General features: G+C 39.4%; 4 protein-coding genes across 4 annotated transcripts; 1 reads left to right on the plus strand and 3 right to left on the minus strand.

Annotated features, from left to right (window-relative positions):
* Positions 1 to 19,371: 19,371 nt before the first annotated feature.
* LOC113121182 (syntaxin-binding protein 6-like) lies at positions 19,372 to 27,661 on the minus strand. Its single transcript, XM_026291459.1, has 7 exons — positions 27,401 to 27,661; positions 26,000 to 26,168; positions 25,767 to 25,897; positions 25,445 to 25,694; positions 25,228 to 25,326; positions 21,482 to 21,651; positions 19,372 to 19,593 (listed from the first exon to the last, which is right to left on the minus strand). The coding sequence occupies exons 2-7, from the start codon at positions 26,154 to 26,156 to the stop codon at positions 19,573 to 19,575; spliced, it is 828 nt and encodes a 275-aa protein (XP_026147244.1). The 5' UTR covers positions 26,157 to 26,168; positions 27,401 to 27,661; the 3' UTR covers positions 19,372 to 19,572.
* A 2,216-nt stretch (positions 27,662 to 29,877) lies between these two features.
* On the minus strand, positions 29,878 to 46,136 carry LOC113121183 (phospholipase DDHD1-like). Its single transcript, XM_026291460.1, has 13 exons — positions 45,072 to 46,136; positions 43,027 to 43,203; positions 42,567 to 42,695; positions 41,039 to 41,186; positions 40,844 to 40,953; positions 40,639 to 40,745; positions 39,518 to 39,765; positions 35,862 to 35,937; positions 35,621 to 35,770; positions 34,659 to 34,723; positions 34,311 to 34,489; positions 32,958 to 33,206; positions 29,878 to 32,368 (listed from the first exon to the last, which is right to left on the minus strand). The coding sequence occupies exons 1-13, from the start codon at positions 45,808 to 45,810 to the stop codon at positions 32,187 to 32,189; spliced, it is 2,559 nt and encodes an 852-aa protein (XP_026147245.1). The 5' UTR covers positions 45,811 to 46,136; the 3' UTR covers positions 29,878 to 32,186.
* Positions 46,137 to 48,712: 2,576 nt separating this feature from the next.
* Positions 48,713 to 51,639, plus strand: LOC113121186 (cell growth regulator with RING finger domain protein 1-like). The gene is made up of 6 exons (XM_026291462.1): positions 48,713 to 49,021; positions 49,231 to 49,367; positions 49,452 to 49,635; positions 50,239 to 50,386; positions 50,462 to 50,569; positions 50,749 to 51,639. The coding sequence occupies exons 1-6, from the start codon at positions 48,918 to 48,920 to the stop codon at positions 51,079 to 51,081; spliced, it is 1,014 nt and encodes a 337-aa protein (XP_026147247.1). The 5' UTR covers positions 48,713 to 48,917; the 3' UTR covers positions 51,082 to 51,639.
* Positions 51,375 to 58,663, minus strand: LOC113121184 (26S proteasome regulatory subunit 10B). The gene is made up of 14 exons (XM_026291461.1): positions 58,508 to 58,663; positions 58,035 to 58,114; positions 57,904 to 57,943; positions 57,775 to 57,827; positions 57,619 to 57,686; positions 57,355 to 57,469; positions 55,570 to 55,657; positions 55,421 to 55,482; positions 55,206 to 55,329; positions 55,051 to 55,112; positions 54,763 to 54,883; positions 54,604 to 54,684; positions 54,443 to 54,514; positions 51,375 to 51,865 (listed from the first exon to the last, which is right to left on the minus strand). Exons 1-14 carry the CDS (start codon positions 58,590 to 58,592, stop codon positions 51,747 to 51,749), a joined length of 1,170 nt encoding a protein of 389 aa, XP_026147246.1. The 5' UTR covers positions 58,593 to 58,663; the 3' UTR covers positions 51,375 to 51,746.
* Positions 58,664 to 72,089: the final 13,426 nt, after the last annotated feature.

The following is a 72,089-nucleotide window of genomic DNA, read 5'->3' on the forward strand; positions in this document are numbered from 1 at the left end:
ACTCACCTGAGGGGAATAGTGCACGCATCCAGTCCGCGAGGGGAATGTCGCAGCAAGCAGATTGACACCGAGCAGGTCCTTACTGGCCTGAAGTGGCGAGTACCCAGGAGGACTCGGGCTCTACACGGAGATTATAAAATCTTGTGAATGTGTTAGATGTCGCCCAGCCTGCAGATCTACAGATGTCTGCTAGCAAGGGGCCATGCGCCAGCGCCCAGGAGGAAGCTTCGCTCCTAGTTGTGTGAGCTCCCACCCCCAGGGGGCATGGCAGGTCTTTAGCCTGATAAGCCAGGAAAATAGCATCCACTATCCAGTGGGATAATCTCTGCTTGGAGACAGCCTTTCCCTTCTGCTGGCCTCCGTAACAGACAAAAAGCTGGTCTGAGGTCCTAAGGCACAGAGTTCTGTCCACGTAGGTTTGAAACACACGTACTGGACAGAGCAGCGCCAGGGCTGGGTCTGCCTTCCCAGGGGCAGCGCTTGCAAGTTCACCACCTGATCCCTAAAAGGATTGGTGGGAACTTTGATAATGTAATATAACGTGAGAGTTAGCCGGCCCGAATTCCAGGCACGCTTCGTCAACTGAAAATGCCTGCAGGTCCCCGACCCTCTTCACCGAAGCCAAAGCCGACAAGAGCGCAGTTTTCAAAGGTTAAAAACTTTAGCTCTACTGAGAGCAAGGGTTCTCTCTGCAGTGCTGATAGAACCACTGCGAGGTCCCAAGAGGGGACTTGCTGAGGGCGAGGCGGATTGAGCCTCCTTGCTCCTCTCAGGAACCTGATGATCAGATCGTGCCTCCCAAGAGACTTACCTTCAACTGGGTCATGGTGAGCCGAAATGGCAGCCACATAGACCTTGAGGGAGGAAGGAGACAGCCTTCGTTCCAACCCCTCCTGAAGAAAGGAAAGCACTGACCCAATCGGACATTTCCAGGGGTCCTCACGCCATGAAGAACACCAAGTGACTAAGAGGTTCCACTTCAAAGCATAGGCATGTCTGGTGGACATGGCTCTAGCTGAAGTGATGGTAGCTACCACCTGTGGTGGCAAGGTACCTAAACCTTCTGTGACTCGTCCAGAACCCACGCATGTAGGTTCCACAGATTGGGACGTGGGTGCCAGAGGTTGCCCCGTCTCTGAGAAAGAAGGTCCTTCCTCAGAGGAATTGGCCAGGGAGGGGCGAGGAGTACAAGTTCGAGGAACCAGGTCCGGACGGGCCAAAAAGGCACAACCATGAGGACCTGCTCCTCGTCCTCCCTGATCTTGCACAACGTCTGTGACATGCCACAGAAGTCAGGGTCCTGTCCAGGAGCCCAACACAGCATGCCCGTTGCACATGGCACCCCAGCCCGTTGCAGAGGCATCTGTTGACACAACAACATGTCTGGACACCGGTTCCAGGGGCATGCCGGCCCATAGAAATAAGGGGTCCAACCACAGGGTGAAGTATCGGCGGCAGGCCGGAGTGATGGTCACTCGGAGCGTGCCCTGTTGCTATGCCCATCTCGGGACTCTGTCGTGAAGCCAGTGCTGAAGCGGTCTCATATGGAGTAGCCCGAGCAGTATGACCACCGCCGCGGACGCCATATGCCCCAGGAGCCTCTGAAACAGTTTCAGTGGAACCACTCTCTTGCCCTCAAATTGTCTCAGGCAATTCAGCAGTGACTGCGCGCGCTCGTTCGTAAGCTGCGCGAACATGGCGACCGAGTCTATTTCCATACCGAGAAAAGAGATCCTCTGCACAGGGGAGAGCTTGCTCTTTTCCCAGTTGACCTGAAGACCCATTTGGGCGAGGTGTCTGAGCACCAGATCCCTGTGCTCGCACAACTGCTCTCGAGAGTGAGCTAGGATCAGCCAGTCATCGAGGTAGTTGAGGATACAGACACCTTGTTCCCTGAGAGGAGCCGGGTCTCCCTCTGCGACCTTCATAAAGACGCGGGGAGACAGGGCCAATCCGAATGGGAGAACCTTGTACTGATATGCCTGCCCCTCGAAAGCAAACCGAAGAAACGGTCTGTGTTGAGGAAGGATGGAGACATGAAAGTACGCGTCCTTCAGGTCAATCACTGCAAACCAATCCATCGGACGAATGCATTCGAAAATGCGCTTGGGCATTAGCATCTTGAAAGGGAGTCTGTGCAGAGCTCGGTTCAATGCATGCAAGTCCAGGATTGGCCGTAACCCACCTGTCTTCTTTGGTACTATGAAGTAAGGGCTGTAAAAGCCGGACTTCATGTCGGCTGGAGGGACTGGCACTATCGTGCCCTTTGCCAGCAGGGTCGCGACCTCCACGCGCATGACAGAGGCATCTTTGCCCACCTTCGTCACGTGGACACCCTGAAACCTGGGGGGACGCCGGGTGAACTGAATCGCGTAGCCGAGCCTGAGCCCGTCTGGATGAGCCAGCGGGAAGGCCTGGGGAGCTCTATCCAGGCTCCAAGGAGCCGAACCAGCGGGGTCAAGGGGACTACAGGCATACCCACAGTGGGGCAGCATGGTGGAGCAGACAGCCCCGGCATGGGGGTTATAGCGTCCCTTAACAGGGGTGGAGTGCGGGCACTCATCTGACTCCAAGTAGCAAAGAGGGCATGAGAAGGTGAAGCGTTCTTGAGCCGGCTTTGCATGGAAACTGGCAAGGGGAGAGGAGAACGAGAGCGGTGAGGAAGCATGTCGCCAACTGTCGTTCATGGCCTCTTGGGACCACCAGCCGCAAAGCCAGTGGCGGAACAAAAAGAAAATGAGAACAAAGGATTCTCCCCCGGCCCTCCTTTGGGGGAAGGAGTGGTCCTGCTACCATCTCCTGATGAGCTGACGTCTCCAACTCTGGGTCGCCCATCTCAGGAACGCTGCTTGGCCTGGCGTTTGGCAGGCTTTGGGGCAGAGATGGGTTGCGCCGCCCTTCTGCGGCCATCTCCTCGCTGCGGCCGGGGTGAAGGCTGCTACTGTTGCCGAGCGAGAGTGGAGGAGGCAGCAGGGGGGTGCCCTCGGTGACGAGCAGGCTGAGGCGGCTGAGCCGGTGGTGGAGTGGAAGCAGACTCCCTCATGTCTGTTAGGTTCAGCCATAGGTGGAGCTCCTGGACCACCAAAGTGGACATCACCTGACCTTCGTCGCCTGGAGAGCGAGGTCGGTAGCAGTGCGCGCCACCTGCAAAACCCCTGGGTCAGCACTGCCCTTGTGCAGCTGCTGGAGCAGCTTGGCCTGATAGACCTGAAGTGAGGCCATGGCATGCAGGGCAGAAGCGGCCTGGCCCGCAGCTCTGTAAGCCTTGGCCACAAGCGTGGATGAGAACTTACAGGTCTTGGAGGGCAGCTTGGGACCACCATGCCAAGCAAAGGCGCTCTGTGGACACAGTTGCATCGCAACAGAACGCTCCACCGGGGGAATCCCAGCATACCCCTTGGCTGCCCCGCCATCGAGAGCAGTGAAGGTGGAGGAAGTACCAGAATGGTTTCAGGCAGTTAAAGGTGCCTTCCATGAGCTGGTTACTTCCTGGTGCACTTCTGGGAAGAAAGGAACTAGAGGGGGATGTTGGCGTTCCGCATGAGCAGCCCCCAGGAACCAATCATCCAGCCTCGAGCGCTCGGGACAGGGCGGAGGATTCCACTCAAGCCCGATGCTCTCCGCTGCCCGGGAAAGCACGGCCGTCAGCTCTGGATCGGACTCGGACAACGCTGGCACTCCCGAGGGAGGCAACGCAGCCGAACCCTCATCTCCAGAGGACTCAAGCCCGCCTTGTGATGCGGTGATCGACATACGGGCCTCTTCGTGAGCCCCGAATGAGATATCCGGAGCCTGAGAGGGTCCAGCAAACTCATCTGGAAACTCAACTGGCTACGGCGTATGTGAGGGGGTGTGGCCCGAGGAGGTTTGCTCGTCGGGGAAGCCCACACAGTAACCCTCAGATCACCCTGGCCACCAGCCGAAGTGGCCCTCTTACGAGAAGAAGAGCTAGAACGGGATGTGGCAGAGGGGACTCTATACCTTTTCAAGGTAATCGAGTCTCGATCTCAACGCTGAGATGGTCATGTCCCCGCAATGAGAACATGAGCCATCCATGAACGCAGTCTCAACGTGCTGGAAGCCCAGAAACGTGACACAGCGATCGTGACTGTCACGAGAAGCGAGGTATCGACCGCACCCAGAAACACACGGGCGAAATGACATCTTTAAAAAGACACAAATCGGCCCGTATCTCTTTTGTGAAAGAAGCAAGGAACATATTGAATTAAACATGAAGTATAAAAATAAAGTAAAGAGACTGCAATAATCTATAAGTTAACATCAGCTGATTCTGAACACAAACTTAGAATAAACAATAATACATTCATAAATATACATTAAAAAAGATTAATCACTCCTAATTTTACCTACTCCATTTACACATAATGACGAATTTAACATTATTTTACCAAAATATATTAATGATCATAAATGCAGAGATAATCTATAGATTTAGACTGTTGATGCTTTCATCTGTTGTCTGCAATATTACTTTAGTGAATTAATAAAGACCATGAATCTGCAGCATGGTTTTGATGGTGCTCAAACACCCAAAGGCTACACTTATGCCAATCAATGTTAGAGATGCACATCACGTGTGTGTGTGTGTGTGTGTGTGTGTGTGTGTGTGTGTGTGTGTGTGTGTGTGTGTGTGTGTGTGTGTGTGTGTGTGTGTGTGTGTGTGTCCATCTGTGGCCATGTCGATCAGCTCATTCTGTGAGAGGAGAAGGCCAGCGCTGGTTTATCATGAAGAACCGCTGGAAGAGGCAACGCTTGAAGACTAACGCAGTGACACAAGGGTGATCCATCAGGAGCCACTTACATTAAACACACACACACACCCTCGCCTCCCCCGTCCGTCTGATTGATAGCCAACAGAGACCCGCCGGTAATGCTGTTACATGTTCCTTAACCTAAACAGCCAGATACACTTTACCAAAGACCTCCTGAAGCACAACTGACACATGATTATCCTTCCTCTGTGCAATATGGATTTAACCCTTTTAGCTTATTTATGGATATAGGTATGAATTAAGAATGTACTGCGTGTACTTAAGTATGTATAAAATAGGAATATATAATTATGAATTTAACTAAATATATATAAATACAGTACATAATTATGTATTCAGGTCAATTCAAGTTTATTTGTATAGCGATTTTTACGATACAAATAATTGCAAATTAACTTTACAGAAAATTACGTTTCTACAATATTTAGTAGTAGCTTATGATGCAATCACATTTGTAGTAATATTTGTTTCACGGTTAGCATCATCTGACAATTATATATTTATTTTTTGAAAAAAATATCATATTGATCAAAAGTGACAGTAGAGATATCTAAACTGTCACAAAATATTTTTATTTCATACAAATGCTGTTCGCTTGAACTGTCTGTTCATCAGAAATTTCTAAAGAAAGTTTACACAAAAATATTAAGCAGAACATTTGTTCTCAGTATTGATAATTATAAAGACCAAATTAGCATATTACAGTTTTTTTTTTCAACTGCTTACACACAAAATCTTTACTTGTCACACAGTTTCTGAAACCTGACACTCAAACACCAGAACCACACACAAATCTACAAAGCCATACATTAGCTTATTATTGGCCTTTGACTCAGTTTTCAATTCAATAAAACACTTTTTGCAAAACACAACGTAAAAAATGGCCATGATTTTAAAGGTAGAAAACTCTGAAAATGCTACAGTACAAACCTGTTAAACAGTAATTGAGTTGCAATTTTGTTTGAATTTGCTGTTTTTTCTTTGAAATAGCTGTTTCTTCTTATGTTTTTCTTATCTGTTATGATTATTAAAGTTGTATGTTACATATAATGTTGTTAAATTGATGTTTATTGCATATTTCAGTTTAACTAGACTCACCATGATGGTGTTTAGTGTTTGTGTGAATGCCACTGTGCACCTTATATATATTTTATTATTTAAAATCTTCTTGCGATAGACTTTGATTCATCATGTGACTTTCTCTTCACCACCTGCATTTGGTGATTATAATTGTATTACAAATGTACAAAACAGATTTCAGTACTTCAATATGTTGGTTAATTAACATTATGTCTGTTAATGAAATTATGGTTTTTGACTGTAATGTAAGTTAAAACTGTAAAACATAAAATGCTGTTACCGCATTTTTTACAGTAGAATTCTGGCAACCACAGCTTGCATTTTTTACAGTGCAGTGTAGTTCTCTATAACACACAAAACTTTATATTTTTTAGATGCTTTTGAGATGTGTTTGTGATATCTTGAGAGCAGTCCTTCATTTTGTTAGGCATTTTGTATTTTGTGTGTGAAATTCTTGGATTTTAGTGTAAAGTTTTGAAGAAAAAAAAAAGTTCTGAAAATGTATAAGCAGTTGTAAAACAAAACTGTAAAATAATTTCTAAAGGATCATGTGATAGTGAAACCTGCCGTTAATGCTTAATAATTCCAACCACCAAAATCATATTCAGAAATATGCACAAAAACTGAAAAACAACATAAAATGGAAAATGATATACAGAAGACATCTGAAGGTCCTCATGATATATTTCAATAAGTAATTTGGAATATCACAATTTACTAAAATATAAAGTCAAAATTTAATGTCATGTGGCATGACACCCAAAAATAAGATATTGTGTGTGTGTGTGTGTGTGTGTGCGTGTGTGTGTGTGTGTGTGTGAAGGACAGACAGACACAGACAGAGAGATGGTTTCGCTATGTCTCTTAAGAAGACGTTACTTGTCATTTAGCAGAGGCTTTTCATCCGAAGCCATTTACAGTAAACTCTACAAGAACGGCTCTCCTGGAGCAACCTCACTTTAAGTGGCCTGCTCAAGGCTGCACTGATGACAGCCTTCTCTTAGTAACTCTGTAGTCAACATGCCTAACACATACTGAAGCTCGCAGCCCAGCTGAAGCACTGTCTTATCATGCTCGGCTTTGACTGACACATCAACCCAACCATCACACTGTAGACTCGCAGCCTGACCACAGGGTTTCTCGTCTCTGTGTGCCCTCAAACATTATGATGCAGGCTTTGTCCCCATCACTGGTCATGCGGTGTGACACATCTCGTCATGTCCAGCTGACGTCGGCCTTTGGAGGTTGCTGCGTGAAGGGACGTGCTGTCACGCCTTGAAATATCGGCCCTGACGTCCAGAGATCTGCTGACACCTGAATGTGCCCAAAACCGTTACCCAGCATGCACTGGGAGGGAGATAACCCTGTCACCAGTTGCTGGGGGAGAATCCGTTCAGTCCCTCGGTTGCTTGCTCAGAGGCTTGCATGTGTTTATTCTGTTGTGGGGTTTGGGCTTTGCAGTTTTGCCCTGATTTTTTCTTCTCTTAAAAGGCCAGAGACTGAAATAAAGCGCTGGAATTTGGATTAATGTCTAATATGGATTGGGTTACTAGACAATATTTTGCCAGGGGAGCCTAATATGTCTGTCTGTCTGTCTGTCTGTCGCTCTCTCTAGGATCAGAGAAGCATGTATTAATGCAAAGGTCTGTTATTCAGCGTTAAGCTGATTTCGGGTCCACAGAGCGGCACATGCCAGGCATTCTTTGCAAGCATAACTCTCAAGGGCAGTAAGACTTATCACCACATATGTCTTTAAGCCGTAAGAGGAGTGCAGAGCCACTAATTCAAAAATATCACCTGACACGACAGATAAGGCGTCACAGGCACTCCGGCTGCAGAGACTATAGACAAAGCTCCCAAAATAGTCAATGCTATCATAGCTTATTTTTGGGGAGACTTAAAGTTAAAAATGTAGAGTAACCATCCTGATTATAATAAAGGATTTACATTTTGGTGTCATAGGTTTTATAAAGTTTTTGAAAGAAGTATTTTATGCTTACCAAAGCTGTTTATTTGATTAAAAACACAATTAAAACGCAGTAGGACTGTGAAATATTATTACAATGTGAAATCACTATTTTCTATTTTAATATATTTTAAAATGTATTTTATTACTGTGATGTAATTCTGAATTTTCAGCATCATTGTTTCCGTCTTCAGTGTCATATGACCCTTCAGAAATTCTAATATGCTGATTTGCTGCTCAAGTTTTTTTTATAATAATAATAAAATAACAAATAATAAAAGTCTTTATTATTACCAATGTTGAAAACAGCTACTGAATTTTTTTTGTTGTTGTTCAGGATTCTTGAAGAATAATTCAAAAGAACAACATTTAGTTTCAATAGAAATCTTACATGTCTTTACTGTCATTTTGATCCGTTTGCTGAATGCTTTATTATTAATTATTATCATTCTTTAAACAAACAAACAAATAAGTGAATTAATTAATTTTTGAATAGTAGTGAAGGTAAAATATATATATATATATAATCCTTTGATCTTATATATGATGATGCATACTTTCTGCTTTATAGAAAGTCTACTTTCATGACATTTATAGTCATTAAATTAAAACTGAAACCGAGTGACATAAAACTGAATTTAAAAATATTTTCCCCTTTTTTCCCCAATTTTGGATGTCCTTATTTGACATTGACCTATATGCATGTGCAAGTATTTGTGCGTTGTGTGTGTGTGTATATATATATATATATATCTATGCATACTGGATTCCACATACACAGAACTGTTACTGTTATAGTCATGTTAAATTGCCAACCATTATACTTTTCATATGTCACAGCATATGAGAATAACTGAAGAGACAAAGCTGCTTGGGTCTGTCCTTCTCTATCCACCCTCAACAGATTTAGCTTTGCCAAAATATTTGCTCCAATTTAATTTCTTCTTTTTTTTCTGGTCTCCCTGGTGAGCCCATTAGGAGTATTTGGGTTATGATTGTATATTTAAAGCAGAGTGCATTATTCAGGCTTGGTTTTTTAATCATCCCAGGTTCAGAATCATGGTGGATTATGAGATTTGTGGCCTCTTCCCTCTCCGCGGTGTTGTCAGGTGAAGTAGGCCAACAACCACCGTGTACCGTAGCCTCGCATGAACTCAACTACCCAGAATGCACTGCCAGAAAATCATAAGGGAAAAGTCTGTGGCTATGTTAAGCTTACTACTGACTGCATACTGTGCATTATACTGTACAACGTATACTGTCCAGTATTCTGAAAATTAATGTTTCTACATTATATTTAGGAGTAGGTTATCAGTGATGACTATGACAAGGTGATGCCCAGAAATGTACAGTGTGTGTGTGTGTGTGTGTGTGTGTGTGTGTGTTTCTTTCTCATCATGTAGATCAATGCTGCAGATTGCAGCTGGATGCCATGGACATCTCTGCTGAATAGAGATGAGTTTGAAAAGCAGCTCCGCTTTGCTCCACATTCATGATAATGTGTTAAAAGTGCTGCCAGTGTTTACCAAATCTGGCTGTTTCTGCTCTGTACCTTTTGGACGTCTTAAGGACTTTCATTGTGATTCTTTACATTATGGCTTAACCACATTAAATAAAAAATAACAAATCTGTCAGGTACAGTTACAATAATTATTGAGAATGGCTCAAAATTAAAAGCTGAATGATAGCAACAGTTCTGAAGGTGAAATAAAAGTCACACAGACAGGATTACAGAGGCATCTGATGAATACAACTCCTACTCCTGACCTAAACTCTCTCTCTCACACACACACACACACACACACACATCCTCCTTCTTGCTGACTTGCTGCTAGCCGATACCTCCGTCCGCTTTTGTCAAGTGATCAACAATGCAAAGTTGTCTCTTCCTCACTGTCAGATCTATGACATACACAAGCATTGCATCTATATGGGTGTCACAGACATTGTTCGATTTTTAACAAAATTACTAACTTTTCAGAACTTAACTTTTATCAAATATAGAAAGTGACTCATACACTACTGTTCAAACGTTTTGAGTTGGTAGGAATAGGCTCTTATACTTATCAGGGCTGTGTTCATTTAATCAAAATAATGTAAAAGCAGTAATATTGTCATACTTTTTTTTTTGTAAATATACAGTATATTTAATATATAATGTATCACTGTGCTAGTAAAGTTTAGATGATTTGTTGCTCTAGAACAACTTAATATTATTATTATTATTATTTAAAGTTATAATACTTATTTTTGTGAAAACAACAATATAAATTTTATGATTTTTTTTTACAACAAAAATAATACTCTTTTATAATGACCATTAGATGTGTCAGAAAATGTATTTATTATTATTACTATTATTGTTGCTGTTGTTGCTGTTGAAAAGTGTTCAATGTACTGTATTTATTTGGGATATAAAATAAAAACAAAAACAAAAAACTGTCATTTCGATCGTATAATGCAATCACAATGCTAAAAAGGGTAAATGCTAGAAATGACATCTGTTAGCTGAGAAAAGCAACAGAGTTCTCCCTTGATATATGTATATCTCGTAAACTGATGAGAGCATGAAATGGCACAATAGCCATATATGCAAACGCCCGTGCACTAATGCACTCCAAGAATGAATATTTAAGCCACTATAGACCATTTTAACAGATTAGGGTGGTATCCACATCCACATCCTTTACTGGAATTTCACCTGCATTCGGGATTGAACAGATGTACAGCCCCGGCCACAGTTAAAGCAGATTTAATGATTAAAAATCTGATACAAAGGGTCAATGACAACACAAATCAGACTGTGGTGCGTCCTTGTGCAGCACAGAGCGAAGCATGAGATTTAGACCAATGTGTACTGGATTACTGGCTTCTAAAAATAGACTCGGAGGAAGTACAATACACGCTGACATATGATGGAGTTCAGTGTGAGTGTGTACGTGCGTGTTTCATGCACTGCACTGGTTCTTTGTCAGCCAGATGTTTGCTTTCTGCACAAGGCAGATATCCAAGAGTTGCTTTAATGACAGTAATGACTGCAAGATTGACATTCCCTTTATAACCGAACCATTACATTTGGTTACACATGCTGTAATCCAAGCATTAGCCTCGCTCCCCATTAATAAATACTGGCTGGTTAAATACACAGAGGAGTGTATAGAGAAACAGAGAACATACTTTCCATAGGAGGAGTAATCCTGATTGACAGCAACAGTACCATGTATTAACTCTAAATTTAGTAACAAAGCTCCATGTATGAATGGAGGATATAGTCACAGGGCTGGATGTTTATATTTGTATAATTTAAAATTAAATATGTGGATTTGATGGTCTGGTTGGGTCGTACAGAATTGACAGAAAACAATGCAGAAAAGATGGGAAAATGTTGCATGCCTGATTCGAACTTGCATTGCCAACATGTTTTTTTTTTCTTCGTTTTTTTTTTTTTTTTTTGCATATTTAGTCTTTAATGTATTTATTGTTTTAGCATTTGAAACCTGAGAAAACTGAATGCAACTGTGCAACAAATACAGGGGGAAAAAATGCAGAGAAAGTGGCAATATGTTGCAAGCCAGATTTGAACTTGCACTAACCATATTAGCATTTTTTTTTTTTTTTGTCCTCAATAAACTGATTGCTTTCTCTTGGCACATGAGAAACTTTAATGCAACACTGGAAACAATGAAGAGAAAACTGAAAATAACCACCTTGATAAGGAATGATAAGGTTCTATTGTCCGTGATGACTCCCTGATATCTACATTCTGAGCAGTTTTGAGATACTGAGCTCCAAAGTTTTTTGCATAGACTTCTGTATATAGAACCCTTTATGTTTTTTTAAAAAAGGCCCAAAATGTACAAAATAGACATCACATAATGTATAAAAGAATATGTGACTAACTCCGTTTTGACAAAAAAAAAAAAAAAAGACATCATATAGAACCTCATAATTCCAAGTTGACAAAATGTTGCAAGCCAGATTCAAACTTGCACTGACCACATGGGTACCATGTTTTTGTTTTGTTTTCCGTTGGGCCTTCAGATTTTTGTCTTCAAGTTTTTTGTTTTATCAGTTGAAACCCAAGATACAACCTTACCACAAACACAGGAAACATTTCAGAGAAAATTTGAAAGTGCTGCAAGCCAGATTCAAACTTGCGCTGCATACTTGAGCACAATCTTTTTGTCTGTTTGTTTGTTTTAACACATTTTTGATTTTGAGTTTAGTAATTGTTTCATTAATTGAAACCATGGAATAATATAACCTTGTTAAAAACACATGGAACAGTTCAGATGAGTAGAATATGGGACAAAAACTGCAAAATGTACAAGAATTATTTCATCCACAATCATCTGAACAGAACATTTGAACAAACTACACTGAACCTGATAACCTCAATGCTGAGCAATCAAACACTGCACACCTTCTCACCTCAGAGTGGAAGTCACAACTATAAGCTTGAGCAGCAGAGTGTAACTGATCTGACGTCAGTGCACCTTGTGTAGATGTCAGCACTGTTCTGAGGTCAGTGGATGGGTGTTGATGTTAATGCAGCTGAGCTCCGTCATCCAATACGCCATTGCTCGTGTTGAACACCATCATCAGTCTTCATAAACTATCTTCTGCTCTGCTCTGGCTGAACCCTTCAGTAGATGACTTAGATAATAAAGGGGAAATATATCGATAATCTAAAGATATGTTGAATAAAATTAACAGCATAGAGTTTTCAGACCTTCATGCTTTTTCTTCAATTTCAGTCCATTTCAGTGATGATATTATGAGCTATATTATACAAATCACCACCTTGGATCATAAGGTTCTATCTGCATTGTGAGCAGTTTTGAGGTATTGAGCTTTAAAGTTATTGCGTTCCATAGATTTCTAGAACCCTTTTTGTTTGCCAAAAAAATGCCCAAAATGTACACATATTACAAAATAGACATCACATAATGTACTGTAAATACGTTGTCACAGAACAGGAATATATGAATAACTCAATTTTGACAAAAATAAGTTTTTGATAAAAAACTGCTAAATTGCATAAAAAGTGCTTAGTTATAAATAGTGTCATGTAAATGCTTCCTTAGAACTACACTATTAAATGACATCAAGTGCAAAATACTAATAAGATCAAATATGAGGTGAGTGAGGCGACCAGCTTTTATGATCTTTGCATTTTCCTGTTCTTCTCTCTCCCTCTTCGTCTGTCCTCTCTGAGGGCATCATAGCCTGATCTGGTGTGTGGGCACGCAGGGGAAAGTTATGCTGAAACAGTGGCTGAATGCTGATGCCAACCATCTGCCCAGAGCGATGGATCCATGCCCAGACAAACACAGGACACCAGGAGCCCCAGTGCGTCTGTGGTGCCATCAGCTCTCAGCACTGATTTTACAGCGGATCCTATCTTAGTGTTTTAGTTCAGTGGATGGCTGTGGGCACAACTATGCTCTCATGATTAATAAATGACAAACGCTCTGCAGTGCACTCTTTTTCTAAATGACAGAATGATGTCTATTCTGATACAGTCTGTCGCATGTCTACATTTTTATACTATGGCACAAAACACCAGGATTTTTGGCAAATAACGCATTATTTTAATGTTTGTAACGGCAGTGCTTTAAAGGGGATGAATATAGAGATGGTTTTAGTGTATTGTGCTTTAGGGTGCAGTACTTTCCATTAAAACTGTCACACTCACTCAGAGGAGGAGCAAGGAGAAGAAGAGGAATTAACAATAACACATACTTTTTATTTTTTTTTTAAACTAATGAACTCAATGTAATAATCAGAACAGGAAATTAACCGCAAAAAGTGCTAAACAGTGGGACACAAGGAGCACATGGGGAACAAAACACAACACAAGCATGACAATAGGACACTGATAAATGCGTCCTGAGTCATAACTTCAATGTATTCACCTCACTTTTGTCATATTTCAAATATCTTATAATTATTAGACTGATGGACGTTAAACAGAGTTTGGTGTATAATTTATTTAATTATCATAGTTATAAAGTACATAAATAAAATAATGCTATAGTTTAATTACAATAAATAAATACTGAGTCCCTCGGTTGCCCTTGTTATGAAAGATGGATCTGAAAATCATAGTCACTGTTGGATAGGGTTCAAATATGCTAAATATGCTGGAAAACCAAATAATTTATGGAGCTATGTATCTCATCAGAATACACAACATTCACAACATTAACACTGAGGAAACTATAATAATCACATACAAACGAAGGTGAGGTATTTGCCCGGTTAAAGCAACATCTTTCTAAATGTATTAAATGGATGTGTCACCTTTTATATCAAGTTCATAAATCTAATCAATTAATTGAACTAGAACTATAAGACACCACAGGGCTGTTACCAGTCAAATCAATCAGTATCAACACAATCCAGCTCTGCACAGGCATAGACGCAGCACAGAAACTTCATCTGAAATCACATTTAGATCTGTTTAAACTTTCCACAGATGTGGAATAGACAATGAGAAATGGAGGAAATAATGAGAGTAATAAGGAAGTGAAATGGTTTTTCAAAAAATATTAAATTAAAGCCATCAGTAGGTGACTACTCTTAAGGTAAATAATAATTTAATTAAAGTAATTGATCCTAAATTCAAAACAGCTGATTCAGTTAGGAACAAAGCAAATTACTGACTTCATGAATGCATCAATAAGTCAATGACTCAACCAATTTGATAAAAAAAAAAAATGCAGATTTACACAAATTGTGCAACGATTTTGTGCAGTTTTGAACTACAATCATCCAAAAACAGATCAAAAACAATATAAAAAACGTATTTAACATTTAAAACTTAAGTCCCTTTATTGTAATTTCTTGATTACTGACCTGTTATATAAAATCAGTATCGCATTTGTAACATTACAGCATTCTTGCTTGTGTGGTATATGCTTATTATCTAAACAGTTAACTACAAAAATCTCTCACACACACAAGTACATTTTAAACACGAATACAATACATTTTTACCCTCTTATTTTGAATTTTGGGGACATTTCTTTACATTTTTGCTCCAAGTCCCATTCATTTCTACTGCTGCTACATTAATTGTCTAATTTTTTTGCATAAAATATCTGCTGAAATGATGAATGTAGCTACTATATTTACTAGTAGCCTATCCTCAGAGCTAAAAATCCTAAAATATGCCTCTTGCAGTTTGTTTGATATACAGATGTAAAGGATATTTAACTTGAAAATAAATCAACCACCCTGTCACATTCAGCTGAAAGAATCCTCGAGGTTCAGCATTGCTCTTGATGAAAACAGCCCCACTGACCTCGCGGGGAAGTGTCTACCCCTCAGTATCTGCACAGCGTCCCGACCATGAACCCATGTGCGCGCACACACTTACCTCTCCTTTCATAAATCAGTAGGCGAGGGATTAAGGATGTGATCTTCAAAGGAGCTTAGAACTGCCTGTTATTTACCTAAACTGTCCTCTGCATGGCTCCGGTCCCGTACAGCCATGCGCTCACCCCACGCAGGAAATACACAGACGTTAACATCAGAACAGGTACAGGACAGGTACACCAGGGTATTCCTCAGTCCTGATGAGAGAGAGACGTGACCCAGACGGGTTGGCAGCACTTGAATTCTGAAGGTTAGCAGAGGTTTGGCTGGGACGGAAGAAGAGAGAACCATAAGGTCTTACTGTGAGAGATATCGCACTGGCGAAAGGCCTGTGAGAAATCAACGGAGAGAGCATCTCACAATCTGCTCTGTCAGCTGTATAGCACTCTTTCCATGACTTTAAAGGGTCCTAAGTGGCACTTCTTATTTGGATCAATGACATTAGTTTCATTGATGCTTTCATTGATGAAGTTTTGTAATGAAACTCTAGATGGTGCAGTCCAATAGGTCAAAGTCAATCTCACATAATGACGTCATTATTCACATAGCACAGCTGAACTTTTATTTTTTTTTATGTATCAGCAACCAATGAACTTCCGTTCAACATTCAAATAGTTGGCTAGTGTTCGCTGTAGCAGTGATAGCAGCAGCGCGCTTCAGAAACCCTCCACCTTCCCCAGCTCCACCTGTATAGATCTGCTACAGGGTTACTCATGTATGAGGGTTATTTCATATTTGTTATATGTGCGGCAGCAGCATGTTGTGGATGTATTGGCAGTATCAAGTCTGTACTTGCTCTGCTGCAGCAGCGTTTATAAATGTTTACATTTAAAACTTTTTATTTTGAAATTAATGTCTGTTTAGAGTGATTCATTTGACATTTTCTTGAAAACGACAGTGAATTAAAACAATAGGAATACAAAGAGACTTCTAATATGCACTTTCATCTGCATGTTTTAAAATAGTTTTTTTTTTTTTTTTTTTATAATTATCTTTTAATCATTCTTATATGTCAAACAATGTAACTTCTATACTAGCATTTTTAACCCATCCTGTCTGTCTAAGATCATGGCCTCATCAGTTAACTGAAGTGAATCAGCTCACGTCTAATGACTGCTTCGCTGGCGCCATCAGTTCATTAAGACTTTAAATCACTCTAAATCAATTATAGAACTTAAACAAGTATTTCTTAATACTAATGTAATATTTCTTTCTAGTACATCCGTTGCAGATTATTTGCTGCAAGTTTCCAACCTGTTAGATCTGTTAGGTCTGATTCTATGTAGATACAAACTGGAGATTATAAGGATCAAGATGCATATGTGCATGTCCGACTCTACTGCACAATCTCCCTGCTGTACGTCTGTCCTGAATGAGATTGCTGGTGGGTCGGACATCCCCTCAGAGAGCTTGAGAACTCATCTAGTGTTGCCAGGACCTGATGGGCTTCTGACACAGATAGAGAGAGAGAGAAACAAACAAACACTCTCCTGTCCCACTTCTTCCGATAACTAGCATCTGGCCTAAATCTCTCAACATCTCTGTCTCCTGCTTTTCTACTCTCTGTTTTCTTATGAGGAACAAATTGAATTTGATCATCCCCCCCGTACACAGCATTTGTCTGGAACAGAGAGAACGCTGGGTAAGAATGATGATGTTTGTGTGCCGGGTGTATGATCTCTCTATTCACTAATCGCTTTTTCTAGGTCTTCATTTTCACCAGTGACGAATAGGCTATAGATTTTATCAGCAGGTGGAATTATGGGTACATGGGCTGTTTATTGTGTTTAAACCGTACTTAAATAATTGTTTTGAAGGGTGTTTATGATGACAATGAACAGTGCTATTTTGTTCTCCATCTAAGACCCTTCACTTTCATAATACTCAAGTGCATTATTTAAATCCTGAATTCACATTAAAATTCCTTATTCTTGAAGACCATTTAAATGGATAGATTTTTTATTATTATTATTACAATTCTGTGTTTATATCTAAATTCAGACTTTAAATAGCAATTCTGACTTTGTATCTCACAATTAAACATTTTTATTACAATAAATGTTTGTATGTCAATTCAAATTTTTATTGCAATTCTGACTTTTTATATCACAATTCTGACTTTTTATTACAATTCTGAGTTTATATCTCAATTCTGACTTTTTATCTCACAATTCAAAATTTTTATTTCAATTCTTACTTTTTATTTCACTATTCTGGCTTTTTTATCTCACAATTTAAATTTATTGCAATTCTGACTTTTTATATCAAAATTAAACTTTTTTATTGCAATTCTTACTTTTATTATCACAATTCTGACTTTTTATTCTCCCAATCTCACAATTCATTATTGCAATTATTAGTTTTTACCTCACAATTTATACTTCTTTATTGCAATTATGAGTTTATATCTCACAATTCTGACATTAATTCTTAGAATTGCAAGATATAAAAGTCAGAATTGTGAGATAGCAATTAAGTCACAAATACAGTTTTGAAGCAACTTGAGGTCAAGTAAATAATGGCAGGATTTACCAGTCCAGTCCCATCATATCTATGGGGTCAGCTGTCACTTTAAGGAAAATCAGCGAATAGTTTGTGTATTACGAGCTCTCTGCTGTAGGCCTACACAATTACAGAGCACTGTGCACTTTTCCAAGGTCTTTCTAAGGTCAGTTGTCATTCAAACTCCCTTAAAGGTAATTCGGTGGTCATTTGAAGATCCGGTACAACGTTTAAACTCAAGGAAAGATCATTTTCGTGTCAATACGCAATGTGAGAAAGGTTTTTACAGCTCCTCGCGCTCCTGGAAACATGACTCCCGGGTCAGTGTCACACCCGCGAGGCAGATCGAAGATGCTAAATCATATCGACTGATGACTGTAATGCTTTCCAGAGGGGCAGATTATGGTATCATCTATAGCACATCAGATTATGAAATTAGAGAGAATGAATCCGCGCAGTGTCATGCAGTCAGTGAGTCTTGACCTTCATTCGGTCTCAGTACAGAAGCTGCATGCAACATGCTGACCCTCTAGTGCTGTACACTGCCTCAACACCTTCACAAGAGTAAATGCTACATCAGTTAATAAGAAATATGTGTATCAGCACATATGGGTTTTCTAGAAATATGAATAGAAATATGACTAATACAACAAATCAAGACTTGCAAATATACACACTTCCGAATCAACATTATTTTGACTTTTGTTATGTCCCCCTTTTATTTTGCTGCACCGAAAACCTTAAATTATTTATTTATTTGGTTATTGATAAAGGATTTTTTGCAGGATGTTGAACTGTTTGTATTCGAGCTCCATCTAGTGGACAGAAGGTTCAAAGACAGCCACCACAGATAACAATACACATTTCACTACAAGTAGGTCCCCTCTCATTTATTGCTCAAATGATTGGTGTTTACACATTTAACGTTTTAAATGTTTACAGGAGCACAGACAAATTCAGATAAAAATCTCTGTTACACATGTATTATGAAATCTAAACTGGACATAAAAACAATAGGCTATAAAACTCAGGCCAAGGAGACAACATGATGACAGCATAAGGACATGAGCAGAAAACAGGATGCCAACACCAAACAGGGAGTCCGTCTCCATACAGAAAACACCCTCTGGTCTCTTAATACTGCTGCTCACAATCACACAAACAGAGCTGACTGTTATCACATTACACAGAAGCAGCAGACGAAGACTGCACTGACAGTGTTATTCACACACAGATCACATTCAAATAAACACGGTGTTCACAATGAAATAAAACAGCTTGTAGCATCTTCAAGGAACTTAATCTAAAGAGCAGATAAAAGCAGTTTTCCTCCTGTGACCAGAACTAAAGATCAGAGGACCATACAGACGAGTATCTCTGTGTGTTATATCAATTGGAGTAATTTACCACTGTTTAATTAACCATTATCATGTGGGGGCAATTATAATCTATATGATCATATGAAAGAAGAGTTCAAAATAAATAATTATTATATTGTTAATGGAAAAGAAATGGTGCTTCCAATAAGCTGAAGTGCTAAACCTACAGAAAGGAGCAGCCACATGCTGCTATATTAAACTGTGCCTACTGTAGAAAGGGCAGAATAAACAGATCTGCAAGTCAGTCACAACACAACTGCTTAAAAACTCTCAATGGCTTGCAAATGCATTAAGAAAAACAAAATACACAAACATGAGTCCAGTCTGCAGGTGAAGAGGAAGCTGAACAAAGTGCTTCGCCCTCAAAAACAGCATTTAGAGAAGTTAGATTTGAAGATTTTCCAGCGACCAGACGATTAGGAGCTTCTTTGTAATTAAACTGTGTATTTCCAGGCCTTCAGGAACACCTCTAAATCTGCTTCAGAGCCAGCTGTGGGAATAAAGATAATGTGACGCTTTAATTTCATTAAATATAATTAAGTGAAATGGTCACTAGTTATACACAATACTGTTGTTTCTCTTGCAGAAAACAGCCATAACTTCTCCTGACTCCATATTTTAAATAGTATATTATTTATTACACTGATTGACAGTGACAGTAAGACTTTTGCATTGTTAGAAAAAAGAAGTTTTATTTCAAATGAATTCTACTCTTTTAAACCTAAAAAAGTAAAATAAATAATAACTGTATCATGTTTTCCACAAAAATATTAAGCAGCACAGCTGTTTTCAACATTGATAATATGAAGAAATGTTTCCTGAGCAGTAGTTAAGCATATTCAAATGATTAGACTGGAGTAATGGCTTCTGAATATTCAAGCTTTGCCATCACAGGGATAAGTTACATTTTAAAATACATTAATATAGAAAAAAGTAGAAAAAAAGTTTTTACTGTTTTTACTGCATATTGATCAAATAAATGCAGCCTTGTACACATGTATATATTTTGAAAATATTGAAATCTATTTACATGTCTATATATATATATATATATATATATATATATATATATATATATATATATAAACAACATATGTTTCTGAAATATATACATGCATGTGTATGTATTTATATATACATAACAAATATACACAGAAATTACATATATTATGTAAACAAAAACATATTTTGGATGTGATCAATCGCAATTAATCGTTTGACAGCACTAGCACATACATATATATATATATATATAGACAAACACACACACACACACACACACACACACACACAGGTGGACAAAATTATTAGAACACTAGTATTTTCACCAACTAAAAAATGGTCAGTTATTTCTATCTTTTGTTGTATTGTGTTATCAGTTTCCATGTCTCCACACAGAGATCTGATCTCACCATCATTAGTCTGTCAGGAATAACATGAAGAAACAGAGCAAACTGAGACAGACTCAGTCCAGAAGAACTGTTCCAACGTCTCCGAGATGCTTCAAGAAACCGGTGAAGCTACAGTGCTGTTAACAGTTTTAGGCACTTGTGTAAAAATGATGTAAAATGAGGATACTTTCAAAAATAATATCATAAATAGATTTTCTTTATCCTTTAACTTCTATTAACTAAATTAGATCAACATTGGTGTGGGCATCTTTTGTGTGCAGATATTTTTTCGTTAGTTCTGCAGGTTGGTTTCTGAAAGACGTTGGAACAGTTCTTCTGGATTGAGTCTGTCTCAGTTTGCTCTGTTTCGTCATGTCTTTCCAGACAGACTGATGATGATCAGATCAGATCTCTGTGTGGAGCACTGCGCCTGTCAGACAAACACCTCAATGGATTATTACAATTAATGGCAAAATGTAGGTCTGGAAATGGAAACTGATATTTTACACACACACACACACACACACACACTCACATATACACTATAGAAACATGTATCTTTACATCCATTTCATTTGAAAGTGAAAAAAAGTGAAAGTGAAGTGACATTCAGCCAAGTATGGTGACCCATACTCAGAATTTGTGCTCTGCATTTAACCCATCCGAAGTGCACACACACAGAGCAGTGAACACACACACACACTGTGAACACACACCCGGAGCAGTGGGCAGACATTTTATGCTGCGGCGCCCGGGGAGCAGTTGGGGGTTCGATGCCTTGCTCAACAACACCTAAGTCGTGGTACTTACAACTGTACACGCACTCCCCCCCACCCACAATTCCTGCCGGCCCGGGACTCGAACTCACAACCTTTCAATTGGGAGTCCGACTCTCTAACCATTAGGCCACGACTACGACTTCGACCATGACCACGACTGCCTGGTTGTTCATGGCAGTTCAATTTGGAGTAAATCAGAGTAGCTCACCTTCTGCACAGCTTCTGCAAACTCTCTGGCCCCATGCAGCGAGAGGCTGGTTTTATCGGCGGCCCTCATCAGAACCTGACTGGCCCTCCTCATCACGTTCCCCATCTTCCTCACGGTCGGAGGAGACGCGCTGCTCCTGCTCCTGCTCCTGGAGGCTTCAACAGCTGCTCCTGTGGAAATATTCAGAAACACCTACAAGCATCATGTCCAGTTCCAAACATTCATTCATTTAACACATTTACAGTGTAGGTCCCTAAATAGATTAGTTTTAAATAGACTCGTGTTTAATACAGTACGGTGTATAGCGGAAGAGAAACTTCCACTGCTGTCTGCTGCTGCTCTGGAATAAAGCTGATGCTCCCATTTCAGCTGAATGCTTTCCTATTAGTGCGATGGAAAACAAATAACCCAGATCAGCGACTGAAAGCATGGCTTTAGCATGTGTTTTTGTGTCTCTGTTTCTGATCTCTTGAACTTGTGTGGAATAGGCTGGTTTTATGTGCTAATGAACATGAAAGGGGACAACAGAAAAAGACAGCAGCAGCTATCATACGCTTGAAAATTCTGCTGTGTCATTAACTCATCTCATTAACTGTGTGAACCAGACATGGCAGTCTGTGAGTAGGGCTGAGGTGTGTGGACTGGTGGCTCCAGGGCAGCTTGGCATCTCTCCCTTTCATTACACACCATTCATCCATGATCCACTGGGAAGGCTGGTGCCACTTCACTCATCTCCGCTCCTCTCCCCCTCCTCAACGCCTGTCTATGTGTCCCCGCGCATGCCTTCATCAGAACAAAGTGGCCTCTGAACTAACCGGGCGCTCTTTGCAATGGACCCATTCTCTGGCGCTGCTGAGAGATCTGTCAGAGGAGCACTATAAACCACCTCCCGCCGACAAAGAGCCCTCTCTTCCTGCCTGGACCTGACTGAACTGACCCACACAACCACACAGACAGAGCAGGATGGAAATGAACCGAAAAGATGCATTTCTAATAGACTGGCCAGGGGTCAATGGCATTATGGTTCTTTATTTTTATAATAATTTCTATTCATATTTTGGATACACCTCTTCAATGAGGAGTGTGTTGTTTTATTTATTGTTAATTTGTTTTATATATATATATTAGTGCTGTCAAATGATTAATCGCATACAACATAAAAGTTTTCGTTCGCATAATATATGTGTGTGTACTGTGTATATTTATTATGTTTATATAAAGACAGACACATGCATGTATATATTTCAGAAAGATATTTTGTTTATATATTAAGTATATTTATTCATAGTTGCAATTATATGAAAATGAATACAGACTATTCAGTAAACACATACATTTTTTTTCAAAATATATAATGTATGTATGTGTATTTATCTATACATTAAAATGTACACAGAATACACATAACTTATGCGAATATATATATATATATATATATATATATATATATATATATATATAATTAGATTAATTACGAACAAGAATTATTATTGTTATTATTATTATTATTATTAGGAAAACAATATAAAAACATTATTGAAAACAAAAGATGACAATTAAAAGTAAACATTGTTGAAAATAAATATAAAAAAATATCAATAATAGAGGTGATATTATTATTATTATTATTAAAATATTATTATTATTAAACATTGATATAAAAATGCTATTATTCCTGAAAACAAATCCTTAATTAATATTATTAATATAAATAATAATAACGTTTTATCTACCAAGTTGCACCAACATGCACAAAATTGTGTGTGTATTTGTATATACTTAATACATATACAACACACACATATTATGTAAACAAAAACTTTTTATTTTGGATGCAATTAATAATTTGACATCACTAGTTAAATGTTATAAATGGTATAAAATTATTATTTTTATTACTTTATTTAAAAAAACTGAATTATTGATTTAAAGGCATACTTTTTATTTTTATTTATTTATTTATTACATGTTTTCAAGGTATATATATATATATATATATATATATAAAAATCTTTCATAATGGTTACACAATCATTCAATTTAAACATTTGTTTAAAAATGGTATAAATGTTTTTCAAAACCGTATGTGACCCTGGACCAAAAAAAAGTAGATTTGTAGCAATACCCAAAAATACATTGTATGGGTCAGAATTATAGAGCCACACAGATGGGAAATCAAAAATTACCTGTATTACAGTGTATGATGTAGCTGTCCATCTGTGTAAACAATGTGCAAAGTAATTAAACCAAAAAGTACACGATTTATAAAGTTATTGGCTTCTAAAGTAAGGAGTCGACTCTGAATCGCTGAAACGAGTCGTTATAGATTTCAAATCTTTTGCCCATCTCTATGTACGTCACTAGCAGCACTTTGCATAATAATCTCCGCCTACCGTCTTGGGAGAAACTCTGAGCTGCACCCCCCCCCCCCCCACATACACACACACAGACGCTCTGGTTAGCAGTTGGTGTGATAGCATCATGTCGAGGAGACAGTGTGTTTTTAATTGTAAAGGCAAGTTTGTTTTATTTTCACTGCCAAAGAATGAAGATCAGAAGAACCAATGGCTAAAATTCATTTTCACCACAATACCAGAGCAGTACAACAAATCCCTTTTGTTGTGTTCACAACATTTCACTGATGACTGCTTTTCTAATCTCAATCTCTTTCTAATTTTCAAAGCATTTGGCCATAAAAGATGGTTCATTACCAACTTTATTTAGAACAACGAGCATCTCCGAATCACAACGCGAAGTATGATTATAAAGTTATGTGTCTGTTTTCTCTCGAGCGTCTTATCAGTATGTGTGCTGTCTGCAGCATTTGTTTGTGCTGATCGTCATGTACAAACACGTCATTAAAATGAAGTGTAACTCCATGAATACTCAACGAAGAGACATGAGAGAGATATCTATAGAAAGCTTGACATGTCTACTTTAAAACTAAACAAGTGCTGCTAACAGATATTCTGTGATAATCCATATGAAAACAACGCGATGTCTGTTTTTCACGTCTCCCTTCATTATATCTAATGTGACCACGCTCCCGCGCTGAACGCGCTATTCAGATTCAAACTGAAGCGCGCGGCTTGAATACACCCACACAGAAGAAAAAGCAGCGAGACTGTTCAAGTTTTTTATTTTACTGTTTGATTCACGATGAGAGGAATAAGACATAATTCACCCCAAACAGATGCTAACGCATAGTTTACCGTGGAGGCGTGTGCAGAACAACCAATCAAACCTGACTATGTTAGTTGACCAATCAGAACACAGTATGCTACCGAAAGGTGGGGTTTAAGGAAACTGAATCTTTTGAACAGCTTCGCGCGAACCGTTTGAGGATCTCTGAGAATTGAGGTAATTTTAAAATGATATTTTGACAAAATGACAATGTTTTTTAACCTTGGATGGATTTAAACCTAATGTACAGGACTTATAAACAGTGATAGGAAGCTTAGAATTTTCATCTTACTGGCCCTTTAAAGATTTTTCTTTTATGCCAAAAATCATTAGAATATTAAGTAAATATCATGTTTCCATGAAAATATTTTGTACATTTCCAAATATTGTCCTATACCAATAAACCATACATAACTGGAAAGCTTATTTATTCAATTTCGAATAAAATTAACACTTAAGACTGGTTTTGTGGTCCAGGGTCACATTATGACATCAATTTGATCACAACGAATTTGGAAAACAAACACACACACACACACACACACACACACAATCCTACTTACCTTCACGCTGAGGATGACCCTGGCTTGCTGCCACACTGTTCTTCATTCTGTTCAAAAAAATCTTGCAGCGGTAGATAACCATATAAACAGAACAAGCATCTGAAATATGGAAAAGAAAGAAAGAAGGAAAGAAAGAAAGACAGGGCTTTGTTTTGTTCTAGTTCTCAGGTTCAGGTTCAGAGGTCAATACAGTGATCTGTCTTCCCCAGCCGCTCACCTCCCATTAGCTTCTGCTGACAGTTGACAAAGCTAGTTTGGCTCGGAGCTCCAGGGCTCTTCTTGTTCTCCATTTCTCCCGGGGTCTTCTGGTCTGCAGGGGATGCTGCGCTGGCTTGGGCAAGCTTGGCCTCCCAGTAGTTTTGACAAGCGTGGTACAGAACCTGCACAAACATGCATTTCTCTGCAGCTGAGCTGGCCATCCATTGATCAGTGGTGCGGTCGAACACTAAGTCGAACTCAGGAGTGTCCTGAAAATACGCACTGAGTCAGAATAACAGACCATACTGAAAAATGAAAGCTGCATTAAGAAGGATGGTCACCTTATCGGGGTTGATGCCATTGACCTGCCGCAGCTGCTCCACGGACCACTGAGACCTTTCAGCAAGCTGTCTTGTGCCTCGAAACCTCTTAACTTTAGTAATGAGGACTTGAGCTGGTCTGCTGTTGGTAACTACATGGAAACAAGGACGTCTCTGTCAAATGTCAAGAACATCTGACTGCTCGACAGTGATTAAACTAGTAACTAGATACTTTGAGTTTCTGAAGACGTTACCTGACAGGCAGAGGTAGGTTAGGTAGTCCCGCTTGCGACCTGCATTGAGGAAGGACAGTGCTTTCCTCTTCATCCTCCTCCTCACCTCGATGGCTACCAGTACCTTTTCATCTCTTGGGACAAAGATCTCACGGCTGATGGCTGACTGAAAGCTCATCTCTCACAATGCCTTTTAGAAATGTTTCCAAAAACATGAACAAAACATATTTTGTGCTCAATGGCAAACACATAGCTTGAACCAAATACCATTACAAAACATAAATTAATTAAACAGATTAATATTTCTCTGTCAATTCAACAGTTTACTATTTACGTTTCTGCTGTTTCATATATATATATATATATATATATATATATATATATATATATATATATATATATATATATATATATATATATATTTATATATATAGCTGAAATTTTGAACTTTGAGAAAGCAAAAAGATTAATGAAAATTTCACCATTTCCACAAAATATTAAGCAGCATAACACTTTCAGCACTGATAATAATAACAAATGTTAGCATGCAGAATATGGGTTGATTGCCATTATAAAACATAATAATTTATTTTAAATTAAATTAAATTAAATTAAAAAAATTTTTACAAAAAATTAAATTTTACATTATTTTAACTGATTAAGATTTATTGGTCAAAACAACGGTTTAATATTTACATTTCTGCGGTTTCATTAACTGTTTTTTGATTTATTACATAAATTACTGCAATAATATGTAGGGCTACACACATATATATATATATATATATATATATATATAAACTTTACAATATTTTTTTAATTAAATACTATTAGAACAAAATTACTGCTGTAATTTTACTTTATTTTTTTATTTTATTTTTAAGTATCATGAAAAAAGTATCTGTTTTCACAAAAATATTAAGCAGCACACAGTTTTCAACACTGATAATAATAATAAATGTTTTTTGAGCAGCAAATCAGCATAAGAATGATTTCTGTAAGATCATGTGACACTGAAGACTGGACGAATGATGCTGAAAAATCACAGGAATAAATTACATTTTAAAATACACTTTTTTCCACTAACAAAAATAAAAATTTTCTAAGATTTAAAAATAATTAAACAGTATAAATATATTTATATAAAATATATTTTATACATATAGTTTAGCCAAGTTTAAGATATATATCTATATTGAGATAGACTATTCACAAGTGACAAAGTTAATCGATATTGAATTAATATTACGATTGAAAACAACCGACGTTTGAATGTTAAATTTATTTATTAAAACGTTAACATATTTCAAATCTAAATGACACGTTGGCTCACCTGTTGCTCTTTAAGTTTCCGAACACATAACAACTTTGTGAATTCCTAAAACCACACAAATCTTTGAATACACAGATGAATCAACGCACCTTCTCCTTCCTGAAGCTTTCTTCTCCCTCGAGCCTCGAAGAGCGGTGAGAACTGTCTGTGTCTGCGCCTCAAGCCATCTTTATCCCGCATCTCATCTCACGAGAGACAAGCCCCGCAGAAAACCCGCAGGCTGTGTGCTATATAAGACTGAGCTGACTCCTGAGAGAGCACTTTAGGGATCATAGACGCGTCTGAGTCAACTGAGCTCAAACACGCTGTCTAGTTTAGCGGCTTGTAGTAGGCTAGGCTACTTGAGACAGAGCCACACACACACACACACACGCACGCACACACACACACACACACACACACACACTGGAAAGAAACTAGCGGTGATGATCACATGCAGCCCGGTTGGCGGTTGGAGGGCTGATTTGAAGACTTGAGACTGATTTTATCAACAGCTGAATAAATTGATATCAAATGTGTCTTCATTTAAGAGCTGAAAACACAGAGGTTTATAAAGGACTACTAAATTATATATATATATATACATACACACAGTGGGGATCGAAAGTTTGGGCACCCCTTGCAGAATCTGTGAAAATATGAGTAATTTTAAAAAAATAAGAGAGATCATACTAAATGCATGTTATTTTTTATTTAGTACTGTCCTGAGTAAGATATTGTGCATAAAATATTTTAACATTTATTCCACAATACAAAATAAATGCTGAAATTATTAAAATAACCCCACTCAACAGTTTGGGAACCCTTGGTTCTTAGTACTGTGTTCTGTTACCTGATGATCCACGACTGTGTTTCTGTTTTGTGATGGTTGTGCATGAGTCCCTTGTTTGTTCTGAACAGTTAAACTGAGCAGATTCTTCAGAAAAATCTTTAAGGTCCTGCAGATTCTTCAGTTTTCCAGCATCTTTGCATATTTGAACCCTTTCAAACAGTGACTTTATGATTTTGAGATGCATCTTATCACACTGAGGACATTTGAGGGACTCAAACACAACTATTTTAAAAGATTCAAACACTCTCTGATGCTCCAGAAGGAAACAAGATGCATTAAGAGCTGGGGGGTGAAAACTTTTGGAATTTGAAGATCAAGGTAAATTGTACTTAATTTGTGTACCGGGAAACATACAAGTATCTTCTGTTGCTTACGAAGGGCAGAACTAAATGGAAAATAATTATATTTCAACAAAATAACACAAATTTGGCCATCTTCATTGTGTTCAAAAGTTTTCACTCATTTACTCATATTTTCACAGATTCTGCAAGGGGTGCCCAAACTTTCGATCCCCACTGTGTATATATATATATATATATTTCACTATAAATAATTCTTTAGCCTATCATCTTAACTGAAATTCATAAATTGTGCATTAGTACTGCAAAGAGATGAATCGAGGTTAATCGCATACAAAATGAAAGTTTTTTTTTGTTTTTGTTTACATTATATATATATATATATATATATATATATATATATATATATATATATATATATATATATATATATATATATGTTTACTGCATAAATGTATTATGTATACATAAATACACAATACAGTATTAAAAAAAACATATTTACAGGTAGTTATATGTTTATATTTATATTCATATAATTTATGTTATAAATAAATGTATTTAATATATAAACAACATATTCTCTCTCTCTCTCTATCTATATATATATATATATATATATATATACAGTGTACACACATATATTATGTAGACAAACACTTTTATTTTGGATGCGATTAATCGATTGACAGCACTAGAATAAATACATAATTCAATAAATAAACAAACTAACTAATATTAATAAATTGATAAAGAAGTATTTTTGTTCCATTTGGTATACTGAAATAATAAAATATAATATGTACACTTATTCTCAACAAGGCTGCATTTCTTTGATCAAAAATACACTAGAACATTAATATTGTAAATAGTGTGAGGTTTTTAATATATTTTAAAATGTAATGTGGAGGCAAAACGAAATGTTCACCAGCCATTACTCCAGTCTTCATTGTGGGTTTATTATATAACAAACTAAAACTGAAAAATATAACATGCAAAATATAATAATAATGGCACAATTCCAGTGAACTGGTGCTTAGTACTCGGTCCCCCCACAAAATAAGTAAAATAAAATAAAATAATAACTTAAAATATTTAAAAAAGTAGAATACTGTCTAATTGATACCAGATATGACTGCTTCAGTGTCGCAGTGCTGATCTGTTGCTCAAGAAACATTTCTTATTTTCATTGTTGAAAACAGTTTATGGAAACCATTATTTCCGGGTTATATAATTATTGGATAGAAAGTTCAAAATAATCATATTTATTTGACATATAAATCTTTTGTCATATTATAAACATCTCATAAAAATATTATAATAATGAACAAAAAAAGTGTCCCCAAACAAGCAAGTGCAATTTCCAGCTTAACACACATAACAAGAATGCCTCAAATGTTGTATCAGTATACTGGACATATTATCAACCGACAGGTGAATTTACACAAAAATACTGTTTATTTTGATAAAATGCAAATTTGACAATAACAGCAAGATGCATGGAACAATTTTCCCCTTCCATTTTAAAAATGTATAGTATTGCTGATTTGTTTATTGGGTCACACCCCCATTTGAGAACAACAGCTCCAGTGTCTCTATTTGATGACTCATTATTGATGGGTAACGCTAAATCACCCCTCAGGGATTAATAAAGTCGCATTGTTTTCCATTTATTCTGTTCAAGGCCCACAGCAACTCCGCTTGTGGCTGATACCTACCTATAAAGTCCGACTTTAAAAGCAATTAACAGAATGAGACAGAGCAGGCGGTCAATATCAGTTTTAATGAAAAACACGAGGTTCATAAAAGAGGAACAGCTCTGTGTTCACTGAAGCTAAACAGGAACAGACACGCTGGAGTCCAGTTCTGATATAGATATAGATATATGCACACAATGCAGACGTTTCCCTCTGACACCTGATGAGGATCGCACTCTTCAGTGTATTGGCACATTCAAGGGTGAGGTAAGGAGCCAATGTTAAGTGCTTTTCGCTTGTCATCGTAAAGGCATGGAGGTGTCATTTTTCAGGATTACTGTAAACGAATCATACAAAATTAATACAGGAAACATGGACGTTACAAAAACAATGGTTTGAATTGAAAGATGAAATGTCTTTGTTACTGTATTAGTGCTATAAACAACATGACAAGTAACAAGTTCGATATGACGTCTCCAGAGAATGCCACGTATGAAAAATGTCAAGTGTGTCATCTTGGACAGAACTGAGAGGAGATCCAGTTGTAAGGGGTTCAGTGGAAGTCATCCAGACTTTGTCTTTCATGCACGTTAAAGGATAAACTCTAATTCATAGCAAAGAGTGCATTCAGATTCCCAGATTTCAGTGTCTTTCATGCGAGTGCAGAGGAGAAACTAATGCCTCGAATGTATTGGAAAGAGAAGAAGGATAAGGAATGGAAATGTCCGGAATAGTTCACAAATTCTGTGACCCTCCACCATGTTGTTCCAAACCAGTATGACCTCCGTGGAAGACAAAAGGAGATATTCTGAAGGATGTTCTGGGCTGCGTTTCCCCAAAAGTATCACAAGCCCAAGTTGATCCATTGTCATCAATGGAGCTACGATCAACATTGGCTTACGTCGCCCTCCTCGGTCTTTCCAGTTACAATAAATGGGAACGGAGGCTTTCAAGATGTAAAAGGGATCCATACAACTATATTCCAAGTCTTCTGAAGCTAGAAAATATTTTTGGGAACGAACTGAAAGGTCAGTGGTTATTCACTGGTAACCGGATCAAAGATTCAGTGAGTTGAGCTCGGTTGATTGAATCCTTCAGACAGCTAAATCAGTTAAGATCTAAATCAAATAAAGATTCATTCATGATTCAGACACTGCTACTCCACTCATGACTGTGGAAAGGAGAGCTAGGGCAGATATTACCACTTTTAGAGAATGAGAGCGTAAATTTCAACCGGTTCTACACATTAAATTCAGAGGAATTTAAATATTTTCATTTTTCTGAAACTTTTTTTAAGCTCAAAAACTTCAGTTTGCATCAGGGTTATTATCGTTAACTAAAAAAGCAGGGGGAATAAATGAATAAAAACTCAAAATATGAATAAAATCTGTAATAGAATATCAACGATACTAAAATAACACTGATCTCCATTCAATGCAACTAGTACAATTCTGCAAAATATCTCTTTTTGTTCCACAAATTTGGAGCAACATGAGGGTGAGCAAATAATGGCAGAATTGATATTTTGAATTGAACTAATGGTTATTCTCTTTGAATTAATCTATGTGCACTGCTCCCGTCAACTATCAACTCAACATTTGGCCACATTTAGGAGTGATGCAGATTGTGTTTCATCATCTAAATAATGTAAACATATAGTATTTCTGGATAATTTTCAAAACTATTATTTTTAGGCAAGAAAACACATCTTACGCACTTCTAATAAAAACACTTTCTGATTGTGAACCTTCAATTCAGCAGATTTTTCTCAGTCCTACTATAACAACCACAACTTCAGTCAATACACATCAGTCAATATGAAGCTGCTTTGGGAATGATCAAGATGTGAATAGTCTGAATTTCCAAGCTGCAACCATCATCTCACGGAGGTTAATAACAATCCTAGTCTGGGGATGTGGTGGCGAGAGCAAGTCTCCTCCATGGGTGTGCTTCTGAATTAAGGGAAAACAAGGCAAGGACAGGATCTCTGATGCACAGTGAACAAGGTCTGCTAAACTAAATTAAGGGAGTGATCGATGTGTGTTTGTTATGACTCGGGGTTGTCCTCTGGCATGTCATTCGCTTCATTTGGCCTGTACATGAATGTTAGCAGAAACAGAGCCACATCGTGGGAGCACCAATAGGCTGTGTGTGACGTCACCGCTGACCAATAGCGGCTCTCCACCAGGCCCTCCCTCAGCTCAAAGTCGATGCGGTTCTCGAGCTCAACTGCAAAACAAGAAGAATATCACTGTCATGCGTTTTGAAGATCTGGAGGTTTGGCGTTCTACTCAAACTTTGACTTTGTTTTTCAGAACTGAAATATCATATCTCTCACTGTGACTTCATATCCAGCGATGTGACTATATCTCACAATTGCGACTTTGTTTCTTACAGTTTTATATTTGACTTTATATTTTCAAATTTTTAGTTTATAACTTAGAACATTTCTATATGTCTAAAATGTGACTTTATATCTTGCAACTGTGATTTTGCATCTGACAATTTTTTTATATCTTGCAATTCCACTTTTATGTTTGGCAACTGCAACTTTATATCTCACAATGTGACTTAATTTCTTACTTTAAACCTTATCTTACAATTTACTCAGATGTGGAAACATTTCCATTATAATAAAGGATAAAGTTATCAGTAAAAACAAGCATTTTCAGAAATATTAGCGGCACCAAACGAAACTGCAAATATATAGTTTGTTACCAAACAGGTTTTCTAAACCAAGATACTGAAACCATGAAATTGTGAGTAATGAGATAATTATCAAACTACGCAATGACTTCTTTGTGTAGATGGTGCTTACAGGATGAGTTATCCATTATGGCAGAGGCTGATTGTGACATGCTGGTGTCTCCTGTCTTCTCCTCGATCTTCTCCTCTGTCTTTTCCTCAACTATATCGTCTAACTCCACAAGCCGTCCATCTTCCCCTTTCTCACAAGCCCCGCCTTCAGAGTCTGATGGCTCCTCCTCCACACTACCCACCTGTCCACTAGAGCGGGAAAATCTGGAGAACAGGATACCACCAATGCCTTTACCTATACTTGCCGCTCCTGCAGAAAAAAAATCAAGTATGCACAGATAACGTTACATTTTAACAGTCGCGAAACCTTTTTATTTCAGAAATCAGGATGGCTTTGGCACATGCAATATTTGTATAAAAAAGGATATATATATATATATATATATATTAAGGCTGTCAGTTTAATGACTTAATTCATTACTTATGAAAAAATGAGATTTAAATATTGTAATGCAGTTAACGCACTGGCCATGCCCTCGGACCTGTAAGTCATCTTACATGACAAATATGATGCAGGGCAACAACTCCATAAATGCAGGTATGCCCTAAAATTTTGCTCAGTTTTGGCTACAAAAATATTACCTATAAAGCCACAGCAGGACTGTTGTGCATCTCCGAGCAACACGAATTGGGTGCATCAATGACTCAAAGGCCCATTCATAAAGAGAGCTGTCTAAATTCTTGAATGAATCAGCCGTTTGAAATAATCGAATGAATAGATGACTCAAAGACATTTATGCCACTGGCAGTTTTAGTTACATAAAACATAAAATAAGGTATTTTGAATGGTTACCAATAACTCCCTTTGCATGAAAAAAAAAAAAAAAAACTTCTTTAATGTTGCATACTTTATGTAAGGCCGTTATAGCACTCACACTTATGTGTAATAAATGCTATGTTGAATCAAATCAAATATTAATTTCTAAAGCTACTATTTGTAAAGACTACTTAATGCTTTCTCATTATACACAAAAAGAGCTTTAAATAATCTTTTGGGGGTATTTTCACAGCCAAATCTAATTTGCAATTATTTAATTATTTAAAACAAATCATGCAGTTAATTAGATTTTTAAAAAAATGTAATCGACTGACAGCTCTAATATATCCACATCGACACTTCCTAATTGCTTCCTATTGATCTAATGCTTTGCTGAGCTGTTTCTGTTTATCGCTTTGCACACTAAAATCAAGCGCTATAAACTGCAGATATGCAGTAATTGAAGGCAGACTGCCATTATCTCAGTATTTGGGAAGCATAATCCTACTCCTACACTGCACACTATACATTCTGCTCACCCCTGCAAGTGTTTTACTATTCCAGACGCCTTTAATGACCTCTCTCTTTCCATCTCACCCATGATGCTGGCCTTGCCCAGGCTGGTGATAGACTCGCCGTAGTGTCTGCGGGGCTGTGGAGGGGAGGTGCAGGGGCTCGGGAGGCTCTCCGTATCAGACACAGAAGCACTTTCCTTTGACGGATTCAGTAGAGTGGGACGGATCTGGTCATACGGTGTGGGGCTGCTGGTGTTGTACCTAAAAAGAAAATCAATGGTGACATGAATGTACAAAAATATATGCAGTCACAGAGTGCATTGTACATTATAAAAACAGCACTTTATTTGATTGCAATATTTATTTTTTTCCAGTTTAACACTTGAATTTAATTTTTACATTTATTTAGCAAAGTCATTATTTTACTCACCAGTGAATTTGGACCGGTGCTATATTACTATAATGTTTCAGGATGAGCGGTTCCAACCTGTATGCCTAAAAGGAAACCATTTGTTTTTATTTGACTGTTATTTATATTTCCTGACTGATATACAGATATTCTATATCTTCAATTACAATAACAGGAACTATACTGAAAAAAAGAAAATATTTTTACTCAAAATTTGCTATTAAATTTTACATTTAATTACAAATAAATGGTAAACCTATTTAAAAAAAATGCATTTGAATGGATTAGAATTAAGGGACAATTTCAACAGATTAGAGCTAACTATTAATATGAATCCATGTATTTTAAAGGGATACTCCACCCCAAAATCAAGATTTTGGCAATAATCACTTAGCCCCATTTTGTTCCAAACCTGAAAAACCCGTACTTTTTGTATGTAAATAAAACAAAAATACCAACTTTATTCAACAATTCGTCTCCACAGAAAAGCGTACGCTGCCTACGTTCTGCTCATATTCTCCAAAATGGCGCTACAGCGATGTGGAGAGACACAGAGGAGACAAATTGTTGAACAAAGTCGTTATTTTTGTTTTATTAATGTAAGAGAAAAGTATTGTCGTCGTTTTATAATGTTATGGTTGAACCACTGATGGCAGATGAACTATTCTGATGATGCTTTTCATATTTTCCTGGACCTTGACACTGTAACTTACTTGGCAGTCTGTAGGAGAGTCACAAGCCTCCCGTTATTCATCCAAAATATCTTAAATTGTGTTCTGAAGACGAACGAAGGTTTGGAATGAGATGGGGGTAAGTGATTAATGACCAAATTTTCAGTTTGGGGTTGAGTATCCTTTTAATGCTATAATTCATTATTTTATTTCCAGACTAGTTTTTGTTTCACAACTGGCTCATAATATGGACCAGCAAAAAAAGAAATCTGACCCTGAGCTATATTTACTCTGCAATCTAATCACACTCACTACAGGATCAGTGGGATGGAAGATGTTGAAAAGCCTCTGGCAGATGGATTTGGGTAAGATGTGGTCTTGTGTTCCGTTGGTTCCTGGACGGACACCTCGTAAAGCCAAGAACACAGCCAGAGGAGATCCCATACAGAAGAAGTTCTCCACCTACAACCCCAAAACACAAGGTGTATTGATTAAAACAAACACAAACCGGAGGTGAGAAGGAGAAAGGAAGGGTACGGTTATACTAACGTACCTTGAATTTCAGGGCTGGAGAGGGTCTTGAGGATGAGGTTTGGAAACGCCAGAGCTTATCCTCCAAATCCCTCATTCTGCAAATGAAATATAAAATTAATTTTGGGAGAGGAACATCCCATAAACAAGATTAAGAGAGGGATTGTCCTTGTGAAGTAGAGTGCAGAACAATCTAAAACATTTTAATGATTCATGATTCTTATATGCATCAGAAACAATGGAAGAACACTAAAATCAGTTTATAGTGACAAATAAACAAATGGATAATAAGAACTAGTAGAAATAATAAAAAATTTAGATTTTTCTAAATCTTAGTGCAACATAAATCACAGATAAAATAACAACTATATTTTTACGTAATCTTATGAAAACAAGAGTGGTTCTAAGATGTTGTGAATGTTTATTAGCAAAGTTTTTGTTTGGTTGTTAAAGTGCTCCAAGTGGACTTTTGCATGTTGCTAGAAGTGGTTGTTAGTGTGTTGCAGGAGTGGTCTGTGTGGTTGTTAGCATGTTGTTATGGTAGTTAAAGTTGTTAGCATGTTGTTACAGTAGTTAAGGTTGTTAGCATGTTGTTATGGTAGTTAAAGTTGTTAGCATGTTGTTGCAGTAGTTAAGGTTGTTAGCATGTTGTTACGGTAGTTAAAGTTGTTAGCATGTCGTTACAGTAGTTAAGGTTGTTAGCATGTTGTTATGGTAGTTAAAGTGGTTAGCATGTTGTTACAGTAGTTAAGGTTGTTAGCATGTTGTTATGGTAGTTAAGGTTGTTAGCATGTTGTTATGGTAGTTAAGGTTGTTAGCATGTTGATATACAGTGTCTTGTGTTCTGAATAGTTGTCAGCATGTTTCTAGTGTTCTGCATGGTTAGCATGTTGTTACAATGGTTAAGCTTGCTAACATGCTAAATGTTTCTGCAGTGGTTACGGTTGTTAGCATATTGAAATGCAGTTTCTAGTCTTCTGAATGGTTGTTAGCGTGTTGCTAGAGTGTTCTGAATATTGCTAGGGTATTTGATTGTTGTGGAGTGTTCAGAGAGGTTATTCGAGTGTTCTGGGTGGATGTTAGCATGCTGCTATCATGTTCTGAGTAGATGTTAGCTTGTAGCTGTGCTGCTACATTGTTTGTGTCTTTCTATTGTGTTTTAGGTGGTTGAGAGTGCTTTGGGAGGTTATTTGTGTATTAATAGAGCATTCTATGTAATTGTTAGCATGTTGCTATGCTACAGTTTTTTGAAAGGTATTTAGTGTCTGAGTTTTGTGTTCTAGGTGGTTGTTAAAATGTTGTTAGCATGTTTTAAATATGTTATGTTAAATATAAATATGTGTTAGCATGTTGCTAGAGTTGTTATTGTTAGCATGTTGCTATGCGATTGCTCAACTGTTTTGAGAGGATGATAGTGTCTTACTAGTGTGTTCTTGGTGGATGTTAGCATACTGCTATGTAATAACTAGATTAATCTGAGTGGTTGTTAGCATGTTGCTATGCAGTTGCTACAATTAAGGTAGTCTCAGCCTCAGATGTCACGCCCACAGACCGTTGGCTAAACGTCTGATGCATATGGGACTCAAAAGTGGAAACACTTCAGGAGTGTTGAAATTGTCATCTGATTGGTTTAAGTCTACATGTTTTCCGTGAGACTTATGTGTCACATTCTTTAACATTCTGCCTGGAAACAAAGATACCATTGCGCTAAAACCCCTTCATGAAAGAAGAAAGCCGCTGTGTTTACAACTGTGATGACGAGCGCTTATTGGGATCTGCTAAACACTGGATTTTCAAAAGTATGTGAAATTTTTAAGTTCGCAGCATAAAATCTTTAAAAAAACGTCCGAGAGTTTTACACACCGGTCTGTTATTGTGGCGACATTTCCACCCCTCGGAAGGTGACGATGAACGAAACAAACTGTGATTGATTGTTTGAGATGTCGGTCAAACTGCCTCATGGGCCTTGGCCAATTAAAGCTGCCATAAATTCCAGACCCCTGAAGGTCTGGATATGCAAGACTACAGTTAAGGTGGATATCCATCTGGTTTCAGGTTGGACAGTCTGGTTTTGAAATGCCATGTCCATCTACAGCAGACACTCATTTGTCCTCCTTCTAAGATCACTATTTTATACTTTATATAATGGTATATAATAAATAAACATGTTAACATTAAGTGATATACATTTTAGACATTTTGTCACTATTGTCACTATTGACTGTTTTGTTGATAATAAATATATTTAATATATAAACAGGGCTTGCAAAATTTCTAGATGACGTCCCGGGGCTATTATGTTTTCCATTCGGGCTACCAAAATGTATCACCGTGATTCCCGACAGGCTATCTTGAACAGTGATATGATTTGCGTCGTTCACTAGCATAAACACATTTATGCTATGATCAAAACAGATCCGTTTCTAAGACCTGCCATTTCTAAGACATTCAGTTTTAAACCATTCATGTGCACTCATTCAGAGAGCTGCATTTCAGACAATGCACAAACAAAAAATTTATTTCTCTTTCACATATCCTTGCATCTGAACGAACACATTTACACAAAATCATCTCAAAATAACTTTCTATGTAAGTATTTTTGTAAACACAGTCGGTTATGTCTTAAGTGAACGTAAACAGTGTCGAAAGAAATCTCAAGTTCATCATTATATTGGATCATTCACCAAGCTAAAATCAGCCCATTCTGTTTTGCTTCAGATTTCGAAAATTATACAATCTAATTGAAATCTTAATAACATGTATTTAGAATCTTTGTTTGGATCATGAATAAATGCAGTGGTTGCCCCTGATTTTAAATGAAAAAAACAAAACATTCAAAGTCTTAGTTTGTTTATATGAAGAGATTTATATTATTTGTACTTTTTCATTTACAATTTCTCTTAAATCTTATTTTGTAAAAATAAATAATAATATTAATAAATAAATGTAAGAAAATTGTGTTGTGAAATTGTGAATTGTATTGCATCACATCGCACTGTGAGTTGAGTGAATTGTTTAATCCCTATATGCTACGTTTTTGCTGTTGTATCAAAGAAGTATTCTGTTATTTAAATAATAAAGCACCATATATGTTTTGTTATTTATTTATTTTATTTGTGCTTCTTAAATTCATTTTGGTCTATCAAAATATGAAGAATGTCTGCCCGAAGGGCTATCAGTGATTTAGAAATTTTGCATTCCCTGAAACATTTTTCTGAAATATATACATGCATGTGTATTTATATATACATAATAAATATACACAGTACACACAGTACATATATTATGTAAACAAAAAACTTTATTCTGTATGTGATTAATCGTGATTAATCATTTGTCAAGCGCTAGTAAATATATAAAGAGAAAAAATTAAGTGTATAAGGCTTATAAAGGGTAAAAAAAAAAATCCATGGAAAGCGATTTAATTCAAATGTGTTTTTTGTCACTTATAAAAAATATTTTTCAGTTTTTATTCTGGAATCATGCCTTGGAGTGTCTTACTTATTGGATTCACAGAAATGGCCACCATAAAACACGTTTTTAGGTTTTAAGTTCTGTTAAAACTCAAAAACAAAAAAAAGTTCTAGAATGTTTATTGTAATGTTCATTGTCATTGTGCTGCTTATTATTATTAGATTTACTAATATAATGGGGGTGTTGTTATGATTAGTTGTAAACCTTAAGCATGTGTTACGAAGATCCTCCTGTAGCTGACGTTCTTGTCTGCTAACATCAGCCTCCATGGCATCTGGCACCTCTTCATGAACAAAGCGCACAGGGTCCCACCCTGTCATGATGTCAAAGGTGATGACGCAGCCGAGTGAGTGGGAGACGATGGACACCTTTCCTTTCTCTGCAAATTCTGGGTTGCGCTCACAAAAGAGCGTGTAGAGTCGGTTCAACTCTTTGGTCAGACCCCGGGTGATCTAAGGATGCAAGTGCAGTGAGCATGAAATGAACAATTGTGACACTTTATTAGTGTACTAGGAAATAGTAGGACAGAATGTGCTTCAGTGTGGGACATTTAGTCAAACTTTACATGAAAGAGACTGAGAATAGCTATGTTCCAAAACCTAGTCAGCTGCCACGCTATATGCTGCCTACATAGACTGCCTTCCAAATTAGCATGCATTCGAAATTTAACCTAATAAGTGAAAGCCTTGTAACACTGAACATAGGTCCTGAATAAAAAATAACATGTGAAGTGCATGGGAAATTCTGTAACTGATTTCAATTGAATGTTGATAAGCTAATATACTCTAATAAGCTAAAATACATAGTACACACACATATTGGTTAAACCACATATTTTAAATAATATTGACCTTTATATAATAATGATTAATAATGATTATTAATGACAATAATGATTTATTCATACTTTCTGAATTTTATACTCAACATTTCTGGTCTACAAATTACACTTAGAGACACTTAGAGAATATTAATTAAATAAAGGCCAATTTAGCATACTCAAACAGAAAACTTTCAAGATTATATTTCATAACACACTTAAGCACACTATTAGAAATTGCCATTCGTAATAATGTAAAATGAACAGTTTTACTTTAAAGTACATTTTACTCTTTTGTTGTGCTTTAAATCAGTACAATTATTTTGATGTGTCAACTAATATGTATCATGTAAAGTATGTGATTATAGTTTTACTCTGTTATTCGGTATTACACTGAAAATGTAAATACTTAACATATACTAAATTGCAACTTGAAAATGTGAAAAGTTCATAAAAATAATGAAAAAAATGAATGAAAGAATGGAGGATTGTGGCTGTATGTCACCTCATCCCTGTACAAAGGGCTTGTGTAGTACATAATGTCCATGGCACTGCTGTTCAGCATGTCTCTTAGACCTCGCACTTTGTCTGGAGTAATGGAGTCCACAGTGTCTGAAAAAGTATACTTCATTTTAAATAAACTATCTATCACTGACAATAGTTTTCAAACATATGCACTTTGTTTTTTTATTATTGTCCCTAGTCAATACCTCCATCAAGGGTGAGTTTAGATCGCCATTCCACAGGAAGGAACTCAACGTGTTCATTTATCCGGTCAGAAAAGTGCTTCTCCTCCATCTTGCGGGCAGCATCACGCATCCTGCTCATCAGTGAAGTGCATCAGTTAGTTTCAGGTTTAGATGACTGGTTTTGTGCAGATTCGGCTGTGTGATCAGAGGACTCACATGCTTGTGTTTCTAATGATACGGCCCTGGTCCATCTTCTGGCCAATCCCATGTACCACAAAGACTATGTGTGTCGTTTCAGGGGGCGTGTCTTCTAGAGCCGCCTCCTCTACATAGCCTCGATGGAGACGGGTCCCGCTGCTGGACGCTAACCAGACATGAAGGAAGAACCTCTGATACTTTGTAACATTGATAATCACTTCATTTTATCTTTAGTTTTAATAATGGCTCTGCTTGTGGAAAAAGCTGAAAAGGTATTAAATGTACACTTGTACTTGAAATTTTAGAAGAATGGTTAAGTTGTAATTGCAGATAAAATAATATGAATGAAATAAAAGCCATATAAGACTTCTTAAAGGTATAGTTCACCCAATATAAGCTTCTTTCTTCTATTGAACCTAAAAGATTTAAATAAGTGCACTTTGTGATGTGAAATAAAGTTTTTTACTTTAAAGTTCATTATGTTTTAATAAAATTCTGTTATGCTTTGAAGAGGTAAACTAAGCTAACTATACTAAAGCATACATAAATTACTTGTATAATTCATAATTTTAACTCTGTTTCACTTAATGTTACATTTAAATATATTGTGAATGTGGACTCACACCTTTGTATATTATAAATGTGTAACTGCAAGTATAATTAAATATATGACATATATTCAATAGAAATGAAATTAAAGCATAATTTAGTTTAACATCAATGCTTGTCAGCATATCTGTCAGTGCACTTTAACCAAAAAAAAAAAAAAATGAAGTAATGATGAAATTACATATAAAGCTGTACTTAGATATACTTCTTGGGTCAAAAGATCAGATCAGCTAATTGCATTTAATACATTTAAAATAAAATATATTTTTCAATTCATTTAAATTAGCATGCAATTAACAAGTGTCCGAAAACATTAAATAAAGTTTGCTCTTAAGTATATTCTTTCACAGTATATTTCTCAGTAATAGTTTTCCACAACGACTTTATTCAACAATTCATCTTCTCCACGTCACCCTGGGAGAACCGTACGTGGATACATTGTTTACATTGTGTATGCTTTGATCTGAACAGAAACAACGCATCCGCATACATACGCTGCATACTAGTGATACTCTCCAAAATTGCACCAGGGTGATGGGGAGGAGATGGATAGTTGAATAAAGTTGTTATTTTTGTTTTCTTTGCACACAAAAATTATTCTCGTAGCTTCGTAAAATTACGGTTGACCCACTGATGTCACATGGACTATTTTACGGATGTCCTTACTACGTTTCTGAGCCTTGTTCATCGTAGTATCCTTGCTGTCTATGGGGAGTTCAGAGAGCTCACGGATTTCATCAAATATATCTTCATTTGTGTTCTGTAGATAAGCCAGGGTCTTAAAGATTTGGAACGACATGAGGCTGAGTAATTAATCACAGAATGTTTTTTTGGGGGGTGAGCTATCCCTTTAAGACAGAATACTGCACTCATCAAGTGTTTTTTTGAATGAGCAACACCATCGAGAATGTACTTACTAATCAAGATTGTTACAGACCTTTGGAGAATCCCAGTTTCTGAGTAACAGTCCGTGCGATCTTTGAAGTGGTAGCATCGCTGTAAAGGTACACTTCATCCACGCTGTGCCAGTCCACGTGGCTCCGGCTCAGTTTCAGACTGTGAATGGCTGAGTGAATTAAGGGCAGAAGTCAAACACGTCTGTTTCAAATTACCTGACTGTTAACTAATGCCTAACCAGCTCAGTTCATTTCAATTAAAGGTCTTTTTGACTGTTTGCAAACACAAGTGACAGTATACATGCCAACAGTGATTGAGTTACTTCAAATGTGTGTCATACGAGACGAACAGGATGTCTGGGTTGGTTTGTGGTTCATTCATGAGCGTGTCTCTAGATCAGCTGAACTAAGCGTCAATGTTAAGTCGGCCTTTTTTGTGTGCTTGACCTTTATAACAAAGCTTCCCTAACCCTGAGTCCTATTCCTAACGTGGTTTATTACCGTCTTTGCTGTCCACCGTTGTGGCCACCGCTTCCATGTCAAAGGTGTCTTTCATCTGCCGGCCTCGGAAACGGTCCAGGTGCTCCAGTTCAATGAGGTCACTGTCCTCCTCCTCCAGGGGCAGCCAGGTCCCGTCCGTGAACCACTGGCCTCTCATGACTGGGATGTGGTCCTGTTCTGTAAATGCAAGCAGTAGGAATTGTTATCCGTTTCTGGAGAAACACTTCACCTGACTAAGATTTTGGCCCTTTCTGAGATCCCAATGGATTTCGGTTATCGTAGAGTAAAATCGCAAGACTTCGAATGCCTAGTGTGACAAATGAATGGTCTTTTTCATTGAATTAATGACATTATATTTGTTATTAATGTACAAAATGACTCTTATGCAGTGCTGTCAAACTATTTATCACATCCAAAATAAAAGCTTTTATTTACATGATGCATGTGTGTGTACTGTGTATATTTTAGAGGTGCTCCGATCACGATCGGCCGATCGTTATGCGCATCTCGTCAGTAAAGCCGGTTCTCTAATCAGCGGTTAATTCCATCAGGTGCGTGATTTCACATAGAGCAGCTGTTACTACACAGAGCTTCTCTATTAACAACGGCTCTGTGTAGTAACAGCTGCTCTATGTGAAATCACGCACCTGATGGAATTAACCGCTGATTAGAGAACCGGCTTTACTGACGAGATGCACATAACGATCGGCCGATCATGATCGGAGCACCTCTAGTATATTTATGCATAAATAAAGAAACACACATATAGCATATATTTAGAAAATATGCATATACCAGATGCTTTTATCCAAAGCAACTTAAAAATGAGGACAACCTAAATATACACATGCATGTGCGTGGATTTATATATACATAATAAACAGACATAGTACACACACACATATATATCATGTAAATGAAAACTTTTATTTTGGATGCGATTAATCATTTGACAGCACAATTGACCTTTTTTGTAGCTTAAATAAAGGCTATGTTTCATACACAGAAAATCAATGTATAGATTTCTCTTTATTCGCTAAGTTTGCACTGTTTTCGCAAACATTTATTGATGCCACTTTGTTCATTCTTGAAGTGAACTTTTGTCTGTGTGGTTGTTAGTTTCATTGTTTTGGACTGTGAACACTAAGCTTGAATGCAAGCACAGAGCGATGCCACTGGTATGCAACTGATTTCAATGCTGAAGTGTGTCTAGGTGTCTTGGCTACCATTTATCATACAAATGAAAGACTGTAAGTTGTAGTGTACAGACGTCTGAAAGGGATAGTTTACTCAGGAATGAAAATCCTGTCATCATTAGTCACCCACAAACCAGTATGAATCTCGTTCTTCTGTTGAACGCAAGGTTTGGTAATCAAACTGTTGCTGGAAGGGATTTTCTCTTACTATGAAAGTGAGTGGCTACCAGAAACTGTTTGGTTACCAGCATTCTTCAGTAGAGCGTCTTTAGTGTTCGACTGAAGGAAGAAGGTCATACAACAAGTCTGGAACAACTTCAGAGTGAGTAAATAATGACACAACTATTCTTTTTAGAAAAATCTCACCTTACATTAGTGTCAATAGCTCACAATGACACACACATTTTTACAGCTCACACAGAACTTAATCACCCTTTACATTTTCACCTTAATATAAAATATCTGATTCCTATTGATGGATTGCACTGAAATCTGTCTGCACCTCAGAATGAAAAGTTTAAAATAGAAGTTCTGCTATTGTTACATATGTTATTACAAACACAAAAGGAAATGATACACTATAATGCTTCATTAGTTAGGACTAGTGCTATCCATTTGAGGAACAGAGCTCCGTTTCCTTTTGTTTGGCGAATAATGACTTAAATTTCCAATTTTTAACTAACACAAGATTATTTGAAATATACTCAGACTACTTTTAGGATGCTTTCATGGTGCTTGTGGAGCTTGACAGCCTCAAGTAATATCGTTGTGTGTATAAGAGCTGTATGAACATTCTGCAAAACATCTATTTTTGTTGTTTTCTTGAACGTAAGCTCGTAAACTACTCACGGTTCCAGTAAACGGGATAACAGTCTTTCTTGTGGATGTCCACCTCGTACAGTCCTCCACGGACACACACCGCGTCCACGTCGATGCTCTCTGAATCCAGCTCGGTCTCTTCCGGGGAGCCTCCAGCCTCCGCGCTCTCGGGGACCGACTGTCTCCGGACCTCCGGTGCTTCGCCTCCTGACGGAGACTCGAATAAATCCTCCGCTTCTTCGTCCGCATCCCTCCGTCTGACCTCGTTAGGATTAAGTTCGCAGTATTTGCGATAAGCCAACTCGATTTTCAAAGAATCGTGTCCGACAAACGGTTTCCAGGTCCGCTTGTCCTCTTTGTAGAACCAGCGCACCTCCTCGGGTCCGAGCTCCGTGACGACTTCCCCGCGGTGCCGCGAGCTGTTGGAGCGGTTGCGCTTCTTCGTGGCGACGCTCCCGTCACTTTCGCTGTAGTTGAGGTCTCCGGTGATGTCGAGATAATCGGAGTCCGGGTCGGAGCCGAGACGGCCGTGATAGCCGGCGAACCCCTCCTCCACCAGGCCTAGCATCAGCTGGGGCTGGCCTCGGGGCAGCGGCACATGTCCGTCTATGCCCGGCTGCACCGCGTCCATCTCGGCGCGGATCGCGTCGCCCGTGGGTTCGTCGAAGCAGGACGCGTACGATTCCTCCATCCTTCCCCATTCATCGCCGCTGACATTTTCTCTGCTTTGCGAACAACTTAAAGACGTTTCGTCCTGACAAGCGCTCATCGCTGTCACCGCTTTCTAGAAAACAGCACACGGAGGATTCCAGCACCGGTCAGCTGATTATAGTAACAACAAATCTAACGATGTCAGAACCTCTCCTTCCCCCGGCGCGACCGGAGCCGCCAGCATCTGTACGGACGCGTCAATCACACACGCTGGACTTCAGACTCCATGCAGTAAAGGCGAGTTCAGTCGCACAGTCCTCCGCTTACATGGCGGACACACCGAAATGTTCACTTTCATTAATATGCCGACTGTATGTCTCTCTGTGGAGCCCCTCTTTCTCTGAAGCGGCGTCCGTCCGACTCGTGAACGAATCTTTCTGTTGAGTCGGAACTTTTCAATGAATTGGTTCAACCGGTTCACAGAGTCAGTTTAAACGAGTCGTTCACCGCTGAATCTGTACGGTTCTCGACTCCTCATTAAACTGGGCGAAAACCGTTGCTGTTTTAGAAATATGACATATTATTTCTGCCTTATAGCGGACTGGAATGTGCCTTAGGCTGTTTATAGTCTATCTTTATGTGGCTTAAGTAATATAAGTTGGAAGCTATATAGCGTTGTTTTAATAAGCTTGGCGAAAAATGCAGTAAACAACCGTATTAATAAACTAAAACCTAATATAAAATGCACTTTAAAAAATATAAACAGTAATTTCTGTGAAAACTATATGTATAAACTTGGCATTTATTTTAGCATTTTACTCATTGAGAGATAATTTACAGAATAAATAATTTTTTCCCCGATGAAAATATTCAGGGTTCACTTTTACGGAGGATGAAAAGTGTATTTAATTGATTTATTCACTGTTATGCTGATTATATTCAGCTATATCTCAACGAGAACAGATGAAACTTCTAAATTGTCTAAGCTAACAGACTGTGTTAAAAATTTAAAAGATTGGATGACCAATAATTTTCTCCAATTAAATTCGGATAAGACGGAGATCATTTTTGGACCAAAAACAGTACACAGAATCTAGTAGAGTACAGTTTGCAACTAGACGGATACTTCCTCTACAGTCAAAAATCTTATATTAGTCTTTTGAAAATCAAATTTCCAATGTTACAAAAACAGCATTCTTCCTAGAAACATTACCAAGCTACGAAACATGTTATCTATTTCTGATGCAGAAAAGCTAGTTCATGCATTCATGACCTCAAGACTGGACTATTGTAATGCACTTCTAGGTGGTTGTCCTGCTTCTTCAATAAACAAACTACAGATAGTCTAAAATGCAGCGGCTAGAGTGCTTACCAGGTTAAGAAAATATGATCATATTACTCCAATTTTACAGTCTCTGCACTGGCTATCTATTAAGTTCTGTATCAGTTACAAATTATCATTACTTACCTATAAGGCCCTAAATGGTTTAGCTCCTGCGTACCTAACTAGCCTTCTACCACGCTACAACCCATCACGCACCCTAAGGTCACAAAACGCTGGACTTTTGGTAGATCCTATAGCAAAGTCCACTAAAGGAGGTAGAGCTTTCTCACATTTGGCTCCCAAACTCTGGAATAGCCTTCCTGATAATGTTCGGGGTTCAGACACACTCTCTCTCTGTTTAAATCTAGATTAAAAACACATCTCTTTCGCCAAGCATTCGAATAATGTATCTCTTAAATTGTGAGTGTAGTTGCATCTGATCAAATGTGCATCATTATTCTTTAGCTTTGGTTAAACTTATTATTTTACTCTGTTGGATCAGCAGCTATGCTAATGATGTCTCTATCTGTTTCTCTGTTTTGCCACGCGATTTACATCCCATGGTAACTAGGATTTACACAAGCTCCAGTCTGGATCCAGAAAATCTGAGAAGAGATGATGCTGACCGTCAGAGGACCTCAGATGATGCTAACCCTGAATCAAAAAACAGAACTAACAAATATTGCTACAAGTGTGATTGCATCGTATAATAATTGCTGTTAATAATGTTCATCGTCTGGTTGACTAAGTCTTAACTACGTATACATTTTTCTGAAAACTTCTGTCATATGCACATAAACCTAAAGTCACCACTTATAAGCTACTACTAAATATTGTAGAAACTTAATTTTCTGCAAAGCTGCTTTGTAATGATTTGTATTGTAAAAAGCACCATACAAATAAACTTGAATTTAATTGAATTTACTCGTATGTGACCTGGAGCACAAAACCTGTCAGAAGTAGAACAGGTATGTCTGTAGTAATAGCCAACAATACATTATGGGTCGCAATTATAGATTTTTCTTTTATGCCAAAAATCATAAGGACATTAAGTAAAGATCATGTTCCATGGAGATATTTTGTACCGTAAATATATCAACACATTTTTGATTAGTAATATGTAACGTTATTGCTAAGGACTTCATTTGCACAACTTTGTCACGTTATTCTCAATATTTAGATTTTTTTGTACCCTCAGATTTCAGATATTCAAATAGGCCTAGTTGTATGTCGACCAATTATTGTCCGATCATAACAAACCATAACTATGGAAATCTTTTCATAGCAGCAAGTTTACTAATTTAAAACATATATTTATGGTTTTATTAATCTTGAGTTATTGTTGTCATTTGTATGTATTTGATATCTTTATGCCCGATTGCAGTTATTCTCATTTGTATTCTAGGCTATTATATGCAATGATGTAATAAAATATTGCTCTGCTTTAGTTCTGCATGCATTATTGTATAATTTTCGGTATTTGCGATTGAACCACTGACTGTTAAAAAAAAAAAAAAGTAGAAGAGGAAGAAGGTTTGAACGACGGTGCAATTTTACATCAAACAACGCTGCGTTACGTGATGACGTTTCCAAAACTGATTCATTTTTTAAACGGTTCATTGAAGTGATTCGTTTGAAAGAGCCGATTCGCTGACTGAATCGGACTTCCCACCACTATCTTGCTGCTCCTCCCTAAGCGTGACGGTATTAGAGTCATGTGCGGATTTGGACCTCTGGTCCACCGTAGCGGCTGTCACAACCGGAAGTTTACGTTGGTGAGTCTCGCAGGGTGACAGCCCACTGCCCTGCACAGGATACAAGACTACCGCACTTTAAACTATTTTTTTTTTAATCGGACATACCGACATCTATGCGCATCGTATTAATGTAACATTTTAATAATGGCCGCAGAGTTTTTAGTGATGTTGTATGAGTACTCTCCTCTCTTTGACATTATAGTCATATCATTGTGTTTCATGATCACTGTAGCTGTTGTGTTGGGCTGGTAAGTTCATATTTATCTGGATAAACTACATTTCAGTCCAGTGTTTGGTGGTTTGGGTTATGTAAGGGCTTATTTAATGTGTGTGAAGTTTATTGTTTTTTGGGGGGGTTTAATATGGCATCTCTGGTAATCTGGTTTCTTTTTAAAAGCAGAAGTTGGTGGTCACATCCTTAATTTGTGTATAACTGACTTTGGCTTCGTCTGTCAAGGTTTAAATTTGATGTCCCAGACATTTTACGCCGCTCAGATGAGGCTGAATCTCTGACAGTTGTCCCCGAGAGGAAGATGGTGCAGGTGACCAACCCCTTCGCTCTGGAGATGGACTCAACTGCTGGGACAGTCACTGGTGAGAAACTGGCAATAACCATGTTGAATCGATATGAAACGAGTCAAACGTGCTCAGTAGGTGTATGTTTTCTCATTGTGTCAGAGGGTGTGAGTTTGCAGCTGTATTGTCTTGAAGACTGCGTCCTCAGCTGTTTCTGGGGCTGTGGGGTCCGGGCTCTCCAGGCGGCCCTTCAGAGTCACCAGCATGGGTCCCGGCCCCGGCTCCTCACACCTGAGCTGTGTCAAGAGGCTCTGGAGTTCAGCTACCTTCACCACCAAAGCTTCAAGTATCCTCTTCATGTGTCTGACAAATAGACAACTCGAACTCGCTCTCCATTTGAAGTTAACTATAGCATGTCATCATGATGAGGAAAAAAAAAAAAAAAAAGCTATAAATAAACCATTCACCATGTCGACATGATGATTGCATCTCAAATAAAATGTTACATAAATGTATACCATATACTGTACATAAATGGAAAAACAATAACTACTATATGTAATATTTAATTTATTCTTGTAATGGCAAAGCTAGATTGATGAATAGAACGTTCAGTTAGAAATAGAAATATTGCATTACGGGCTAACATTTTTTACCTAACATGTGTTCCCTGGGAATCGAACAAACAACCTTGTGCTGCTAATGCAATGCTCTACCACTTGAGCCACACATATATATATATATAACTGTTTTGTAAACATATACAAGCAATTTCAATTTTTGTATTAGTTTTTATATAACCTAGTACGTTTAAATCTGTACTGCATCTGACTTCCTAAATATACAGTGATAAATCGCCTTTACATGTCTCCCCTATGTAATGAATAAAACATTTTAAAATTAATATAATAGAACACGATTTCATGCTTTGTCCTTAACATAGCGTTAGTATACATAAAGAAATAAAAGGAGAATACTTCACTCAGATGCCTCCAGATCTCGGAGTAACCGATTTTGGGTTGCTCCCCCGGGATCGATACCCGTTGGTTGCTGTGCTGACTCTGGCCACTCCGGAAACCAGAGACAACTACAATATTGTGAGCAGCAGTCTTTTCTTCATCTTGGGACAATGATGGGACAAGATGAAGTCCATTGTTCTGTTGTCTCTCTAGGTGGCCAGTGTGACAGTTCTCCACGTTCCCGATGACAAATACAGACTCTCTGCGAGGATCCTGTTTCAGTATCTCCTCACAGCGCAAGGGAATCTGTACGATCTGAAGGTATTAAAACACGTCCACAAATTTTTTTTTTTACTGTTCTGGGATCAGTTTTTCTATGTTCATTTTGATCACACTTAATCTTCATCACCCAGTGTCCCTAAAGCAAAATGGGACAGGTTTTAATTATGTTCTGTTAATTAAGTGCCTTATCTAGAATGGGATCTTTTTCGTTTCCACAGCCTCTCTTCATGTCAGCAGACAACAGAAACTTGTCTGGAACCACAGAGCCTTCGATTAACACGCAAGGGGCGGAGCCACAGCCAGAAAGGCCAGGTGAGCAGGGGGAGGAGTCAGATTCAGAAGGGGAGTGGCCTGACACCCGAGGCAGGGACTGTGTGGTGTGTCAGAATGCACCGATTAACAGAGTGCTGTTGCCGTGCAGACATGCATGCGTGTGCGACGGCTGCGTGTGCCACTTCCAGCACTGTCCGATCTGCCGGGCGTTCGTCCTTCAGTCTTTTGCTCTGGCTAACCAACCAGCTCGTGATGAGGAGGACTTAACAGAAGACTAAACCTGTATAAACCCAGGATTAAAAGCAATGCTTTGCTGGAAAGGCAAAGTTCGTAAAGGAAATGTGAAGAGATGCAAGCAGCTGACCTTTAACCCCAAGAATGAACTCTTACAGAATGATGTCAGTTTTAGGCTTTTGAAGTTCAATGTGCTTGTAGATGTTTAATATAGAGATTAAGTTAAATAGAATATTTATTTTTATTTTCAATATAGTGGTTAAACTAACAAATACACACTTTAGAAGGAATAGTCAAGGTTTTTTTTTTCTCTCCACCAAAGAATATTGAGAGATACTGTGGAAACAACATGGGAGTTTATTTCATTAATCACTGGCTTCAATAATGTGGAAAAGCAGGCCAGGCACACAGTTTATATAAGTGATCACACAGATTTATAAAGAGCTGTATCATCATACAAGTCTATACTTGGCCAATAGGTAAATATTACTTTGATCAAATTGGGGTAAACAATGCATTAACTGAACAGCTGAAGTCACTTGATGGTAATAACTCAAATGGAACATCAGAATGCTTTCAAATGTTGAAAAAAAAAAAAAAAAGAAAATATTGCAGTAACAAAAAAACAAAAAAAAGGGTCCATTGAGAGTATACTGTTTACTGACTGAAAAACCCCTCACATTTATACTTTGCACAAACAAATGTGGTTTTATACAGGCTTGTAGTCCAGTTTGGACTCCAGCTTCTTCGAGTCTGCCACCTTCCTCACAGCTTTCATGAAATCCTCCTGAGTCACGTACTCATGGTCAGCACGAATGGCAAACATACCTGTTGGAGAACAAGTACAAGGTCATACAGTGGGACTTCTAGAGGCTCAAAGGTTCAAGGTTTGGCTTGTTAGCATCATGCTATTAGACCCAAACCATTTCCACTAACAGCTATTTTTTTTAAAGTTGTAAATGCTGACAAAATGTGTTTTAAAAATGTTTCATCATATTTAGGACTGCAACAACTAACTGATAAAGTAGATAAATCAATGAACATGATTACTGAATTTTGATGAATCACACGTGTTTGTGAAAAACCATGACAGTCACATGGCAGAAGTTGTGCACGACCCAAGTTGGTCATAGGCTTCATATTCAGTGCTTCAGACTAATGAGAATCTAAGAAGGCTTGCACTCTCTGGGTGCATGTCTAACATTTGACAGTTTGTGTGTAAATGTTAGAAAGTCGCATGAGTGAATCTCCATTAAACTAAGAATGAGCACCAAACATACAGATCCCAATAGAAAATGTAACTCAAATGTAACAATTGCTGGATGTTAAATATACTTTTAAAATGCTACATGAAGCAAGTAATTCTATTTTAACTCCCTACTTTTATGGACCTTGACAGTAACTTTGTTCAGTTTTCCTGTGGCTCAGTAGTAGAGCATTGCGTTAATAGAAGGTTTTGGGTTCGATTCCCAGGGAACACACATACAGTATTGTTCAAAATAATAGCAGTACAATGTGACTAACCAGAATAATCAAGGTTTTTAGTATATTTTTTATTGCTACGTGGCAAACAAGTTACCAGTAGGTTCAGTAGATTGTCAGAAAACAAACAAGACCCAGCATTCATGATACGCACGCTCTTAAGGCTGTGCAATTGGGCAATTAGTTGAATTAGTTGAAAGGGGTGTGTTCAAAAAAAATAGCAGTGTCTACCTTTGACTGTACAAACTCAAAACTATTTTGTACAAACGTTTTTTTTTTTCTGGGATTTAGCAATCCTGTGAATCACTAAACTAATATTTAGTTGTATGACCACAGTTTTTTAAAACTGCTTGACATCTGTGTGGCATGGAGTCAACCAACTTGTGGCACCTCTCAGCTGTTATTCCACTCCATGATTCTTTAACAACATTCCACAATTCATTCACATTTCTTGGTTTTGCTTCAGAAACAGCATTTTTGATATCACCCCACAAGTTCTCAATTGGATTAAGGTCTGGAGATTGGGCTGGCCACTCCATAACATTAATTTTGTTGGTTTGGAACCAAGACTTTGCCCGTTTACTAGTGTGTTTTGGGTCATTGTCTTGTTGAAACAACCATTTCAAGGGCATGTCCTCTTCAGCATAGGGCAACATGACCTCTTCAAGTATTTTAACATATGCAAACTGATCCATGATCCCTGGTATGCGAAAATAGGCCCAACACCATAGTAGGAGAAACATGCCCATATCATGATGCTTGCACCTCCATGCTTCACTGTCTTCACTGTGTACTGTGGCTTGAATTCAGAGTTTGGGGGTCGTCTCACAAACTGCCTGTGGCCCTTGGACCCAAAAAGAAAAATTTTACTCTCATCAGTCCACAAAATGTTCCTCCATTTCTCTTTAGGCCAGTTGATGTGTTCTTTGGCAAATTGTAACCTCTTCTGCACATGCCTTTTTTTTAACAGAGGGACTTTGCGGGGGATTCTTGAAAATAGATTAGCTTCACACAGACGTCTTCTAACTGTCACAGTACTTACAGGTAACTCCAGACTGTCTTTGATCATCCTGGAGGTGATCATTGGCTGAGCCTTTGCCATTCTGGTTATTCTTCTATCCATTTTGATGGTTGTCTTCCGTTTTCTTCCACGTCTCTCTGGTTTTGCTCTCCATTTTAAGGCATTGGAGATCATTTTAGCTGAACAGCTATCATTTTTTGCACCTCTTTATAGGTTTTCCCCTCTCTAATCAGCTTTTTAATCAAAGTACGCTGTTCTTCTGAACAATGTCTTGAACGACCCATTTTCCTCAGCTTTCAAATGCATGTTCAACAAGTGTTGGCTTCATCCTTAAATAGGGGCCACCTGATTCACACCTGTTTCTTCACAAAATTGATGACCTCAGTGATTGAATGCCACACTGCTATTTTTTTGAACACACCCCTTTCAACTAATTCAACTAATTGCCCAATTGCACAGCCTTAAGAGCGTGCATATCATGAATGCTGGGTCTCATTTGTTTTCTGAGAATCTACTGAACCTACTGGTAACTTGTTTGCCACGTAGCAATAAAAAAAATATACGAAAAACCTTGATTATTCTGGTTAGTCACATTGTACTGCTATTATTTTGAACAATACTGTACTTGTAAAAAAAAAAAAAAAATATTACATTTATAGCATGTATGCACTGCAAGTCTGTTTATCTTTGGATAAAAGTGTCTGTTAAATGTACATTTACTTGGACAGCCTCAAGCCTCCTGTTTTTCATCCAAATTATCTTAAATTGTGTTCTGAAGATGAACAAAGCTTTGACGGGTTTGGAGCAACATGCATCCCTTTAAATCAACCTATGAACTATCCCTTTAATGCCTTTTAGGACTCCTTGATTTGCACATTGCAATGCATATGGATCTTTCTTACCAGCTTCAGTGCACACATTCCTCAAATCAGCTCCATTGAAACCGTCTGAGAGCTTGACGATGGCTTCATAATCTGGAGATGAAAGGAAATGTGAGGAGAGAGGAAAAAGAAGTACTTCAAGCAGCAGCTGTAAAAACCAAACCAGAAAACCTGGAGCACACCTATCTCTCCATGCTTGGTGATGGGTCCAGAGTGGATCTTCAGGATGTCCAGACGAGCCTGTTCATTGGGCAGCTCAATGTCTGGACATTAGAAAAAGACAAATTAGCTCAAGTTTCCTTACCACAGTCTCTGAATGATAGTGAAAGAGTCAGACTCACGGATCTTTCTGTCAAGTCGGCCCGGACGCAGCAGGGCGGGGTCTAAAGTGTCCGGCCGGTTGGTGGCCATGATCATCTTGACTCGATGCAGAGTGTCAAATCCATCCATCTGATTCAACAGCTGACAGACAGAAATATTTGCTCCAATTATTTTGCTTGTACATTAATATAAAGGAAGATTTACATTCAAATAATTAAGCATTAATTGATAAGAAAAACTTTATTCATTTTGATAGGCTTAATTTAATAAGCTTCATTCACAAGTTAAGATACAAACCACCTCCATACCTCCATCAGTGTCCTCTGGATCTCTCGATCTGCTGAAGTTCCTTCGGAAAACCGACGTCCACCTTCAAAGAGAAAGTGTGTGTTAAATCAGTCAAGAACGACTGTTTCATTACATATAAGAATGGCTTGGACTGCAGTGAGCTGAAGAGCATTACCAATAGCATCGATCTCATCCATGAAGATGATGCAGGGCTGATGGTCTCTGGCGTAGTTGAACATCTCTCGGATGAGTCTAGCACTCTCACCAATGTACTTGTCAACAATAGAGCTGGACACCACCTGACAAACATCATGTTTTATTTAACACTGTGACCTTACAGCATAACCGCTGTCCTATGTCAAACCGTTTATAGCATCAATATCAACATACCTTCAGAAAATTGCAGTCCAGCTGACTGGCCACAGCTCTGGCAAGAAGGGTCTTTCCAGTGCCTTTAAAAATGAAGCACTTTGTGTGAAAATGTACCATTTCACATAAATATCAGTAATTGCCCAACAGAGTATAACAGAGTGACTGACCTGGCGGTCCGTACAGCAGGCAGCCCTTGGGAGGAATAATGCCCACCCTCTGGAATAGCTCAGGATTGGTCAGAGGCAGCTCAATTACCTACAAAAGACAATCGTTCATTCCTAATCGAGATATTTCAATGAGTTCAGTAAAGTTCAAGCTGCATTCACACTGCAAGGTGTAATGCATAGATCCAGACTTTAAACACATATTCTGTCAGTTTACATTCAGACACGCTTTAAACGTTTAAAATGTTGACATGATCAGCTCTATCAAGCAACATGTCCGTGGACACTGCATACTAGCGGTTTGCATGTGTACTGCATGTCGTCGTGGACAACTATGCAGAAGTATAAGTATAAATCAGGCTTTAATAAGTGAGTCATTTGAACCAAACCATTTAATCTGATGATTAATTCAGGAACGAAACAGCATTGTGGTTGTGTTTGGAATTATTTACACTATTAGACTGAATCTTGCATTGAAAGCACTCTGTAGGGGTGTTTTGAATGTTTTTTGCAAAATACTCAATGTCAAATCGCACATTGTTAAAACAACAATTACGATATTATCACAGACCACATATACATATGTAGTTAGAGTGAATATTAAATGACATGATACTGCAAAAGAAGTTGGGCATATATCATGTGACCGAGTATCTGATATAGTGTTGTCACGGTACCAAAGTTTCAGTATTCGGTACCGATACCACTGAAAATCCTTGGTACCAATTTCGGTACCAAAGCAAAACACAAAAAAAGCTAATTAAAATAAAAACGTTTTATCACTAAAAATAAAGTAATATAATTATGAAAAACCGTAAACAAGTTTCACCCAAATTTAATTTGTCAATGAAATTTAAACATTAAATTTTTTGGTAAATAAAGGGGATTTGTTATTCAAATGAAAATATGTAAGAAATATTGTGATTTATTTCTTTAAAAAAATAAAAGTTTTATTAATTTTTTCAAAAGTAGTAGCAGTATCACATACTTTCTACTAAATAATAGTAATATTTCTAGCACAAAGCCTTTAAATGCTTTTAAAAATGAACTTATTTTGACGGGCTTCTTTTATTTTGACACTGGTTTTACTCCAGTGGAGTAAATGGATGAAATGGTAAAATGCTTGTGAAGTGAACAGTTCTGGTGATGTCGTTTATGTATTTATGGTCCTCATTGAGACGACAGATGCTGAAATTACTGCAAGCGTCATGCGCTTCAGTCTATGTAGTAAACAAACCCACATGTCTCTGCCATTCATTCATTCGCACAGAGATGCGCAGAACATGCAGGATTCATATTTCAACCAACATTTACAGATACTGGTCCATATTGAGATTTGATTTAATTTATGCTAACATTGACAGATTCTGTGACTGTCCATATTAAAATCTAAGTTTCATTTTCATGACTGGATTTTGAGATTCCGTCCGCATTTACTGCTTTCCGGAAATCATAGCGCTGTATGCGTCAAGAACCGGGTTGACCGGGTACTCAGTACCACCATTACTTAAAGAAACCTGGTATTGTCACATTTTAATTTTTTTAATTACCAACTTGGTACCGAAGTACCAGGTCTTTTGACTATACTAATCTGATATGTATCATATGAAAATAATAGGGGGAAAAAAAGTGATTTGACGTGTTCTTCCAGTTGAAACAGAAGTAACATGAGATCATTTGCACACAATATAAGCAAAAAAATAAAAATTTGATTGTCAATATAAAGGTTTGGGGTGAGTATGATTTTTTCACCAGCTGATAGTGATATTATGCTATTGTCTTTCTGACCTCTCTCAGCTCACGAATCTGCTCAGACAATCCACCGATCTCAGAGTAAGAAACGCTGCCAGGATCTTCATGAGACATGTTGTACACTAGAGGATCCACTTCACGAGGCAAATACCTTTTTAAAAAAATAAAAAAGGGGTTCTCATAAAACATACCAAATGAACATTAAAGGCCCTTTCAGAGATGCAATCATACCTAGACTGTCGGGCAAGAGCACAAGCAGAGCTAAACATGCTTGTTTGAGACTGAAATCTTCGCACTTACCTCATGATCGTGAGAGTCGTCATATCCAGAGCCACGCGAGTGCCTGGTTTAAGCTTGGTTTTATCCAGCTGAAACAACAACACAAGGCCAGGTAAGACAAACTGACTTGGCAGTCACACAATCATATGATTTATTATGTACAATCAACACGCTCACCTGTCTGCGACATCCAACCACATAACGTGGGCCATTAGTTGCTTTGACAATAACTATAACAGAAGAAGAACTTCACAGTAACAGAGCAGCATTAGACTAGACTTAGAAATACAGCTGATTGGGACTTACATTTCTCCTCGGTCAGTTGTTTCAGCACCTCACCGACAATCTGAAATGATTCGATCATAAGAAATACCGATATCCATCTCATCTATCGCGGTATTAATCGAACACTCGAGTGTATTTGGCTGAGATCTTACCTGCCCCACACTCTGTAGAGCCTTCAGATCATTCTCAGACTTCTCGTACTGTTTCGTGAGCTCCTTCAGCTGCTCTCTCACTGCAACAGAGGTTTCAGCACATTATGAAGCGATAAAGTGTTTATTCACAAGTACAAACGTGGTAAAGGTTTCATCTGCTTCATGTATCAGAGATGCTAAAGGTTCATTGTGAGCGTTTCCTCGTTGAGAATAAATGAGAATGGCTGTTTTTAATGGTATATGTTGTTATTATATACAACAACAACACTAAGCAGCATGTTGTGTGTCTTGATTTAGTAATTTAATAGGGGTTCACTGTTAATATTTGCTGTTACCATTAGCGGCTAATTGATTTCAGCTCTGCATGACAAAGCGACTTACAGCACAGACGGCCGAAATAAAGCAAACAACAGCCGGAGAAGACACTAAACTGATCGATATCAGTCTGACGTGAACAGAAATTTCACTCTTACATTCTTTGAGGCGTCCGTCAATCTCTTTATGCTCCAGTAATTTCTTTCTGTAGTCTTGTAAACCTTTCTCCCTGGTGTCCGCCATGTTCACGGCCGCTTCGCTCTCTCTTCTTCTTCGTGTTGTTAATGACAGAGGCTGACAAAACCATCTGACGGCGCATTAGCGCCACCCACTGGACGAGCGAGGTATATACGACCAAGCGCGTTTGGTCCTTCAGAGACCTATACTTGTGTTTCGGTTGGTTAAAAATTGCAAAGCAATTCTGTTTTTCACATGCACATCGTTTAAAAACAGCTTCACAGGAAATTTGTACTAATAATGTTTATAAAAACATGCTCCACATTAGGGTCTGGACAATAATTCAATATCAATATGTATCGTGGTATAATTTTTTCAATAAAAGATGATTTTTAAGCACATTTCCGATATTTAGATATACACTGTTTTCCATACATTGATTCATTTGTGGCATTTGTCTTCGTTGAATAAAAATGAGCACTGCACGTTTCAAAATCAAAACGCTGCACGAAATAAAACGCTTATGGAACATTATGCATTATTCCATTCAAAAGCTTGCAGTCTATGATTTCTTTCTCTTTTTTTTTTTGGAAAGAAATTCTAGAAATGAATACTTTTATATAGCAAGGATTCTTTTAATTGATCAAAAGCGATGACAAAAACATCTATTAATTTAAATAAAAGTTTTAAAAACAGTCTCAAGGGATACAAAGTTAGCACATTAGCTTAATTCTGAGCTCTAATAATGGAGTGTCCATGGAAAATTGATAAAACAAATAAGTTGTCAATCAAATAGATGAGTATTTATAATTTCAGTTGTTAACAGTGAGTATAGTATTTAAAAAATGTAAACATCATAGGTGGAAACACTGAAAAATACAGAGATCTGTAAGTAAAACAAAAACATATACATGTTAAACTTACTTTGTGTGATGACCACTGTCCACAGCCTTCCTCTTGACAATTCTCTCTGGGGTTCAGGTCTGGTGAATTTGCTGTCCAGTCAAGCACACCAACACCATGGTCATTTAACCAACTTTTGGTGCTTTTGGCAGGGTGGACAGGTGCCAAATTCTGCTGAAAAATGAAATCAGTATCTACAAAAAGCTGGTCATCAGAAGGAAGCATGAAGTGCTCCAAAATATCATGGTAAACCGGCGTAGTAACTTTGGTTTTCAAAAAACACTATGGACCAACATTTTGAAAAAAGGACTTTGGACAACCGGGCAGCAGTCCAGTTCTTATTCTCCTTAGCCCAGGTAAGATACCTCTGATGTTGTCTGTGGTTTAACAAATTCCTTGAAACTTCTGTGTGTGTTGGCTCTTGATGCCTTGACCCCAGCCTCAGTCCATTCCTTGTAAAGTTCACTCAAATTCTTAAATCCAGTTTGCTTGACAATCCTCATAAGGCTGTGGTTCTATCGGTTGGTTGTGCATCTTTTTCTTCCACACTTTTTCCTTCCTCTCAACTTTCTGTTAAGATGCTTGGATACAGCACTCTGTGAACAGCCAGCTTCTTTGGCAATGAATGTTTGTGGCTTACCCTCCTTGTGAAGGGTGTCAATGATTGTTTTGTGGACAACTGTCAGATCAGCAGTCTTCCCCATGATTGTGTAGCCTAGTGAACCAAACTGAGAGACCATTTTGAAGGCTCAGGAAACCTTTGCAGGTGTTTTGAGTTAATTGGCTGATTGACATGTCACCATATTCAAGTTCAAGTTCAAGTTCAAGTCTGCTTTATTGTCAATTTCCACATGTACAGTACATACATACAGAAAATCGAAATTGCGTTATTCTCAGACACCGGTGCATACAGATAACATTAACATTAAAGCCTAAAAAATAACTAGATCGAATATAAAATGTAGATACAACTATACAATAAGGGAATGATAAAAAAGACATATAATAAAATTAAAAATAAAGTTAAATAAAGCAGTGCAAGGCAAATTACAGATATAGTGCAAATCAATGAAGTGATGTGACGGCTGGTGTTTAGGAAAACACAAGGAGAGGGTAGATCCAATTGCAAGTAGTCTTTATTGTAACAAAAAGGTTAAATACAAAATAAACAGTCCAGGGTGACAAACGAAACAAAACAAAAGAGGGAACCGGATGAAACGGATAGGAAACTCGGAGGAACGAGAAGGTAAGGGGAAGCCTCGGGAGATGAGAACATAGACACAGACGGTAAGGACTCCATACAGATGACAGAGAAAGACAGCTATACATAGGGAGACTAATGACAAAGGATTGTCAGCACCTGTGCAATTTAATTGGAGTGCAATTACTGTGAAGACAGAACCAGACTAGAGGAATTAAAGTGCCTATGGTGAAGTGCCTGAGGAGAAGTGAGCTCACTAGTGAACACCCAGGAAAACAGAGACTGATAGCGTGACATTACCCCTCCCCTACGGAGCAGCTCCCAGATGCTCCACCTGAAACCCCGGAAAACCCAACAGAAAAAGAGGTAGGAGGTAGGTGAAGCGGCGGCGGACTAGGGGGAGGGACGGAGGGTCAGAAAACAGAGACAGGAGAACCATATAGAATGGACAGACAGAGACAAAAAACCAGGTGGAATGGAGAGACAAAGACAGGACAACCAGGTAAAATGGAAAAAACAGAGACGGAACAACCAGATGGAATGGAAAGGCAGAGGCAGGAAAGTGTTAACACAAAACAAGGAGTCCAGGAGGGTGGTGGACCGGCAGAGGATGAAGGGGAGGGACGGAGGGCCAGGTCCAAAGAAGGAGATAAATGGAAAAACAAATGTAAACAAAAACATGGGTACATGGAGGACATTAAGTGATGCCCACCCAGGCGAAACAGAGGGCCATCACACCCATGTGGTCAAGGCAGAAGCCCCCCCAGGGCGGAGCAGAAGACCACCACGTCCTGGCGGTCGAGGCCAGAGTCCCCGAGGGTGGAGCGGAAGACCACCACGTTTTTGTGGTCGGCCCAATGGGAGGACGAAGATCACCGGTGACTTGACTCAGTCCTCGAAGATCACCGGTGACTAGCCTTGTCTCTGGAAAGTCCATGGTACTTAGACCTGACTCTGGAAGGTCATCAGTGACTAGCCCTGACTCCGGAGGGTTCACGGGAACCTGACTCGACTCTGAAGGGTCAACCGGAAACTGACTCAACTCAGGAAAGTCAACAGGCACCTGACTCGACTCGGGAAGGTCAATAGGAATCTGACTTGATTCAAGAGGAACAACTGAAACATGACTCGACTCTGGATAGTCACCAGGAACTAGCCCTGACTCTGGAAGGTCGACGGTGACTAACCCTGACTCTGGAAGGTCGGCGGTGACTAACCCTGACTCTGGAGGGTCCATGAACACCTGACTCGACTCCGACAGGTCAACTGGAAACTGACTCAACTCAGGAAGGTCAATGGGCACCTGACTCGACTCGGGAAGGTCAACAGGAATCTGACTTGATTCAAGAGGAATAACTGAAACATGACTCGACTCTGGATAGTCAGCAGGAACTAGCCCTGACTCTGGAGGGTCAACGGTAACTAACCCTGACTCTGGAAGGTCGACGGTGACTAACCCTGACTCTGAAGGGTCCATGAACACCTGATTCGACTCTAGAGGGTCCACCGGGAACTGACTCAACTCTGAACAGTCAATGGGCACCTGACTTGACTTTGGACTGCCTGTGGAGACGTGAGATGCCTCTGCTTCGGGCACCGCCTCTGGAACGGCCATCTTGTGCTGTGGCACTGAGCTGGCAGCCATCTCGTGCTGTGGCTCTGAGCTGGCGGCCATCTCGTGCTGTGGCTCTGAGCTGGTGGCCATCTCGTGCTGTGGCTCTGAGCTGGCGGCCATCTCGTGCTGTGGCTCTGAGCTGGCGGCCATCTCGTGCTGTGGCGCTGAGCTGGCGGCCATTTTGTGCTGTGGCGCTGGGCTGGCGGCCATCTTGTGCTGTGGCACTGGACTGGCGGCCATCTTGTGCTGAGGCACTGGCCCAGCAGCCATGACCTGTTGTGACGCTGGGATGACGGGCCATCTTGTGCTGTGGCACTGAGCTGGCAGCCATCTCGTACTGTGGCTCTGAGCTGGCGGCCATCTTGTACTGTGGCGCTGGGCTGGCGGCCATTTTGTGCTGTGGCGCTGGGCTGGCGGCCATCTTGTGCTGTGGCGCTGGGCTGGCGGCCATCTTGTGCTGAGGCGCTGGCCCAGCAGCCAAGACCTGTTGTGACGCTGGGATGACGGCCATCTTGTGCTGTGACGCTCGGCTGGTGACCATCCTGGGCAGTGGCTCTGGATTGGCGGCCTTCTTATCGGAGGAGACAGGAGTGGCTGGGGTATCCCATGGAAGCCGATGCTGCAGGTAGCACACAAACTCCCAGAACCTGAATGTATCCAATTGTTCGAGTTCCTCCTGAGGAACCGGGTGATCCAGTCCAGCATTAAAATATTCCATGTGGGCCGCATCATTGTAATCCAGGCCCTCTGCCAGGGACCAAAAAACCAGTGCCATTACTCCCACGTCATTGCCCTCTTGCTGGAACGAGGCCAATTTTAAATATTTATTCCTCTGCTCCACCATGCTGGTTGGGGAGGAGACACGAAAAGAAATTCCGCTGGATCTAGTTTGATGGAGTCCTTCTGTGACAGTTGGTGTTTAGGAAAACACAAGGAGTGGGTAGATCCAATTGCAGGTAGTCTTTATTGTAACAAAAAGGTTAAATACAAAATAAACAGTCCAGGGTGACAAACCAAACAAAACAAAAGAGGGAACCGGATGAAACGGATAGGAAACTCGGAGGAACGAGAAGGTAAGGGGAAGCCTCGGGAGACGAGAACATAGACACAGACGGTAAGGACTCCATACAGATGACAGAGAAAGACAGCTATACATAGGGAGACTAATGACAAAGGATTGTCAGCACCTGTGCGATTTAATTGGAGTGCAATTACTGTGAAGACAGAACCAGACTAGAGGAATTAAAGTGCCTATGGTGAAGTGCCTAAGGAAAAGTGAGCTCACTAGTGAACACCCAGGAAAACAGAGATTGACAGCGTGACAAGTGACCAACAGTGCAGTTAAAAGATTTTTTTAGTGCAAAAAAAATCACTTATTAAAAATATCTTATTAAGTCTGATTAAAGTGACAAGTGACAAGTGACCAAGAGCAGTTATTTTATTTAACTGACTGATGAGGTAGTGGAATGACGTCAGTTCCATGCCGAATGAGGTAGTGAGCAGACCAATGCTGCACAAGTGACTAGTGCATGTCATGTGCCTGGGGAAGAAGAGGGGAGGGGGGGCAGGTTCGGGAGGGAGTTCAGCTTCCTGACAGCCCGGTGGATGAAGCTGTCCTTCAGTCTGCTGGTCATGGCCTGGAGACTCCGCAGTCTCCTCCCTGATGGTAGCAGGCTGAAAAAGCCGTGTGATGGGTGAGTGGGATCACCTGTGATGCAGAGGGCTTTGCGGGTGAGACGTGTTCCATAAATGTCCTGGAGGGAGGGGAGAGAGACACCAATGATCTACTCAGCTGCTCTCACTATGCGTTGCAGAGTCTTTCGGCAGGACGCGTTGCAGGCTCCATACCACACAGTGATGCAGCTCGACAGAATGCTCTCGATGGTGCCTCTGTAGAAGGTGTACATGATGGGGGGTGGGGCTCTGGCTCTCCTCAGTTTGCAGAGGAAGTAGAGATGCTGTTGTGATTTCTTGGCCAGTGCTGCAGTGTTTTCAGTCCAGGAGAGGTCCTCTGTGATATGTACACCCAGGAACTTGGTGCTGCTCACTCTCTCCACAGTCACACTGTTGATGGTCAGTGGAACGTGCTGAGTATGTGCTCTCCTGAAGTCTACAACGATCTCCTTTGTCTTCTCAACGTTCAGAGACAGATTGTTGTCACTGCACCACTTGGCCAGGCGGCTCACCTCACTCCTGTAGTTAGTCTCATCTTTGTTGCTAATGAGACCCACCACAGTCGTGTCATCTGCAAACTTAATAAAGAGGTTGGAGTTGTGTGATGGTGTGCAGTCATGGGTCAGCAGAGGGAAGAGGAGGGGGCTCAGTACACATCCTTGGGGGACCCCAGTGTTCAGTGTGATGGTGATGAATGTGTTGCTGCCGACCTGTACTGCCTGAGGTCTTCCAGTCAGAAAGTCCCAACAGCCAGTTGCACAGCGAAGTGTTGAGCCCCAGCTGAATCAGTTTGTAGATGAGCTGTTGAGGGATGATTGTGTTGAATGCTGAACTGAAGTCTATGAACAGCATTCTGACATATGAGTCCTTTTTGTACAGATGGGTGAGTGCTGAGTGGACGGCAGTGGCGATGGCATCATCGGTCAACCGGTTGGACAAATATGTAAACTGGAAGGGGTCCATGGAGGGGGGGAGGGCAGACTTGATGTGGTGCATGACTAGCCTTTCAAAGCACTTCATGAGGATGGGGGTAAGTGCAACAGGACGGTTGTCATTGAAGCAGGATGGAGATGGTTTCTTCGGAACTGGAATGATGGTGGTAGTTTTGAAACATGTGGGAACAACAGCCTGACTCAGTGAGATGTTAAAAATGTCTGTGAAGACATCAGTGAGTTCTGCTGCACAGTCTTTCATTACACGCCTAGGGATGTTGTCAGGACCAGGAGCTTTGCGGGCACTGATCCTACTGAAGGATCTCTTCACGCTGTCTGGGGTCAGCGTCATTACACGGTCACCGGGAGGAGGTGGAGTCTTCTGTGCAGTAGTGCTGTTGTGTTGCTCAAAGCGAGCGAAGAAGGTGTTCAGCTCGTTCAGCTGAGAGATGTTGTTGTCACAGGTCCGTGGTGGGGGCTTGTAGTCCGTAATGGTCTGTATCCCCTGCCACAGGTTCCTAGTGTCTCTGCTGTCGCTGAATTGATGAGCTATCCTCCTGGAGTGCTGTCTCTTAGCCTCTCTGATGCCACGGCACAGGTTGGCCCTAGTTGTTCTCAGGCCCATCTCAAAAATATTCTAATTTGTTGGGATTGTTGTTGGGTTTTTGTTAAATGTGAGCCAAATCATCACAATTAAAAGAACCAAAGGCTTAAACTACTTCAGTCTGTGTGCATTTAATTTATTGAATACACAAGTATCAAAATTTGAGTTGAATGTATATATTTGTGACCAGAACAGGATTTGTGTGTTGTGTCTGAAGTTCTTTCAGCATTAAAGCAGCTTAAAGAATGACCAGTTTTTGGAATAATGCCGTTTAAAAGAACGGCGTTAGGTAACAACATTATTTTTTCAGTAACGGGGTAATCTAACTAATTACTTTTCCGTCGTTATAACGCCGTTAACATTACTGGACGTTTAATGCGGTGCGTTACTATGCATTTACTTAATAAACTATGTAATCCAAATGCACCCCTGGCTCACACAGCGAGTAAGGGGGTGGGTTGATTACGAGTTAACCGATTATGATTGGCTAAGGCAGAGTCATGTGTTTCATGGTAGCCAACCAAAGCCAGTGTTTTTATGCCAGTGGTGTCAAACACACACATACGCACGCACGCACGTGAGATTCCGGCAGCAGCAGAGATGGTGAGTCAGGAGCAATCCGATGAAAAGTTGGCATTTTCAAGGTGGAGATATAAGCACTCATTCAAATTTATTGTGGTCAAAGGCAAGAACGTGCATGTAATGCGTACATGTAATGTGTGACACACACATCTACAAATCTAGTGGCCCAAAACACTTTTCTTACAAAGATAGTACTTGTAAGTGCAGGATAAAACTCTTGCTGTCTGTTGACGTGCAATAAATAGTGAAAGTAATGTACGAACACCTGTCTGTTCTACTCATTTTAACTGACTTGTAAAAACTGCTCAAAATAAAATCTTTGACAAACAGCAACTTTTTTTTTTAACAGTAACGCAAATAGTTACTTTCCCTATTAACGAGTTACTTTTATTATAGAGTAATTCAGTTACTAACTCAGTTACTTTTTGGAACAAGTAGTGAGTAACTATAACTAATAAATTTTTTAAAGTAATGTTCCCATCAGTGAGAATGACAGAACTTAAAGCACTGGTATTGATACTGAAGGTGGTACAGTACTTGGTGAAAGACTTCATTTCTTTGCACTGCAAAATGTTTTTTTTGTTGTTGTTGTTTGACACTTGTCTCATGAAATTTGGCAATGCAATAAAATCAAGAATCTGTGATTTGTTCATTCTCTATCATTTTTATTCAATGGACAAAAGTACAAAGAAAAGATTTTTACTGACCAACGTAAATGTATTTTGTAAATATGAACACATTTGGATGGCTGCAACAAATTCTAAAAAAGGGACCAAGGCAAAATAAAAGTGAAAAGGTTGTAGGATATCCAGGTTAAAGTGTTTTGAAACAGTTAACAGTAAGCAGGTGAATTGGTAATAGGTCAAGGTATCTTGTTTGGGTATAAAGAGCATCTCAGTCTTTGCAAGCAAAGCTGGATTATGGCTTATTATTTTGTGCCAAAGTTTCCCTTAAACGGAGTGTCAAACAAATCAAAAATCACATTTAGTGATGCAAAATTGCAAAGAATTTAGGTCTTTCATCAAGTGCCATACATACTATTGTGAAAATATTCAGGGACTCCAGAGAAGAAATCACAGTGCATGGCCAAAAGTTCTGGCAGTGACCCATTTTGTGTTTTGCAGAGTTTGCTGCTTCAGTATTAGTAGATTATTCTTCCACGTTTCTATAGTATTGTAATGGGCTCGTATCTGCATTGCTGTTTTCATCCTGGCCTGCAGGGGTCACTCTCAATGAGTACGGTGTCATTTTCCCTCCAGAACTGCAGATGGCTTTTGCCCTATGAACTCTAGCCCTATGGTCTCTCCGCTACTCCTGAGGGCGTCATCGCCCTGTACCATGTTCAGTGCTCTGCTCATCAGCTTTGATTCCTCACACCTGTGTTTGACCCTTTATAAGTCTTTTTGTGCCCTGCTATTGTGTTCAGTCTTGAGCCTATGCTTCCGGTGTATCCAGTTGCTAAGTTAAGTTTGATTGTGCTTGTATTTTTGGACCCTCGTGTGTTTTTTTGTTTGATGGTAGCTAAGTTTGCTATGCTTATTTTGTACTTTGTTTTCTCTAGTAAAGGTTATTGTTACTTTTTTAAGATTCAAGCCCCTTGGCCTTTTTTGCTCTTTTTTTTCTCATCTTGGGAGTAGCTCAGTGAGCAAATTCACACTCTTAGAGCACCAGAGACCCGGGTTCAATCCCTGCTTAAGGCAGCCTCGTTACAGCAAGACTGAACCATGGAAGCAAACCCAGCGGAAGAGTCTTCACCACCCTCCAATGTGGAACTGATCCTAGCTGCACTCTCTGAGCAAGCCACTACCATTCAAAGACATGATGAAACTCTGTCTCAGATTGTCAAAATTTGAGCCTTCAGTCCCAGGCCTATTCACCCCAAGAACTCCACCAGTCCCCTTATCCTCAACCTAGGTCCATAGTGACACTTCCTTCTGAGCCCAGTTTACCAGCCCCAGAAAGGTTTGATAGAAGCCCTGAGAGATGCAGAGGATTTATTACTAGGGGTGTAACGGTTCACAAAATTCACGGTTCGGTTCGATACGATACACTGATGTTCGGTTCGATACGTTTTAGATACAGCAAAATGTAAAAACATCTCAACTTTTCAGAATGCCGCAAGCGCACCGCGGGTCATGTGACAAGAACCAACCAATCAGCTTCATCCTTTCCCGTAACAACGTTGAGAGCTCAGCCAAGATGAAGGAACAGCTGATCATAGTTGTATATGGATTGCAATTTTGAAATAAATTCAGTAGCAGAGCTACTGCAAGCGATTTTTAGAGCTGCAAATCCATTTATCCTTCGCTGAAATTTCCGCGTCTCATGGAGAGAGCACGTCATTGTTGCTTAGCAAAGACAGACGCCTCAGGAGAAAGACGCGCTTAGCGTTTTCCATGCGTTTTTAGGCACGATATGTGAACGGCCCCTAAGGCGCTCGCTCACTCAGCACGCGCTGAAGGCTCGTTGCAAAATGTCTAATGCATTTAACAGACCAGAAATATAAGATCCTAAAATAACCAACAGGTCTGGTGTTTGGGTTGGATTCCCTGTAAGCTATATTGTCTAAATGCTGCAGGGATAGTTTGCTGCGTGCATGTTTCTCCTTTTTTTCGTCTTTTCCCAGATAGTACTGACGCATATATCCCAGATATTCCCGCTGGTTTTTTTTTTTTTTTTTTTTTAATCCCGCTGGTGTACCCTGTCATGTTGCAGATGCGACATACCGTTGTTTATTTATCCACCACTCTCTTGCCATCACCATTATAGCTTAAAGGGAATCCAAAGTGCACCCAAACACCAGACCTGTTGGTTATTGGAGGATCTTCTCATTTCTAGTCTGTTAAACGCATTGGCTATTTTGCAACGAGCCTTCAGCGCGTACTGAGTGAGCGAGCGCCTGCTGAGTAGCCTAACATAAACATATAAGATGGTGTTTTTTTCTTCTTCGGGAGTGTCAGGGGCGTTGCCTGTTACGTTGTTTGGGTTATTGGGCTACCTTGTTGAACGCATATCATTATATTTCTTTCTCTCTCTTTTTTTTTTTTTTTCAAATATAATTAATTACTCCAACGAACCGTTCGGTATACATAATGCGTACCGCGTACCGAACCGAAAGCGTCGTACCGAACGGTTCAATACGAATACGCGTATCGTTACACCCCTATTTATTACCCAGTGTACTCTAGCCTTTCAACTACAACCAAGTAGTTTTAGGTGGCCTACATCATTACTCTCCTCATTGGTAAGGCGGAATGGGCCTCAGCTTTGTGGGACCAGAAATCTCCTCTAACCACAAACAATCAACAGCTCATCATGGAGATAAAGAGAGTTATCCAACATCCAGCCAGTGGAGGTGATGTCGATCGTCGCCTGCTGAATCTCTCTCAAGGTACCCGGAGTGCAGCTGAGTTCGCCATAGTTTCACACTCTGGCGGCTGAGAGTAGATGGGATCAAAGAGCCCTAAGAGCGACCTGCGACCATGCTTTGTCATCAGAGCTCAAAGACGAGTTGGCATTCCGAGACCCTGACCTTGAGTCCCTCATTGATGTAGCTATCCGGGTTGACCATCGCCTCAGAGAAGGCCAGCTTATTTGAGGTGTGGTGGAAAAATTCATTTAACATTGCTTCTGTATACCCATATATGCATGTGTTTTTCCTTTCTGTTCTTGTGTGAATTTTTATGGCCTAAGAGTGATGGCAAATGGGTGATTCACGGAGACTGTGGGCTCAGGGGAATGACACCTGGGGGAAAACAGATGTCCGAGTATGACCTGAGGGGGTCACTGGGCCATATAGTGGGGGAGCAGTGCTTAGGGATGACCTGAGGGGGTCACCCAGGTCCTAAATGTGTGGGAAGGGATTCACAGAGAATGTGTTTTATGTTACCTATGGAAAATTTCAGCTGTTCAGTGTGTGCAACCTTGGAAGAGCAAAGGGATATAAGGTAGAGGACTGCCCTCTTCCTGGGTCGGTTTCACTCTGCAGGAACTCAGTGTTGCTGTATGACTGTCTGACCTTCTTTGCAAAGAATAAAAGGTTTCTTTTTAATTATTCCTGAGAATGAGTATGTCTCTTATGCTGACAAGAGTTGATTTTAAATTTTGCCACGACAATTTGGTGTCAGAAAGTGGGATTCCTTGGATGTGTCTTCTGGACCTGTGAGCGGACGGTGACTGATCATCCTGAACAATAGAAGTTCAGCCCTAACCCCGATTAAGTTTGAGGGAGAAAGGGACCGACCGCCGAGGCCCGGAGGAGACACCACTGGAATCAGAAAAGAACTGGAGTGGCAACAGAGTTCTCGGGTAAGAGACAGTTCATGGTATTCTAAAATTTTGGGTTTTTAGAAATAAGGATTGGAAAATAAATTAGAAAAGGGACGAACCATAGCGGTGGGTCCTTGTCTGTGGGAAACACAATCCACGGGATTCGGATTGTGAGGGTACTGCGGCACAGTTAATACATTTCTAAGGGGAATTGAAACTGCTGCAACTGGTGTGATCGTAAATTGAGTTCGAAATTGAGATTTCAAAGCGATAAGCTGAGATCACGCTCAAGCGGTTAACATATTTCTAAGAGGGAAAGTGAAACTGTGCTGTGCGAGTATTGCTTGCCAACTTGGCCGGGACAAGAAGTCGGATCTGTTGGAGACGTCTGACAGATTATAGGCGCGCCGAAGGGAAAAGGTCTCCACAGAGAAGGAAACCGGGAGATATGGAAAAGTCTCAGAGCAAGCTCGCTGAATATGATACACCGGTGTTTAGGCAAATGAAAAAAGTGTATGGCCAAAAATGCATGCAAGATATGGGGAAATTAATTAAATACCATGGTTTTCCAAAAGAGGGAACGTTGAGTGTCAGAAATTAAAAGCTGTGAAGGAATCAGTAGAAGAGGGAAGCGAGGGACAGAAAGGTTGTTGTGCGAGACAGATGTGTGAGAAATGTGAACGGACTGTTAATTGTTGGATAGCGGAAGCAGATAGGAGAGAAAGGAGAGCGATGCAGAAAGAATTAGCAAGTAGAAAGAAGGTAAAGAAAGTTTAAGAATGTGAAGAAAGTGTAAATGCCTCATATAGACCTACTAACCGCTCTGATGTTTGTGTTTCTAAACATGTACCTCCGCCATACACACATTCCCCGGTGACCGAGGTGCAAGCCACGAAAATGAACCCCGACCTCGACTGCCCTCCACCGAGAAGACCAACAGCACCGTGGCCAGATCCAGAATGGAGACAAGAAACCGAGGAAGACCCAGAAATCATTCCTGAAACCCCCAACGAGGACATAGAAGAGGAAATAGTGCGCAGAACACCCCCGACAAAGAAAAGAAAAACCAGGCAACCAGTGAAAGAAGAAAATGTGAGTATTACAGCTCCAGTGATTGAAGTTTCTGGCCCTGACGGCCCTATTATGGTCTTTAGACCATGGACTATAACAGACATGAAGGAAGTGATGGCTTGCCGAGCCCTGACGAAGCAGGTGATAAATTTTCCATCTAATTAGTCACCTTCTGCCAAGAATTCAGCCCTACCGTGCATGAACTGAGAAGGCTGTTGGCAGTGAAACTGGGGCTACGAGCTGGCATAAAGTGAGTGGAAAGTTGCAGAAAGAGGACTGTCGGAGAGAACACTGCGAGTGGATGCATCTTAGTAATGCGAGCTACCGAAAGGCCGTTGACGAGCTGGCTGACGGAATAAAAGCAGCATTTCCAGCGAGTGTGGATACAGCAAAGATTGGCAACTGTTGCTAGACCAGAGACGAAATCTGTTCATGACTTTTACCACCGCTTGTACCTGATTTTAAACAAACACAGCGGGTTGGAGGAACCAGATGAAAGAGGGGATCAAGCTGGCACATGGGAGTGTCACATGCGGAGCTGGTTTTTGAATGGACTGAGACCTGAAATTGCACAAGCAGTAAAGACCAGCTACATAGAGTGGAAAAGTGGACGGCTGTCTGCTGTTTTGGCACACGCTTTGCATGCAGAGGAGGTGCAGATGGCGAAGAAGGAAAGAGTGAAAGCCAAAACCGACAAGGAGTGGCAGCTGGC

Source organism: Carassius auratus, chromosome 20 (assembly GCF_003368295.1).
Source record: "Carassius auratus strain Wakin chromosome 20, ASM336829v1, whole genome shotgun sequence".
Classification (NCBI taxonomy): domain Eukaryota; kingdom Metazoa; phylum Chordata; class Actinopteri; order Cypriniformes; family Cyprinidae; genus Carassius; species Carassius auratus.

What these genes read in the sequence shown, in the direction of transcription:
- LOC113121182 (XM_026291459.1), bottom strand. Translation starts at nt 26,156, where the DNA reads ATGAGCTTTCAGTCAGCCATCAGCCGTGAGATCTTTGTCCCAAGAGAT. An exon ending in TCAGCAGAAGCTAATGGGAG is followed by an intron (nt 25,327 to 25,444) that starts GTGAGCGGCTGG and finishes TCCATATTTCAG; the next exon opens with ATGCTTGTTCTGTTTATATG. An exon ending in GGGTCATCCTCAGCGTGAAG is followed by an intron (nt 21,652 to 25,227) that starts GTAAGTAGGATT and finishes ATATTTCCACAG; the next exon opens with GAGCAGCTGTTGAAGCCTCC.
- LOC113121183 (XM_026291460.1), bottom strand. Translation starts at nt 45,810, where the DNA reads ATGAGCGCTTGTCAGGACGAAACGTCTTTAAGTTGTTCGCAAAGCAGA. An exon ending in GCCCTTTGTACAGGGATGAG is followed by an intron (nt 39,766 to 40,638) that starts GTGACATACAGC and finishes TTGCATCCTTAG; the next exon opens with ATCACCCGGGGTCTGACCAA. An exon ending in CTTCGTAACACATGCTTAAG is followed by an intron (nt 35,938 to 39,517) that starts GTTTACAACTAA and finishes TTTCATTTGCAG; the next exon opens with AATGAGGGATTTGGAGGATA.
- LOC113121186 (XM_026291462.1), top strand. Translation starts at nt 48,918, where the DNA reads ATGGCCGCAGAGTTTTTAGTGATGTTGTATGAGTACTCTCCTCTCTTT. An exon ending in CTTCACCACCAAAGCTTCAA is followed by an intron (nt 49,636 to 50,238) that starts GTATCCTCTTCA and finishes ACATAGCGTTAG; the next exon opens with TATACATAAAGAAATAAAAG. An exon ending in GGAATCTGTACGATCTGAAG is followed by an intron (nt 50,570 to 50,748) that starts GTATTAAAACAC and finishes TCGTTTCCACAG; the next exon opens with CCTCTCTTCATGTCAGCAGA.
- LOC113121184 (XM_026291461.1), bottom strand. Translation starts at nt 58,592, where the DNA reads ATGGCGGACACCAGGGAGAAAGGTTTACAAGACTACAGAAAGAAATTA. An exon ending in ACGACTCTCACGATCATGAG is followed by an intron (nt 57,470 to 57,618) that starts GTAAGTGCGAAG and finishes TTTTTTAAAAAG; the next exon opens with GTATTTGCCTCGTGAAGTGG. An exon ending in TCCAGAGGACACTGATGGAG is followed by an intron (nt 54,884 to 55,050) that starts GTATGGAGGTGG and finishes TCTGTCTGTCAG; the next exon opens with CTGTTGAATCAGATGGATGG.